This window comes from Gobius niger (assembly GCF_951799975.1).
Source record: "Gobius niger genome assembly, chromosome: 10".
In the NCBI taxonomy this organism is placed as follows: domain Eukaryota; kingdom Metazoa; phylum Chordata; class Actinopteri; order Gobiiformes; family Gobiidae; genus Gobius; species Gobius niger.
Window position 1 is genome coordinate 18,158,599 of NC_136861.1, and position 70,355 is coordinate 18,228,953.

Genomic DNA, 70,355 nt, shown 5'->3' on the forward strand with positions numbered 1-70,355 from the left:
AAGACTTACCAACCACTCAATCCAGGCATTGCCTTCGTCTAAGTGTGACAAAGTTAAGCTTTTAGCATCCTCTTGTGGCTGAAACAGAGCACCATGTGTTGTGTTAACGTGAAGCAGCAGCTCGTTCCGCTCCAGACAAGCGCGAGAACCGCCTTATTTGATCAGCAGTTCAATGTCCAGTATAAATGATCACGAGGCTTTGTGAAGTACAACCGAGTGACGAAAAGTTGGGACTGGTGGCCTGTGACTGACAAATTTGCTAATTTCGAGAGGGACAGCGCAGGCGCGGTGGCCAAGTGGTAAGGCGTCGGTCTCGTAAACCGAAGATCGCGGGTTCGAACCCCGTCCGTGCCTTTTAAATACAATGTAGCAGGAATTACCTGGGATGACGTCAAACTGATGGCCAATCACCCTCCCCAATTTCTATTTCGGCATTTCACTCGTGCGCTCATGCTGCAATGCACCGAAGAAAATTCCTAGTTGTGAACCTGTTCACTAACAATGGCAATACAAGATAAGATGGTCTCTATTGATCTCACAATGGAGAAAAGTAATTGTTACATTTAGCGCTTAGAAACACTCAGGGTGTAACCTGGCTAGCGCCATGCTGCTGTGTGCGCTCGAATCATTTCGAACTGCACAGCAGCCTGGGGACCATGGCCGAAATTTTCGCATGGATTTGGGAACCAATCACAGAACGAGGAGGGACGGCAAAACGATGACGCGCTATTCGATATATGGAAGCTTGTAGTTTAGTTACGGATAAAAAATAAAAAGTTTATTTACGGATCCAACATGACAGCAGCAGACGCGATGGTATTTTTCAATCAAGCTTTAGGCCGTGTTCTACATAGTTTAGCTCAAAAGTTTACAGCGGATACGTCATCGGATACAATGATACGATTGGCTGTGGCCACGTGCAGACACATGATAGACATTCGTAGCGCCCAATAAACGGCTATGGACGATCGTAAACTACACCTCAGCCTACGAGAAAATGAATTGGTGGTCCCCAGACTAAATATCACTTGTGATTTTAGTCTGGCGTTAGCCAGGCTATCAGGGTGTGCAAATAGGCAGGAAATGTGAGGAGAAAAAAACTAATAGTAAATAGTGGCTTCTAACATACAATGACTACCAAGGACTTTGTGGGGACAACAAGTATAAACAGTAAATAATAAGTTAACAGACTATAACAACCTATTCTGATTCAGAATGTAAGCTTGATCTTGTTTCTTGAATGCTTTGATATTTTTCTTTAATTCTGTTATCACGGAATACAAAATCGCCTGATCATTTAGGAATAGGCTAAATGTTGAATACATTGTGCCATTGCAGTATCATCCTCTTTGCTCCTTTGCACACTCAGTCTCACTGTTGTGGCAATGAGTCACAATTTACTCTTTCTTTAACAAAAGCAACTAATGTGTTTCCACGACACAGTTCGAACTTTCACAACGTCTGCTCACTTTCCACTCATAACAGCATTTTCTCACACCCCAGCCTCAAACTGTGGAGGTAATGAAGCAGATGTTATGACCCTCCTTACCTGCTCTGGAATTTAGACAAAGTCATAGATTTTATACAAATTACTTTCGCTGGTGCACAATGGAATAGTTTATTGGCAGCGTGTTGGCGTGTGCAGGCTGTCAGCGTGTGCAGGCTGCCCGAACATTGATTTTTGCGTGGGCAGCGCAGCTCTGACTTCAAAGGAGCTTATTGCAACAATTACATGGACACTGTAACTAATATAAAGCACGAGTTTGTAAATTGAACACACACTTCTTTAAGAATGAATGCTCCCAACTTAGATTGTTTAAATGATCTACTATCTCTCGTAATAATGACTTATGCTTATGTATTGCGCTTTACAAACTTGACAAGTTTCTCAGTGCGCTACAATGTAGTCATTATTCACTCCCAATGCGGCGGTGGAAAGCTATAGTCATACAGTTTGTGAATCGTCTTACCCTACACAAAAATAGTCTTCTCTATAAAACAACCTCCATTATAGTCACTGTCATCATTGTATAATTTAACACTAAAGCTTTGTAATGTTGACCCAACTTTACTGTTGTGTATTTAACATCTTGTGCCTGGCTTTGCCTTCAGTGCCCACATTCAAAAACAGGCAGGTGTGACTGACTTTTTCCTCATTTCCCCATAGGTAATATAAGACACCGTTGCTCCAGTGGGCTACATTGTCCATTTTGTCCATAGCAGCGTCATTGAACTGCAGCCACCACAGATACTGAGATTTGGACACAATCAAATGAGTGTCTTTGGGCCATGACCCAGATTTCCTCTGTCGGACTTTAGAGCAGGATACTGTCTCCTGTTTCAGTCCCCTCTCACAGCAACAGTAAGACAGGAAACACAAAGGTATCTCCAGGTATTCTCAAGGTACCACAAGGTTTATAAAATTGTATTAAAATTAAATAAAAAGTATGGCCAGGTGTCGAGACACATTATCTCAGAAAAGTATTCAAGGTTCTGCATGTATATTAAAACACACATGAAATAGCAATAAAATGTTAATCTAAAACATTATCAAAAGAAGTGTGTGCACTGTCGATCCGATACAAAAGCCACGGGAAACTGCCCTTCAATAGAGATATCGCAATCTCTATTGAAGGAAAACAGGACTAACGGTGCATTATGGAGTTAACATTTAAAATGCATCAACAATGTGACAATGCAAATTATTCGTTTCCCCAAACAGCCCCCATCTGTAAGAACTCAGTGTCTTTGTGTGTAGAGATATGATTTGCTGTAGACTGATAGCACAGTGTAGGAATGTGACAAATATAAAGTAGGATATTAAATGTTGCTGATACATTTCCTTTCTTGAGCCGTTTTGTTCTCATAACATGTTTTATTGTTTGTGGACATAGCTCCATCTGCAGGTAATAATGTGAAGAGGTTCTTAAATGTCACCTCAACAAGTAGAGCCCTATTACTGGCACGAAACTCAATCTTACAGCTATTTATCATTATTTTAGAGGATTCCTACATGGTTTCTACACATCAGAAGGGATTAACTTGCAAAAAAGACACATTCTATTATTTAACCAGTTTTGCTTTCTTCTTTGCAATATGGGCACAGTAAAAGATGCCTAACGTTTATCCTGATGCAACACATTCATCTGAGCTTGGGACCAAAGCATGACCCTCTGTGGCGGCTTTTGCTGCTACATGATCCTTATGTCTAATTACTGTTACTGTATATGTGTGTCTACTATATATTTAGCTAAAGTGAGCATGGGAAACTTTCCTGTTATTCTTTGACACATGTAATATGATTTTTTCCCCTTTAAGATTGTAACTGTGAGTGTAACATGGCCAAATACTTTTTTCCCCACTGTAGCTTTCTTACTTTAATTTCATCTACATTAGTTTCATTTCATTAGTTTTTTTACAGCCTTTTGCTAAAACAGGGGTTCAACAGTGATACATATTTCAGTTCAATTAGCTTTATTGTCATTTCTATCATGTAGAGAACTAAAATTGTGTTACTTTCCTCCCCTTGGTGCAAAAACAGGATAGCTCACACTAAATACAGACATGCATATGCACATAACAGGGGACAATACAGGGAGGGAAGGTGAACATTTAGCTTACGTATGACCAATATTGACTTTATTGCTGTTTAATGTAAAAAGGCACAAATGGTATTTGTATTGCTGTGTTTATCACTTCCAAATATTACACGAAGGCTGTTTGCGTCCACACATGAAGTCTGGCCAGACGGCGTACCTCTGGATGTAAGGGGCTTTTCTTAAACATTTAGCGGCGTCTCTATCGCACTTGCACAGAGCCTCTTCACATATGTCCTCCTGATCCTCTGCAAAGAAAACAACAAAGATAAGAATAAAAACAATGCCTACATGAAGGCCATCATTTTCAGTAAATTCCCTAATATAGCACTTTTTATGACTCTCACTTTCAAGATATTTTGTATATAGTAGTGCCAACAATGGTTGCCCTTTTTGACAGTTTTGTTCTGAATTGGAGCTGGGTTTACATCAGAGGGCCAGATGCAGTTAGCTTGATTTGTGGAAGGAAATTGTACAAATAGTCATAAAGCCATTGCTGATCGTATCAGTAACACACCCTCAATGTGTTGAGAAATGACTGGATGAACACACAGAGGTCAGTGAGCTTGTATACACTTAAAGTGGCACCTATGGGCAAAGTGTTTTCACTGCACATATTTGTAACTTGGATTCACAGGCCTGTCTATGTTTTCAGATTTAAGTAATACTCAGAAAGCTTGGAAAATACAGCATGTTGCTTTCCAAAATTAACATTCCCAGGAGCCTAATAATGCCACAGTCAGTGTAAATGTTGCTTTGGTCAAAAACATCACTATCTGTGTGTGTGTGTGTGTGTGTGTGTGTGTGTGTGTGTGTGTGTGTGTGTGTGTGTGTGTGTGTGTGTGTGTGTGTGTGTGTGTGTGTGTGTGTGTGTGTGTGTGTAAGCTCGTTCAGAAGGTTTTCATCTTAGAGGAGGGTTGTGCAAGTTGTCATCTGTTCTGAATTGTCAGCGTTTGACAAAGCTTTTGTGGTGAAAGAAGACAAGCAACCCAGTACAGACTACGAGTACAATCAAAATGCAACCTGTAGTTATAGGTCTTGTTACTTGTGCTTTTATTTATAGTAAGAGTAAAAGTACAGGGAAATTTAGTGTAAAGTTAACTTTAAGTTGAGTCTAGTTAACGCTACAACTGACACTATTACTATTTCAGCTGATGCTACAACTAATGTTTGTAGAGACTTCTCCCTCCACTGTGTCTGATGCTCTAGGACAGGGGTTCTCAACCTGGGGGTCACGAGACAAATTTTGGGGGGGTCGCCAGAGCATATAGATAAAAATATATATTTTAATATTATTATTATTACTACGGTATTGTAGCATACATGCTATTATACCAGGGTGCGATTGTTTGTTCTAAATTTGATTCATTTTATTTTAGCCATTGTTATTTCTTTATTTTTTAAGAATTATGTAGGTTAATGTCCCTGCTTTTCCCATGGTCTGACCCGGGCGGGCGTCACGATCCTAATTAACTGTTATAATGGGGGTCGCGGCTCCAAAACGTTGAGAACCAATGCTCTAGGAGTATAATGATATCACTTTAAAATATAGATCTTTCATACATTGATTGAAATTAACTATTTTCACTTAACAGTCACAACAAATGAATGTAACAGAAAGGAAAGGGAATCTCAGAATGAGGATTTCTTCCACAAATTGTATTGAAGTAATTTACCACATTCGGCAGTGCTATCCTCACAAGACCAATGATAACTCGCGGTCTTGGTTTTGCAGCCGAGCTCCTCAGCTTTTCCATAACAGCAATCATGTCTGTGGCAACACCTGAATTTAAACACAAGGAGGAGACACAGGCATCGTGTTATTGTGCTGGCTGACAAAACACATGGGCTGCTCGACCCTTCTCCAGACGGGGTCACGTCGGCGGATAGTCACACTGCAGTGCTTAAAATCACACTACGGCTATTTTAAAGTCAAGTTCAGAGTCACCGAGCAGTAGTTTTCATAACACATAGTTACAGCGGTTGGTTTGGAAAGGGCTTGGTGTCGGTCTTGTGGGTGAATCAGGAAAAGCAATAGACGGTAATTAGGATGGGGGCGTTCCGTGTCCTAAAATATCCCATTCAAGGCTGCTTGTAGACTTCCGCCGCGAGATGGTTGCGGCCTAAGTGAAAGCATGTAAACAAGTGAGAGAAAAAGTGTGTATCTAAAGAGTGAAGGGGAAGCTGCACGTGAAATAACATGCTTTTCTTCGTAATGAATAGGTGGGTCCTGAAAGTGCCGACTGCTTGTTTACATCCGTGACGAAGTGTGATTTCCACTAAAACCAAAAGCTCAAAGAACAGCAGGGATTACAGAGTATTTAAGTAAAAATGTGTGAAAAGTGTGTTTCAGATTCCTCATAAAGCACAATAGGATTTACTTTACATAACTCCTACTAACATTACTGACTATCACCACTACTAGGGGCACGCTTCGACAACTACTATTACTCCCAATTTTACTGCAACCGCTACTGCTGACCACATAACCACCACTGTTAAAAATACCCAAAGCTCATTGAGAAAATAGTGAAATGACATGCTTAACTACACTATAAAGGTGGGTCTTAAAATGGCCAACTCTGTTTTTATATCACATTTATGAGACTGTGGCTCGGCCAAAGTAAATAATGGAGTTAAACCGTACAGATGCAAAGAGAGTAAGCTGCAGGCACCTGGTACCATTTGGTTGTACGAGTGGCCCCATACTGTACATCCCTTTCCCTGGTCGGGCCACTTCTACTTACTTACAATTATTTCCTGCTTTATCCCCAATGATCTACGACGTCTCCAGATTCTGTCATTTAAACCATAGCTTAACCTCTTATCACCCACCTTAATGAGCGCATTTACTCCAGTTCAGCTTTATCTGAATCTAAGAGCTTCTTGACTGGAAAGAAAAACAAAACACCAAGGCACTCCTCCCACATTGCCTTGGCTTTTTTTTATTTCATTTTTTTAGTCTTAGTTCCCCAAACACCAAAGAGGACCTTCCCCCCAATAACTAATTCTATCATGGAGTTTACAATAGTAACGCCTCATTTGAAAGCTAAGACCTGCAAAACTGATCTAAACAGATCTTATTCCTTAAATTGTTCCCGTCAATTTTTTCACGTTCTTTTTCATCTCATTTTTGTCACTTTTTTTCATAGCTTGTTTGTGGCTTTTTTCTTGCTTCCTTTTGAGGCTTAAATTGGTCATTTTTTTGTTGTTGAATTTTGATCCTTTCTTCTTGTTTTTGTCGCTATATTGACACTTTTTCGAGAAGCTTTTAGATTTGGAGAAAACCAAACTGGAGAAAAAAGTGCTTGGTTCAGGTGGAGGTTAAAGACTGTGTTTTCTAATAACACCATAAATATTGCAATTATTTAGTCCTTAGCAAACTACTAAATATTTCGTCTTCTGTACTTTAGTGCTCTAAAACCATGTTCTGGAATGTCAGTTAGTTTTTCAGTTCATATGTTATTCTTCTCCCCAATGTAAAAACTCTGGGTGTGTTCATGTCATAGTAGTGAACTGAATCTAGAAATGTAAACACATATCCACTTTCAATTGTAAAACCTATCATTTGGCCCTGACATATACACATCTGATAAGTGCTTTACCAGTCTGCTTTGTCTCTGGGCCAGCCCTGTCCTCCCAGACCACAGTAGCATCCGTACATCACGTAGGACAAGGCTGTTCTCCCAGTGCTGCACTTGATTGCTCCCGCGAGCTGCACCAAACCTCTCTTACTCCTTTGGGACTTGTGAGTCGCCATAGAGCCAAGTGAAACTGCAAGGAAACAACACAACAATGAACATCAGAGGAGCTCAAGCTGTGGGGCAGGGACAAGTGGGTGTGCAAACAGGTATACTGTACCTTATGTGTAGGCCTAGATATCCAAAAGACACTCATACTAGCTATTTAAGTCCCGATTTATACTTGGTTTAGTCCTTATTTAGTTGAATTGATCCTCTGTTTTATCTATAATAAGTTTAGCTCCTTAAAACAGTAAAGATAAGAAAGAAGAAAAAAAAAGGTGAGAGAACCACTTCTGTAGCCTTCTTCCCCACACCCACACATCATGTATGTAACGCTCTGTTCTTGTTGGTTCTGGATGGGTTACAGTTTTCATTGCCGATGATTGATAAAATAACATAAGCATTCCACACATTCACACTTTGCCGTCAACATAACATAGCACAAACCGATGAAGAAAGGGCTCGTTCCTGTCTTTGTGCAACATATGTGTGCACAAGATAGGGGCAAAACACACCTTAGACTGAAGCTGAAGGAAGTCATAACAGCATTTCTAAGACCAAAGAATTGATCAAAAATCAAAAACCTTTTACTATTACTATTTGAGAACAGTGATCTGATTTCCTTTTGAATTGCTTAAGCGTTTTACAAAGCAAAACACTTTGGACTCAAACCATTTTAAAGGTACTGAAAGAAAAAAAAGTGACTTACCACATAATAACAACAATATTGCATAAAGTGAAGCCATTGCAGTCTGTTCACATCAGGAAACCTCTCTCCAAGAAAATCAAACACGTTGTGAGGAGCACAGGGAGGACAGCTTTTTTTAGGTGCTGTCTGAATAATCTCCCAAGGCATCCCTATTGGCTACAGTCTAATCCAGTGTTTGTAAACGGAAGCGCCCCCTAGCGGTAACAACCCCTAGGCTACCCGGTAGGTGGTACTTGAGAACCACTGGTGGAGGATATTCAGCTATTCATGCTAGTTACTCTACAAGTTTTATAGAGAACCCTGTGGCTCCCAAGTGCCTAACAAAAATTACACACATGAACCAGATCTCTGTGTGTGAAGGATATTGTGCCAGATCAACATAGCAGCTGAATCATAACATACAGATGAACCCCTTTTCCTTTCATAGTCCAGGTCCTAAGAGGTTATGGGAAATGACTTGGCGCCGCCTTGTGACAATGTAGCTGCATTACACTTAAAGTTCACCGACTAAAATATTTTGGTCTCCTTTAATGTGAGACTGATGCATGTTTTACAAATCATTCTATCAGTCTATGTAAAACGTTTTTTGTTGTTTTTTGCTCAATGACTTTTACATTTAAACCTGAAGAAGTGATTTGGACATGCGCCTCATCGTGCATAGGCTGCTGCTTTACACACACACACACAAAAGGAAAAAAATAATAAAAAAAATCAAGCAATGTAATGTAATATTGTAGCCTATACATTAAACGTGAAATTACATGCTTTAATACACTAAAATTGTGGGTCTTAAAATGGTAAACTATTTATATCACATTTATGGGACCGTGACTCCCCCAAAATAAATAATGGAGTTAATCAAGCACTGTACAGGAATATTATTGTAGCCCATATAGGCCTATTATAAATATGACCCAGACTGTCACTCTCTTTCGATACATCCATTATTGCGGAAAACCAAGATTGTGTTGTTCAGTTAGTGTGTTTTGTTTATATTTTTTGTAATAATTAAAAATGTTAAATATGTCTTTGTCTGTTGGCGTACCTACCCGTGGACACTAGAGGGCAGACCGCGCTGTCAGTTACCCTCCAGACGCCAACTGCCGGGTAAATAGGAAGTGAAGAAGACACAAAGGGCGGCCTTCACGTTTAGCCAAGTTATTTTAGCCTAAACGAAAAATAACGATTTCCCTCCTTTTTTTATTAAACCGAGACGAGGTTTCTTTGCGGGAAAAGATCCATTCATGTAAGTACTATCATTAGTGCTGTTGTCTCGGGTGTAAACGCTGGACAGAGCCGGTGAGGAACCTAGACATCTTCATTGCGCTATTGTTTGCGTTGGGGAACTACTTCAACTTGTACATACCTCTGCTTTGTTAGGTCCAGTACACTTCCTAGAAAGTTATTTGCGTCACGACATGAATAAGGACGTGTCCGCGTGTTGTCACCGGCTCAAGACATGCCTTTATCGTCCAGTTTCACATATTAATGTACATTTGCCGCGGCTATATAATGTGCTATGTGAAATGTAGTGCCTTCAGCTAGCTCTCGGTGATCCGCGGTTTACACACGTGTGCTAACTGCTGTGCGCTCATTATCGGACACCCAGAAAAGACCTATTTTCTCCCAATAAGGGATACAAAACCACCGTATGCGGTGACTTTAAATGTGGAAACACCAGTTAAATGAGTGTTAAGGGCATTTAACAATCGCACAATTGTGAATATCTTACTATAGACATTGTTATCTGGCTCCTGCGTTACTATTGTAATGTTGCCTTCTTGTATAACTTATAACGTTGTATGTGTAATGTATTGGGCAATTTAAAGTGTCCAGGAGTGTCTGTTCATCCAACTTATACGACAGATCCTTAATACACCTCCTTGGTTTGTTACGCACACGCACAAAAAAAGTTTCCGGAAATTGACGTGCTATACGTAGTGTGGGAACAATAAGGGGCCAATTATATGGGCTTTGTTGGTCAATTGTAAATGTGTAACAAACCTGTTTGATATCAGAGCTCTGATAAGCTTCATGTGTCTTATGATCTATATTTTTGTTGAGTGTCACACTCGGCAAAGAAAAGTCATCCTGCATTTAGTGATGGGAAAAAAAAAACATTTAGCTGATGCAAATCAGTTTGCTGCTGTGTTCAGATTCTCACCGTGTCGGGTGGGGGTTTGTGGTGTTGTACATTAACTCACATATACGTGTTTGCCTGTGTTAATGTCATTTAAATGCATTTCTTTCTATGACAAATCACAGGTATTGACTGGAGAATAACATTGTAACACGCTAACATGTCTGGAGCGTGTCAGGACAGAAGGACCCGCTGGCAGGAGATACAGAAAGGCCTGCAGTTTATTGAGTAAGTAGTCATAGCATCGTTGTGACCCCTTGATGTGATGTTATGTCTTCTTTTGCATTGGACAGCACAGACATTGAACACGCACGGTGAGACACATCAGCCTTGTACTACTATTGACCATTTTTTGACCAAATGGAGATTTTTGTTTCACTAAACTCTCTAAACAACACTGCTGCGTCTTTAGGTGTCACTCACTTTGTCCCCAGCCAATCAGTAGGCTTTGTACCAAGCTTCCCAAAAAACACCATCTAAGTTCTTCGTATGAGGATTCAGAAGGTTTTCCCTGTTTTCCTGAAACCCTTAGCTTTATGCATTTATTGCGTAAGGCTGCCTGATGATATGTAAATCACTTGAGTGAAGGCATGAGCTAATTTTCATTCATTTGCTCATTTCCTCAATCAGTCACAAACGGTGTGCACAGACACTGGAGGCGGGGCAGCTGAAGTGTCTTGCCAAAGGACATTTAGGAGTATGCACAAGTCAGAGCAAGTCAAACCACCAACCATTGCGCTGTGACACTGCCCACTGTGGAGATACATCTAATGTTTGTACTTCTTGGAGATGTTTTTTTTTTAGCTGGGCTCTTATTCTGAAAGTTTTCCTCCTGAAGTATGATGCAACCATGATGTGAATGACTTGCATCATGTTTTATTGTTTATCAGCGCTGTAACCAGGATACCACAGCTGATTCAGGCTTATGCTTTTATTCTTTGTTGTTCGAGAACAGTTTATCACAAAGGCTGCTGCATAATGAAAGCATGAATGATCTATTATTCATCATGCATCATGCTTATAAAAGAATGCCTGGATTGTAGTTTACACTTTACATAGTTTTACACACTACTAATATTTATAAGTGTGTTGAGTTGTTCGGACAGTAGGGAATAGAAAGATGGTGAACCAAAAACACATGGCAAATTATGTGTGACCCATATAACACTTAATACAATGACCTTGAGAATTAATGACAGTATAAATATTTAGCAGTGTGGTGCAGCATTTGCCAAGGTTATGTGCAGAGCGGTGCTTTTGCTGACATGTTTTCATTTGTCAGCTAAAGTGCATCGACACAGCTGTCTGTAACACACCGTTTCACGTCATTGTGTCTTCTTCGGCTGTATCTGAAGTTCATAATTTCACAAACCAGTTTTTCCTCTGTCGATTGTTGCTGAAATATTCCTGAACTTGCATGCCTTTGTGCTTACTTCCTATACTTATTACTTTGTGTAATTAAATGTCCTCTTTTCTGTTTAGATCAACTTTGCCATTTCCTGGAAGTCAGGACCAGTATGAGGTAACGCTGCACATTTGAATGGGGCTTTGCGTTTGCATTGTCGATTATTTGCCTAAATCTTTAAAGCCAGAAAGCTCAAGTCCAACACGTGCAAGCTTAATAGATATGTTTAGTCTGCACCACAGAAGAGGAAAGAAAAAAAGATTTTTTTTTACATATAGTACTGCGGTTTTACTGCGGTTTTAGGGCTTTTAAAAGTCTTTGAAGAGGATTGAAGGAGCAAAATCGTCCTTTTCTTTGTTTATCGTTTGTATAACTGTGTATTGTTGCAACATCATTTGCATTGATATGATTTGGCCTCCTCAAAATGGATTTAGCTTCACCTTGAATAGTTTTCTACATTTGAAGATAACCGAATGTGTCTTTCTAGGTCTTTATCAAAGATCTAGTGTGGAACCTCTTTGGGGAAGGAAACGACGTGTTCAAAGAAGGAGACTGGGCCAAATCCATAGAGATGTACACAGAAGCACTGAGTGTAGCCGACTACGCTGATTCTGAAGATATTTGTGTTTGCGTCGGGCTGATTGAAAAGCTCTACGCAAACCGAGCCGCTGCTTACCTTAATATTACTGTGAGTGATTTTGAAGCTTACAAATAAGTTGTACTGGTAATTGGAGGCAGGGTTGACCTGCTAAAAAAACTATGGAAAATGTCGGAAGGCATTATTTACTTCGTGGTGATAAAAGGTCTTGAAAGGATTACATTTTACCTGTAAAGTTGTGAAAATTCCCCAAATAAATGCTCAAAGTACTGAACCACAAAGCACTGAGTTACTTAGTGACATGGTGATCAAAGGGGATATGGTGTTGTGTGTTCTTTTTTAAATATAGTATCCCTCTTAACTCTGTGTTTTTTTTTTTACCAGGGACTGTATGATGCTGCACTTGACGACTGTGAAAAAGCGCTGGAGTTGAATGACGGCAACTACAAAGCGCTGTACAGAAAAGCGAAATGCTTAAAGGAGCTGGGGAGACATCAGGAGGCCTATGAGGCTGTTGCCAAATGTTCTCTCGTCGTGCCTCAGGTAAGATGGAGAAATGTGAGGGTTTCATAATTGATTCATGAGCGCAGAAAATCTCTTCACCTCTTGTTTTATAAATATGACAAACATTAAAGCAAATTAAAGCTGCACAGAGGCAGCCTGCAGGCGCTGTGTACTCTGTTTGGAGTGGGGTTTGCTCTGGTATTTTCTCTTACATAATCAGGGCGCATAAATGTAGTTCTGTAGGGGAAGCACCGAACATGGATACAGCTACTCGTGCATGAGGTGTTTGTTTTTGTGTTCAGAAGCGCTAAAGATGTTGCATTTTCCAGTAAGCTATTTTGTTGCATGTTAGGTTTCGATGTTTCATTTTGCATTCCTTTCTGTAATGTTATTTCTCTCCAGGATCCCAGTGTCATGCAGTTGACTCAGGACCTTGCCAAAATTTTAGGATTGAAAATTCGCAAAGCTTACATAAGAAATAAGGTCAGCCCCTTTCATAACAATTGACTTATGAGAAGGAAATGACACTCTGTTTTCACTTGTTTTGTTTAGGAGCCAGTTGAGCAGGTGTCTTTGCAATGCCACTGTAAATTGTGCGCGCAAAGCTATGAAGACGCTGCATCATGTGTAATAGTAATGTAATATCTATTTTTACAGCCTGTCTTGAATGCAATACGTGGATCATCGTATCAGGATGCATCATCAGAAACGGTGAGTTGGTGATGATTTCTTAAGAAGTAAAGTACGTACTTACTCAATGCCCATGCTGATGACTGTTTCTTGATTGCAGTTTTGTAATGGTTCAGCTTCAGTTGAAGAGATAGAAATGGGTGAGCTGTCGTCGACTACCAACAATCTGCACATTAAGAACGACAGATTCAACTGTATTCATTTGGCCTCTTTGTGCCTCTCACAGAAGTGCCTCAGTCAACCCCTGATAGCAGTGTTTTGGCGTCAGTCCCGGCTCCTGTTCGCTCTCCTCTGATCGACGCGGTGTTGGACGAGTCGCCCCTCAGCTCCAGTCTCTCCGGCGGGACGCCCTCGGACTCCAAACCCCCGGGCTTCGAGTCAGTTCACCTGCCCGTCTCCACGCCCTCCTCCGCCCCACTCCCCGCTACCACTTTTATGAACGGGTGCAGGTCTAATAAACCCTGCTCCCTGCTCGGGTCCAGTCCCGATTTTGACACGGACATTATTGGGGATGACTTGGACGACCTACTAGATCAAGCGGGCCCAGAATCGGATCTGGTCAGTAAATCGATGCTAGCGGCAGAGGTGGGTAGGTAGAGTAGTCAAAGTATTCACTTGAGAATAGCACCGTTCCATATATGTTCATTTGGATGAAGTAAAGCTAGAGTTGGGCATTATAGACGGTACACCTTAACTTTTGTGTTTTAGTAGTGGCGTGATCTGACAACAAAACAAAATATTGCCAAATAAATAGACCTTTATAAATTTGATGGACAGAATTCTCCAGCAAGTATAAAGAAACCCTTTTTCTAAAATCTTTTAAAGCAGAAAAGATTGCTTTAAAAGATTTTTAATAAATCCTTTTCGTAGTCCCTCTTGGGGTAATACAAGTGTTGATGATGATTGGGGGGTCCATCATCTCCCCCTGGTGTCTCTGTTCAGAAAACCACTTTTGCAACTTCCCTGCCTCCGGTTTGGAGGCACAATATACATTAATGAAATCACGAAGAAGAAGCTAACAGGCTAATGGGCAAAGCTAACTGTGGGCTCGCGTCACTTTAACAGTGTTGACAATTTAATGAGTAAAAAAAACGTAGCATGCTATGACACCTGCAGTGGCGCTTCTGGCCTCTAGAGGCATGAGTTACTTAGTTCTGCTGTAAGTCAGTATACAACAATTCACATTTTTTGCTGCTACTTCAAAACAATATTTCTCAAGTAAAAGTGAAAAGATAAAGTAATGAGACTCTAAAAGTAAAGCTTGTGCCTGACGACTACCCGCCTCATATCGCATTATTTCCTTGTATGAAATCTATCCATCTTAACTTTTCAATCCTCTTCTTTCAGAGTATACCGACAGTAAAGGGGCCTCTGCCGTTGCCAACCAGTATTTCCTCAAGTAGTTCTTTGTCAAGACCATTCCTAATGCCGTCTAACATCAACCCCTTTTTACCCAGTAGCACACAAACATGCACTGTCACCCTGCCCCCCCTGTATCATCAAGCTGGGTCATTATTTGGTTTGTCCAGTTTGTCCACTTTTGATACTTTGTCCCAGCCGTTGGATTCATTGGATAACCTCTCTGTGACAGACTATAAATCAGGTGCGGGGTGATTATTGTAACTTGAAATGATGCAGATGAACTCAACCTGAAATTAACCTATTTATCCTTATCTTCCCCTTCTAAATTTTCAGAGTTTGCCCCTGGTCCATTCATTCCACAGGTAATTATCGTGCCATCCCGGATACATGACCAGTAATGCCATAATGGTTTATTCTGCTTTAGCTAATATTATAGAGCAGTGACTTTACTCCAATTCAGATCTATTTTAAGACCTAGTTTAATAAGGCTACTTTGAAAGACTATAATGTTTGCGGGGTAAAATGTATCATCAAGAAGTCAGTAATAGTCTAATAGCACTTGCAGTAGTAACAAGGCAAAGTACATTTTTAAATTAAGTTCACTTTGGCCTGGATAACTCACTTTTGTTTTTCTTTCCAGCTAAATAATCACGATGCTCCCATGGGAATGCCTATTGGGATGCCAGTTCTGAAGGGTAGCCCTCCTGCAGTAGATTTGGCCAAGAATCCTTTAGCGGAAACTCACGAATTTAGACAAGCGTGTTCAGTCTGCTATGTCAGAACAGGTGAGAATCGATGACCTCCTTTTTTCCTCCACTGTAATTGTCAATTAATATGAGTCATTTATGATGTTTTAACATTTACCTGTGCAGGTCCCGGTGTATTGGACTATACACTTCACACAGAAGAACATAAATGCAAAAAAGACGCTTTACTTGGCAGAATCAAGCATTCACCAGATAAAACGTGGAAGCTAATACGACCACGACCCACAAAAACCCAATATGTTGGGCCTTATTACATTTGCAAAGGTACTTTACTCTCACTTCATCTCCTTTTTTTAATCTATACAGTATCAAGAAGTAGTGTGTTTTTTCTAATGATATTTGCAAATAGAAAATACAAATATTTGACCTTAGCTGTAGTAATACAATGGAAATTATTTGGAGGTGAAAAGGTTTTGTAACCACTCCAGCACTTCTTGATTTTTATGGATCAGCCAGTCACAGTTTCTGCTCCACCACTTAGTGAACGAGGAGCCAGCGCTTTAAATGTCATGTGTGCCGTTTCAGAGGTGGCGGTTGGACAGGACTGCTTGTACCCCGGCCACTGCACATTTGCATACTGTCAGGAAGAAATTGATGTTTGGACTCTGGAGCGAAAAGGCTTTATCTCCAGAGAGCTGCTCTTTGATCCTTTTGGGCCTCACTCCAATGTCAGGTTGACTGTCCCCAAAATCCTTCAGGAGCATCATGGCATTTTCATGTTCCTTTGTGGAGTAAGTGTGTGTGATTTTGATCTTTTGTCTTAAACTGCTGGTTTATTTCATGAGAGGCAAGAACTGAAGTAAACAGACATGGAATTTGGAATATTAAACATCTTATTATTATGCTTTACTTTCCAGGTATGTTTTGATCATAAACCAAGAATAATCAGCAAAACCAATAAAGATATTCCTTCACTTTGCTCTCATCCTGTGACAAAACATGAGTTTGAATCTCACAAGTGAGTAAATCTGTTAAATAAGGTCTCCTACAAGAGACCTTCCTCATCTTCTAGGAAGGTCCGGTGTAGACGTTCCTACAAGAGAAGAGCTGAACTGATGTCGTGTCTCGTAGGTGCCTGGTCCACATATTGAAGGAGAACATGGTTCGTTATTCTAAAATCCGGCCTTTGACGCCGCTGTGTCAGTTGGACCTTTGTCGTCATGAAGTGCGGTACGGCTGTGGGAGAGAAGACGATTGTTTTTATGCTCACAGCCTCATAGAGCTCAAGGTCTGGATGATGCAGAGGGACCTGGGTAAGATCTTTCACTTTCAATGGTGGTAAAATGCTTGTCATTTTCAAATGAATCACCCTCAGTTAAATGAGACTTCTTTATTTGGCAGGTCTGACTCATGAAAGTATTGTTCAGGAAGCAAAGAAGTTTTGGAATGCAACAGCTTTGTTGCAAGGAGTTCAGGTAACAAACGTCCAAATAATACAGTTACAGCTGACTTTTTGTTATTGAGTAAATAGTAGTTTTGCAAACAGTGTGTTGTAAACACCGCAAAAAAAAGATCTTGTTGCATTGTCTTCACCCAAATGTTTATTCAGTGACAGAAGATAGTAGTAGACGGGGGTGGTCCCCCCAGCTTCACTTCACTGCTCAAAGCTGTACACGGGTGTGAAACGTGTATATAGTTACTTTGCTTGAACTATTCAGGAGTGCAAGACGGATTGTGACAGCTAGAAATTGTTTCGGGCCAAAACTAAACACAGAACAAATCTGTTTTAATTCAAGTTTTTTCATTTCCTTGGCAGCTTCCGAACTCACCGCCAAGATTTGGCCCTCCAAACCTAAAGATGATGTTTGTTTGTGGTCAGTGCTGGAGAAATGGTCAGCTCAGTGAAGCTGACAAAAACAAAAAGTATTGTGCTGCAAAAGCTAGGCACACGTGAGTATTTAACACTATGTCACTTTGTCACAGAATCTGTAAATAAGTCCAATTGAATAACATGGAACAACTGTGTAACTTCTCAGGTGGGCCAAAGACAGAAGGGTGGTGCTGGTAAGCTCTAATGAAAGGAAAAAGTGGACAACTGTTCGTTCACTTCCAACCAAAAAGCCAATTCCTGCCCAGTTTGAGGTGTGTCCCAGTTCCTTGTTCTACAAATGACTATTCTACATGACATACAGTATTGTAAACCTTTTATCCTATTGGTTCTTAGATTTGCATGCATGTAACTGCTGGAAAGAAGTGCCAATATATTGGCAATTGCACATTTGCTCATAGTGTTGAGGAGAGAGATCTATGGACTTACATGAAGGAAAACAACAGTGAGTTTTTAGGGTCTTTTTTTCTTCAAGTGAACTTGAATTTCACCGATTCTAACTAATGTCTCTCCTGTAATAGTTGCAGACATGGAACAGCTTTATGAACAGTGGCTGCTGTCTCAGAAGCCTGGCTGGGGTGAAGACTCCGCAAACAACTCTATGCGGGAAAATGGCAAACAGATCCATATGCCAACAGACTATGCAGAAGAAGTGGTGAGCTCCAAACACTGGCAGATGAATTAATATCTTCTGCCAATATACAGCGCTGTAATTCATGACTGATTGCTGTGTCATTACAGGCTGGTAATCATTGCTGGCTTTGTGGTAAAAACTGCAACAGTGAGAAGCAGTGGCAGCAGCACATCACGTCAGACAAACACAAAGACCGTGTCTTTAACTCTGAGGATGATCAGAACTGTTGGCAGTATCGATTTCCCACTGGCACTTTTAGAGTTTGTGAAAGGTGAGGTTCCTCTCTGGAGCGTGTTATTTCTACTGTTCCCATAGTTCTGTCTCCTTACTATGGTGATTTCATGTACTTCACCACAGTGGTTTTTGGGAACCACTGTGGGGCCGATGTAAATATATCTTAAGATGTATTTTGTATAGAAACAATGCACTGTATGACGTATGTTTACCTTCACAGGCCAGCAGGAGGCTTTATTATAATATAAACAACAGCCCAAGCAAAAACAGCATTTAGTATTTATTTTTTGGTCTAATTGTTTGAATTGTGTTTGTTCTCAGATTCCTCAAAGGCACGTGCACAGAGGATGACTTCTGTAAACTGGCTCATGGGGAGCAGGAGCTGAGAGAGTGGAAAGAGCGCAGGGAATTCCTTTTGATGAAACTTGCCAAAGCCAAAAAAGACCATCTTATAGCACCGAATGACAATGATTTTGGAAAATACAGTTTTCTCCTAAAAGACATTAAATAATTAACTGCATTCATGTTGAAGTCCAAAGGAATGTACTAGTAGTAATGTTTCAATTCAAGGTAATACAGCAGGTGATTCTCGGAGGCCTATGAGAAGAGCCTGAGCTCCTGTGATTTTAAATGGGGCATCATGGAGCGGCCCTGAGACTGGCGTTTGGTTTTCTCAGTGTGTTCTTATTGAAATAGACACTCAATTCAGTGGTGGTGAAAAAAGCATGTCGACGCCGATCAGAGTTGTGTTCAAATACCTAACATTTGACAAAGTCATTATTTTATTTAACTTAATATGTTTTCAGACCTTACCCTTGAGAAGAAATGCGTAAGGATCATTGAAATTGACAATGCATTTGAAATTATTTTAATCCATCAGTATACATCATTTACACTTTACGTTTCATCTAATAGTGTTAACCATTGTAATGGGCACACAAAATAAATCTTTTTTCAAGGATCACTTTTAACTTGTCCTTATTTCTCTGTGGGTTAGAGTTGGTGTCAATCGTCTCATAACCGGAGTGCTGACAGTCTGAGGTCAGTTCTGCCTTTGTGAGACTAGTTGAGTGATTAGGGGGACTCGCCAGAAACGTTTCCATCATTTAGCCCCAGGGCAGCTGTGGCAAGTGATGTGTATGACACATTTCACTGATGGGGTCAACACGGTTCCAACTTCATCACAAGTAGATGGTGCTAAGGAGTGACATCGTGTGGTTAGAAAAAGGCCTTGCAGCACCTGTTCAAATGAAATGTGTTTAATGAATGGTATTGTTGGCTAAAAGTTCAAAGGGTAAGTACAGTTTGTACCCAATAAAATATGTGACGCCGGACAGGAAGAGCTTATTGTGACAAATCCAAACATTAATTTGATGCTTGATGCCCCCATTGAACTGGCGTTTCACTGTTATAGCTGATAGAAATTGATTCTAAATTACTTAAAAGTGTTGGGGGATGTGATTTCTCTTAAAGTGACACTGTTACTTTGTGTTCTTGATATATGTGCTGATGCTTCGGCTTGTTTTGCCCAACGCTAAATGTGGCGGGTGCGAGAAGCAAAAGAATATCAACCTAGCTTCTGCAGCGCTTAGGGTCTGTTACTGAAAAAAAAAAAAGGTTTATCAGATTATACTGGTATCCAAAAAATAATCTGCAAAAGCAGGTACCGAAAAATAAAATAAAATCTTTATATTCACGTTTTGATGCTGTTGGTCATCAAAAGAAAGAGATAACAAAAATAAAATAACAAAAAATTTGGGGCAAAACTGGGAAAGAAATTTGAGGAAAATGGATGAAAATATGGGAAATTTGGTTCAAAATTAAATGCTGTTTCTGCCCTTTTGTTCTTAAAGGAAGTTTCTTGGTTCTTTCACTTCAAACAAATGATAACAAATGATACACCTGCAAAAGAAATTAAATGGAAGGAAACGGAATACATTTACATTATTAATCTGTTTTCTGGGTCTATATGACAAATAAATTAGTATAGGTATAGGGAAAAGTATAGTTCAGGTATCGGTATCGAAAACCAAGCATCGTTAAAGTACCAGTATTGAAAAGAATGTAACGATACCCAGCCCCAGTAGTAAATCCGTGTGATCACTTTCATGTTCATTATGTTCACACGTTTCACATTTTCAAATCGGAACTTAACTTTTTCCCCTGTAAGTCAATTTATTTAAAACCTTCAAAAAATGCCTCAAAGTTCACTCCCTATTTAATGCGAAGAACTTTATATACAGGACAAATATCATTTTGACTGATGGGCTGTGTTCATATTTCCAGTCTGCTGCAGCAAGTTCTCATTTTTCAAGATAATGACTTGCACTTCACCCAAGTACTTTGAAGACAACCATCTCCACATTGCCATTTGGTCCATATAGAGGTGCACTTGCGCATCAATCACGCTGGCACCGCGTCGCCCCCTAGCTGTGATGGGAGCGAGACGGGCCCATCATCCGCTCTGCATTCAAGCCATCACCCGCTGCAAGTCCTGCACCTCCAGCTTCCACATCCGCCGGTGAAGCGCTGCCTGCTCCGTGAGGTCTGCCACTTTCACGGCACGGATGACTGGCTCCGGGGAAGCTGCCTGGATGACACCCATCACCATGACATATTTGCCTGTAAAAACACAGCGCAGGTGGCCAGTTGTTTGGTGAAAGCACATTTGAGTAAGGCAGTAATATACTCGAGATTAAGTAGATTAATATTTATCGTAAGGTCGTCGGTTTTACTTCAAATGTGAATTCTGTAACCAACTCTCCAAAGCTGCATTATTATTTATTTTATTTGACCTTTATTCAACCAGAAAAGTCCCACTGAGATCAAGAATCTTTTTTTCAGGTCAGTCCTGGTCCCAGAAGGCAACAATAGACATAATTTCAAGCAACTATGTATTTTTAACTACACAAGAATGTGGGAAAAGTAGTTCATGATATTTATTTAATTGCTTTAATAATGAGACCATCATTTGAATACCTTATGCATGTTTCTATAGTAGTAGAATAAAAGGTTTTGTTCTTCAGGAGACTGTAAAAGCAGATATTCATGAAAAAAAAAGAACTTGTGTGCTTTGTACATAATTTTACATTGTGTAATTAGATTAGATCAAAACACTTATCATTATTAATATTATTTTCTAGGGCAGGTTAGTTGTTGTTCACATTACTGTGACAGTATTGGTCCTGAAAGTTGTAAAACATACTCTAAACTCATCCCTTTGAAGAACTGGGACATTAGAAATAAGTGAAGAAAATAATAATAATAAGAAAAGTTAAGATTTAGTTCGTACTAGGGCTCGTTATCGTATCGATATCGAGATATGAACATTCAAAACATTAAAATCGAAAAAAGCAAGATATAAACGATATAGATTTTCATCAATACAACTGTACTCTTTATTGTTATGCTTGGTTTTCATTATACTACTAACCCAGTTATATCGTATCGATATCGAGATATCTGGCATGAATATCGAGATAAGAAATTTTGTCCATATCGTTCAGCCCTAGTTCATACCACAACTAATAATTTAAAATCAAAACACATCCTGTTTCATACCTAAAAATCAGGTACGCCTGTAAACCAAATGAATAATAGTCTTTTATTAACATTTATTAACAATATTTATTAAAGAGATTGTAAATCTCAACATGTTTTTAACCTGGTTTCAGTTTCATAACATTCTAAAATCTGTGATGACTCTTCTGGCATGAAGGTGAGGCAGAATAGAGTTCAGGAAATTCCAGTTACCATGGAGATCCGCCATCTTTGCAGCTGTTAGCATACATTTGACTAACATTAGCTAAAACAGTATACAAAGTGGAGAAAATAGCCGTGGAACAACTCCGTTAGCTCCTGAGTTACTGCTGGTAAATACATCTAACTCACTGTGGTGTTCTAAGTGTTTTAATGTGAACAATAACTCCAGTACTTTAACTCTTAAAATAATCATTAGTTTACAATTGCTGCTAATCCCATGACGTCACCACAATGTATACACATTTATACAAGGAAAGTTGGGTTTGACACCTGTCCATCTCAATGGCCAGAGAACAGAGATTATTATGGCATTACGGCATGGATTTAGACTTCATACGTCACGCTCATCTCATGCTGTCAAGTGTTTGATGTAGTTGTGAAATTCTGAAACTCCAAAACTAACCTTGTAACAAGCACGGCTTGCCTTTGGGGATGTTGTTGACTCCCTGGACTGTAAAGGTCCCTGTTTCGTCCATGAGCATCACCGTGTTTCGGTCCAGCTGCACGTCCAGGACAGTCCCTTGCATCCAGACCAGTGAGACTATGAGGGATCGGCCCTGGCCCACCCTGATCTGAACCCCGTCCCCACTGTCGGTGTGCCCTCTGCCTCCTGCCGCCCTCAGCTGACCCGACAGCACCTTCACGGGGGGAGGACGCTTCTTATCCACGATGCTTTTCTCTGCTTTGAACATCTCCCACCGCAACAGCTTTGTTACTACTACACTGTGTCTACGGTCGCTCTCACTGAATAAAACACCTGTTTCTCTGTCAAAATCTGACCCGAGCTCCCGCCATCAATTTGTAAACAGGAAGTTATAGAGACTTCCGGCTACAACAAAGACAGTTCCGCTTCTAACTTTTCAGAATAAACCCATTGTAATGTAGTGCATAAAACACAACACCCGGTTTAGATCGAGATTAAATCCGATCTGGTTTAAATTGACCTTAATTGAAATAAGGTCAATTAAACTTGGTCTAAAGTTCTAAAACTTGTCGAAAAGCAGATCACCACCACCATCTTAAGACTATGTACTACCTGTTTGAGAACCACTGCCTTCAAAATAAAAATGTTTGTTTCAGGTATTTTGTACTAATTTGTTGATGAGTTACATACTTACCATACATGAATGGAAATGATAAAGTGATACATCAATATTAGTTCTAATATAAGTTGTAAGTAATGTCACTTTGGACCATGTCTTTGTTGAAAGAAAAAAAAAAAACTAGGAAAAGCGTGTATTGTGGCTGACCAGGATAAATGTCACTCAGTCGATTCCATTCTTTTTCTATTGATGAGTTAAATCTGCTGCTGTGTAAACAATGATCTGATCTTAAACGGACTTTAACTGTGTAATGTTTTAATATAGGCTGTGCAAATGTGCTGCCATCATTGCACATGTAAAACATAAAGTTATTCTATTCTAAAAATGATGATTAGTCACTATGTTTATTTCATTAAATAAGTTTTATTTCTTTAAGAATAAATGAAGAAAAGTGTTAGCAATTTCTGTACAATTGTTTCACTGTTTTCCCTTGAATTTGATGAAAATCTTGAATAAACATTGGGGCTGAGAAATGTTCTGCTGCCACATAGTGCACTTTGACTCTAAAATAAAATGATTACTCCACGGACATCTGTCCACTTATATTCCACGAAGGTCTTTTTGCTGCTGTCTCCAGTTTCAGTTTTCATATCGTTTTTGTTACTTCCCAGTTCATAATTGTCAACATTGAGGCACATTAGAAATACTGCCATTTTCCAAGGACTGTGTCTTTGATTGCATCAACAAACTGTGCAGGCACCCAGTAGACCCAGTATTGAGAGGCTTCTGTTGGACCGAGCTGAAAAGCCTGTGGAAAAGGAGAACTGGTCATAGTAAAAAGCAAAATAGAAATTTCACAAATCAATTCATTTAAAAGGAAAACGCAAGGGATAAAAATAACAACTGGCATCTATATCTATAACAGACAAAGGAGTAAACAATAAATCCTTTGTCTCCCTACCACATTTCAATTTGCAAATATCTCTCGAGATTTACAAATTGGAACAATAAAACACAATTCAGTTAATTGAAGACAAACAGGCTTGAGGGGGAAAAAAATAAAGTTTGTTCTGAAAAACAAACTCAAAAGAGCCTGTTCTTCCACAAAACTGGCTGAATTATGGTACTTTCCATTTGAGTCTTGGAGCTATTGAATTTAAAGGCACATAAAATGCATTATATAAAGTGTTGTGAAATCATATTTCTTATTGAAGGTTTCCTATTCTCCATCAGAAACAGCCTTCAATTTCACAGTGCAGAACACAAGTGCTTTTAAAGGTTAAATAAAGAAGTCACTGACATTTGCCGCTCTACTGAAGACCAAACAACAATAACCATCCTCTCAACTCGACGTCAGTGACCCGCTTCAAAAACGTGCAGTAGAAAACTTTGCCTTAGCAATTTGTATGCCGGTAATTTGTTAAAAGGTAGGTATTAGGTTGTTCATTCTTTTAGATAATGTTTTTACTGTATATTCACATGAGTAGCGATTTTTTCAGTAATACTTGAGGTTGTATTGGAAATAGTAGGGACAGTCACATTAAGTAAATTGTTTAATTTCAAGTAATGATATATTGTCGTCTTCATGTTCTACCTCAGAATTCCATTGATTGTTTGTTGTCTGGAGTCTCCAAAACATTTTAAGTTTTGCCAGAGATAAGATTTTGGCACCACATTAGCTTGAGGGAAGTAAATATACAGTTACCATCATGTGATAGTCCTCGTGGCCTTCGATGGGCTCAGACACTACATTTTTAATGGAGCCCATTGGGACTTTCTCTGTTCTCTCTGTAGAAATAAAACACACACACGATGAAAAATGCATTCAGCAGCAGTGACGCAGTAAAGAATTGAATTGGGAGTAATGAGCGCGAGTGTGTCCCCACCCTTTGTTCCAATCCACAACTGATCCTGCTCCAGTTTGAATGTGAGTCTAACTTTTCCCCCGGATTTGTTGAACATCCCGGATAAAGGCACTGTGGGTAATCGCTCCTGGGTGGGGACAAGGAAAAGAGTCACATTAAAAAAATGTTTTTTTGCAGGACACATTATGATACACAAGTTTAGCCATGAACAAGTCTAAGCAATGGCTAATTATCAGTAACACCAACTTAACACCCTTTCAACCAAGTCTTACAAAATGTTGATAGAGTCATTTGAAAATGAATTGAGAGCTATTTTGTAATTTCACTGAGGAACAAGAAATGGGCTGTTGATTGTAATTTAATAACATTATAAGTCTATTTTAATCAGCTTTGAAAAATGAATCACTTACCTTGGTTCCTTTAATAGCTGGCATTATGTCTTCTGGTTTACCTTTGTCCAAGACTTTTCTGTGTTGCTGAAACATGCCGAAGAAAACATCCAAAATAATTGATCCATTGATACACCACACAGAAAACATCTAACTTACCTTTTGTCTACATAGCGGTTCCTTCTTGTTTTCCTCCGCTTTGACTTCCTGCTGAACAACCTCTTTGGGCGTGTTCACAGCTAAAACATCATTTATTGTAGATCCTACTACCATTATTTTTGCACCATTTGTGACCTTGATTTCTCGAAGCGTCTTGTCTTCAGGAAGCAGTCCTTTGTACATCACTTTCTGCATTGTTGGTGGAAGACCTGGAGAAATCACAACAATTAAATTCAACTGCAGCGTGTTGCTTTGTGATAAAAGCAGATCATTAGGCGGAGGTGTTGCCTAGTTGCCCAAATATTCAAAAACGGTATCACCCTTAAACTTCTTTTTATTCAGGAGTTCACCCCAGCCCATTGCAAATTCATAATCAACTCGGTTTGGTCCCAGGAAAAGTCTATGATGAGGTCATGCACACATATAATGTGTCATAGAATTATGAAATCTGGCACAAAACATTCTGAGAAGATTTTTGTTTAATTTATATGACCTTTATTTAACCAGGAAAGTGCCACTGAGAATCTCTTTTTGCTTTATGTTGTAGGATGCAGAGAGCATTATACAACGTTTCAGCATTTGTATTCTATCACTAAGTAAACTATTTTGGTATAATCTGCTCCTCTATAAAAGCAGTAATTTATGAGCATTTTGTGCCAACTCACCAGTGAGTGAATGAATTTTCTCTTTTAGTTTGGCTCCGGTACTGTCAATGCCAATTTTCAGATCATACTTATTCTTGTTCCAAATAATTTTCAAGTCAACCATCTCCTGCTGCTCGTCCGTGTCATCCCCGTTGCTAATACAAGAGTCCTGAGTTGGGGCGTCTCCCAAATCTGTTTGAGACGCATTTTCTGAGTCGCACTGAAGTGGTTCACCGTCGCTAGGTCTCGTCTCAGATTCCATTATGACTTCTGCACTTCCTGGAAGACAATACAAAGCTGACATCTGAGCAGCTGTAAGGCAGATGAAATACACAAGAGTGGTTCCTAAAAGGGTTCAGCAACAATTGTTCGGTTGTTTTAAATAGCATTTTAAAAGAGGTGCAGCCTTTGGTCCTCACACATTACCCTCCAACCTCTCTGGAGGTTTGGGACAGGAAAAATGTGAAGATTTAAACTGTAAAAATGACAATGGCAAAAAACTAAATCATATTGTATTTGGAGCCGTAACTACTTTTTAACACAGTCACAAGCATTACTTTTAAAACTATTACTAATAATTAAATGTTTTAAATTGTTGAGAATTTTGGTTTAAAAAAAAAGATAAATATAATGTCCTAATACAATGAAGATGGCAAGATCGAAAATTGTAATAACATGTTCTCATAAAAACTAAAAATAATTTACAGGTAGACTTAGGACAAAGAGGAAAATCCATATATTATATTACATATTATTATCTCTGCACTTTCGTTATTAGTCTGTCTCTTTCCACGATCAAATTAGAATGTAGATCTTCTCCAGGAAACATTTATAGGGTTGGTGCTCAATAAAAACACGCCCTTTACAAACGCATTAATAGTTTCATTTTAAATGTGATCGCCTGACAGGCAAAAAAATAATAGATCGTGTGGTTTTACGATTGCTTTGCCTCTTTCTGCAATGTAATCTACAGTTATCACGATCATACGAGAAAGTCAAACTGCTGCTAAGCGATACGTGCCCCTACATTTTATTTTCGAAGCGTCGATATTCTAGATGTCTCTGTTAGCACTCGTATGCTAACAGCAACATTTGCACATAAAAAAAAGCATATGCGATTCGTACGATTAGAGTACACCCGGTGAATTAAATCCTACGTTTACAAATGTTACGCCCACAAGTCAATTCAGTAAAGTCTGATGTGTTACACGTAAGAATTAAATCAAAATGCAGCTGTATTTTCTCAGTACCCACCATCCTGGGTCGCCATGATGATTGTGTACAATCTGTTGTACGTTGTGCCAAAGAGGTGAGACACAGCAGGATGACTCTCGACATTTAGGAGCAAAAACTTCGCTGTAATTTACCGGAATTAGTTTCTCTCGGTTACGGTTAAATATCAGTAGCACAATCCATGCGTTTATTTGTCGTTTGTAAGAAGTGTCTGTGTTTTCGCACTGTTTCAATTGAAACTAATCAATATTGTTACGGGTGCTTGGCTGATTATTTAAATTAATTAAATACATTTTTGGCACTTTTGAACGAACCAACAGTCACATAGAGGTGCTGCTCAATTTAGGAATGATCATTTACAAGAAGTAAAAAGAAGAAGAAAAAAACCGCTTCCGGATAAGGAGCAAACACGGAAAAACGTGAAGTAACGCTCTTGCTCCTACAACATCTTTGATGTGGAAGCTGAGATCAGCAGTCTGCCAAGAGGTGGCTCTTTCTCAATAAAATCTTCTGGAAATTCCAGGGATTATACTTTCTGTTTAGCAGTTGCACGTGGTTTGTGTAAAGTAAACACACGCTTACACACCCTTATATTTGTGTAGAATATTGTTAATAACAGTAAATAGTTTAATAAGGCAAATGTTTATTGTTCTGGTAACTCTGTATTTATTTAAAGCCAATAACAACCATATGTATGCCTTTGTAGGTACATTGTGGACTGCCCACATTCCCCTACTTTTTTTTTTTTTTTTTTCATGCGGCCAAAAGTTTATTTTACTATCCAAAATAATGTGTTCCATTTCAGAAATGCAAAAATGCAAAATCACATAACACATGACTATGTGGCAGTCAATAACCTAGAGGTAAATACACACATAATAGATGCAGGCTCAGTTGATGGGGTGTATCATCCTCTAATACTATGGGAAAATTATATGCTCTTGGTCACCTCTGGAAGGCAGCAAATCCAAGCGAGTGACCCATTATTGCCAGAGAGGAGCGAGAAGAAGGACGAGACGACATGAGAAGTAGTGAAAGATACTAAAGGAAGAGGAAAATTGCTTTTAATCAAAGTCACAAGTCGTCATGCGTCCTTGGCATGACAGGGAAAGAGCCCCCGTACCAGAGGCGCTCTGTTGGCGTCTGCAGCAGATCTTCTCTAACCTTTATCCTGGCTATTTGCGCATTAAGCCGTAACCAAAGAGCCGTGCTCAACTTTTGAAGAAAGATTTAATGACATGTTTCCCTGAGCTTCTTCACTGCAAAGAAGTCAGTTAAATGCGCTTCCTGGTAATCCTCCTCAGATTAATTAATATGCGCTTCTAAACGACTTAAAAAACAGACCATGGCGGACAGAAGGACTTTCAATGTTGCCATTTTAGGTGTGGGTTTTTTGTTTATTTTCACAGCCTTCACGACGTGTGGAAACGTAGAAGTAAGTAGCAAGAAACTTATTTCCAAGTTGATTTGCTTTTGTTGTTAACTATCCAAACTTGTATGATGGTCAGCCCTGGTGGTCAGATCGCAACGGATGTACCATCTCGTGTTTCTCATTGTGACCGTCAGTGGGGCTTTTTTTTGGGCAGATGAATGAATGAAACGCTGACCTAATCTTTGTCGCTTCCTTTTCCAGCAAACAGTGGTGAAGAGTTTGGGAAATGAAACATTCTCTGGGAGTGGATACTACAGGTAAATAAACCCCAGTATATGGAAACACAACATTATAATAACAATAATGAAAAATAATAATAGTAACATACACAGAAAAAAAAATAACCCACTGACTTGTGTATATTTTTCAGTCTTGGTATCATTTATGGGATATTCTCCTTCTCAAATCTACTTGCACCAACTGTTGTGGCAGTTATTGGTCCAAAACTTAGTATGTTCGCGAGTGGCCTTCTTTACAGGTTAGTAGTTAAGTCCATTTTACTTGTAATAATGCCTTTATTAAATCATCTAATTGGCCTTTCTTTGTTAACAGTGGGTATATCGCTGCATTCATCCTCCCCTTCACGTGGTCCTTTTACTTGACCTCGGTGCTGATCGGCATCGGAGCGGCCAGTAAGTTTGCCTCACACAATACACAGTTTGTCTTTGTTTGTGATTGTTTGGATCTTCAAAAAGGTTTATTTTATGTGACAATGTATTGAATCTCTTTAGTGCATAGTTTGCGTGTGAAATGACAATTTTGTTCGACACAGTGCTTTCCAAAGTCCATCGTTTTTACACTCAATTCATATTTCAAGAAGATTACAGACGGCTTCACCTCTTTAATTGCGTGTATAAATGTGTTCTCTGATTCCTTTCCCTTGAAACAAAACCTCCTTATCTGCTCCTTGAACACTGGCTCATGAAAAACCCTGGCGCTCATGCATATAAGTTAATACCGAGGCTTACTCTGTTCATGTGGTTATAGTTTATGGCATTAAGAAAACCCGTTCATATGTTAAACAGCAAATAGGCTGTAATCATGCATACACGGATTATCTCTTTTGTGGTTCTATGATGGGCATATTCAGCATTTCTCAAATTAGACCTTAAATGGGTTAGAGGCTGCAATTGTAAATACCCCTCTGCACCTACTTCCTGCAGAAAAACCTGACAAAGCCTCCCTCCTGCTGTGCTCTCCAGAAAAAATAAAAATAAATCATCGTATGTGATGAATTTTGATCATGTCCCAGGGCTGGTCTGGTTTAGATGCATTATTTACCAACACGGAAAGATCATTTTTTCACTTCACACGGGCAATTAAGGCTGAGCGCCACGGCTATTTTTTACCCCCTGAGTGACCCGTGTGCCCGCTGCTCTCCCCGCAGTGCTGTGGACGGCTCAAGGACAGTTCCTGGTGGAGAACTCCGAGGCCTCCACTATCAACAGAAACACGGGGATGTTCTGGGCTCTGCTGCAATGCAGGTATCGACCACATGCACTTCATTATTGATAATAACGTGTCAAGGATGTTCTGCAGGACAAGAGAGACTGGCTATAAAGTGTAAGAGTCTCCACCTTACAAAGCGAAAGTGTATCAAATAGTTAGTTCCTATTTTAGGCGTAGCTTGCTAAGACTTCCTAAATATATTATCGACATCTCAGCATTTGTTTTTCCTTCTATAACTTAAAATAATGTAGGGTAACTGCTAAATGTTATGCTGCCCCAATTTCTGAGTAGGATTGAGCGATGTAAAAAAAAAAAAATCTTGAATATTGTGAATATTATTGCATTGTACATTCCATTAGATATGAAGAAAATGTGTTAGTCAAATTGTGTCAAAACAACACAAAAACACAAGGTCAGGAACATAACGATACTGAAATGGATGTAAATGAGGTAAATCATGGCATACGCTGAACTTTTGTACATGGTTTAAGATAGTCTTTGTTTAAGGCAGTGTTTAGGTGGTAAATCTCAGTTGATGAGATGAAAAGACCTCAGTATATTTGCAATATATTGTGGCTTCTTGTGACATGGACATTATTATCCATTATAATGTAATTACTAATTGATTAATTCATTTGGTGTTGCGTTGTGCAGTTCTCTTTCCGAGCACAAAGCCCCCGGACTCATCTCCTGTTTTTATTAGTTAGCTGCTTTGTGTAAGTAGTGCTTTGTATTGAAGGTCATTTGAGTGCAGAAATGGCCACTCCATTGAATCTGTTCGAGGATCCCTATTACCTAGTAACATCAGAAGAATGGGGCAAGCGTTTTGAGCTCTTGAGAACTAGACTAGTGATAAGCAGGATTACAAAAAAATGTCAGTATGTTTATCAGGAAGAATCAGCATCATTGTATATACAGTAATATGCTTAAATGATCAAAAAGTTGTTTATAGGCATGATATGAGCGCTTTACATGAAAAATAGGGAAAATACAGGCGTTTCAATCTTTAATAAAATCGTTAAATTATCGGATTAAAAAAAAACCCGAAGCCCTTGCATCAGCCTATCAGGGACAGAATTACAGTAGAATAAAGAGTGCATTGTTGTCTGGCCGCTCAAAAAAAAACCCAAAGGAGCCCTTTAAAGACAACATGCATCACAAATCTGTCCTAAAACGTTGTCATGAGTAGACAGATGTACATCATTTATTACCTGACACAATACAATTCATTAACATGCTATATAAGCAAAGTAGAAATCGAATCACAGGATTTGTATAAACACAGTGAGGACCTGCAGACTCCACGGATATACCACAGTGTGTTTTGGTTCGTCCCAAGAAACAAAGCCGTTGAGTGTGCACCCTGTCCCGCAAGCTACTTCAACTATTATGCATTTTACTCAGCTGTGACTTGAGTTGTTTATGATTTTAATGCCAACGGATATTCCCGGATGTAATAATTATCACAGTTGGCACAAACTCAAATGCTGGAAATAATGAATTCCCTCTCTACACGTTGCACGCCATATATGCGTTCTTCAATCGAACTGCAGTCGTAATTTAACTCAAAGCTAAGAAAAATAAAGCATTGGAGGAGCAACTAATGCATTCAAACCTCAAGGCGAACCCATTGTCGAGGTGAAGCAGCAGCATCTCCGTGGCGACGAGCTGGTGATGTCACAGTTCTGGCAAAGCTACGAGTCAGCTCTGAGGAGAGCCGAGGTCGCGTGTTCACAGTACAGATGTTTTTGAGGTATTTTCATCAACAAAAAACACCTGCAATGAAATGAATTCTCGTGTTTAAGTGTTTATTGGGTGAAATGTTACGCAGGAAGGCTTTAAGTGTAAAATTCCAATCTGGCGTGTGCATGTGATGGAAGTAATAATAGTCGAAATACTTGCCAAACGTTGCCTTGTCATAACAGCGTGATTTCACAGGTAAGAATTTTTGGCAATTGTCCCTTTTCATCTCCTGCCTCTCGCTCTGTCTCTCTGGCTCTCGTAGCTGTTTGTATTTGTTAAAATATGTAAATTGAATTAGTTCAATAATTACATTCTCTGTCACCTGTGCCATGCCGCACAATAGGGCAGTGCTAATCTCACTGTGCAGCAGTGATCCCTGCCACAGCAAACTTATGAGGCTCTCTTGCACGCAAAATCCAGTTATCTTTATGAATAAGCCCGGCTATTTGCTATTGATTTTGTGGGAGAGCGGTTTCTTGTCGAAGAAGGTTTTTAATTAAAACAGGGCCAGATATTATCACTATATAGAAGTGCCCAAATGGAAAAAAAGGATTCACTATAGTCTACTACTCTATGTGTCCCTGCGGTGTGATCCTAAAATGCCTACAGCTGTTAGCTCTAATGGAGAGAAAAGGTCAGGATTTATAACTACAAAGTGCACATTAACCACTACTTGCATTGTGCCGATTTTAATTAAAAGCTCGAGTCTCTTGCTAAAGTTTAAAATGTCAAACAGAATGGCTCTGATTAAACATTTAGGCATAAAAGCGAGAATGATTGCGTAACTTGTTAGCATAGTAGCATGTAATCAATGGGATACGCTGGTGAATTGTGATCTGTCTGGGCACTTAAGGTAACTCCCATGTCGTAAACTGTCCTCAGATACTAAATGTGAGCGTGAAGGACTGTCTGTTTAGTATTTTGCTGTTGAATATTGTCACTAAATAATATGTCGGTGGCATTGAATTCATAAATTGTGTTTTGTATGTTATTAAAGGTTCTATTAAAAAAAATTCAAGCTGCGGAATAAAATGCCTTTTGTCAATCAGTATAAAAGCAGACGTTTATGGAAAACCCTTTGAGTGCATTTGTATCTAATTATGGAGCCTTTTTATCGATTTAAACTGGCAGGGTATTTGTTATTTACATTATTGTGACAGTTTTTCTCCCTGGAAGTTGTGAGAGGTCCTTGTAAACTAATCCCTGCAAAGATTTGGTAGGCTAGGAATGAGTCTGTATTACATTTAATTGACACACTCCCATTTTTTTCCACTGTTTGTGAACAAAACAAACATAAAAGTCAGGAATAGGGCTTTTTTGTCTTATGTGTGAAATAATTAAATTAACTCTTGTGTATGTGTGAATATAGTCCTATTTACATTTGTTTCCTTGTATTTTTTTCCCTTTTACAGTATGATATTTGGAAACCTCTACATTTACTTTGAGTGGAGCGGAGCGACAGACATTACAGGTACAATTGATCAACTATTGGATACAAAGTGTGGGATTTAAAGATTTACACAAACAACAAAAATGAAAAAAGCTATATGTGCATGGATTCCCCCACCTCACCCAAAAAAAAGGACCTCCTTGAATGCTACATTGACAAAATACTGTGTTTCTTGCACTCAATCAAGATTTTTGTCGTATTTTTTTTATGGCAAACTTAATGATTTAAAACAGTGGTTCTCAACTGGTGAGTCGAAGCCCTAACCACTGAGAACCACTTATTTAAAACATCTTTTAATCACATAAGAAAAGTCCCATTGAGATCCTGTCCAAGTTTTCTTTGTTTGTTTTTAAATGTCATTATTATTATTTCTTTAATTGTTTTATTGTCCACAGACGGCAGTAGGAAGAACGTGTTCCTGTCTCTGCTTGTGGCCTCTGTTTTGGGGACTTTGAGTTTCCTGGTTTTGAGGCAGAGCCAAAGTGAAGAGGAGATGCTCTCAGAGGAGGAGGGACAGTCTCTGCTATCTACACGCATGAGGTCAATACAACTCTTACTTACTCAAATCTTGTATCTGAATATGCCTGGACACAGATGGCACTCAAAATGAACAGGCGTTTCCAATGACATTACGCATAGTTCCGGCTGCCATTTTGAATACTGAAGTAGAATTAAGCAGTACTATAACATGTAATAGTATCTCTACTCAGGATGAAAATGAAAGACAACTGATTGACAGTGGCATTTTTATGCAAACGTAATCATTGCTCAAGAACAGAGGAGTAAAAACACGGCCCCAGCGATCGCACGTTTATGTGATATAACCAGCAAATGTGGCACAGATGTAGCAGCGCTGCCCATCGAGCTACAGCAGGATTTACTGAAGATCTCCTTCACTCCTCAGACTAAATTAACACATCAAAGAGGAAATAGAAAACCTTTCTCTACAGTTTGTCATGTCAACAGAGTCTCAGTCAGAGTCAGTGTTTAAGCTGCTCAAGACGTTAGCATGCTACCGGTTAGCAACTGTCATCAATCAACTGTTGATGGTTTCAACACGATAAACACATGTGTGGCTCACATCTATGAACACTGAGGAAATACTACAGTAACAGCTCAGCTCTGACCTCTGTCACATGTTGTATCCAAGGCTAGATGTTTGGAGTGTGGTTCAGGGCTTGCTCTTGGAGAGGCTTATCGTGTTGAAGCTAAATGCTAACCGGTAGAATGCTAACGTCTTGAGCAGCTTAACACTGACTCACTGGTTTCTTCACATTCTCTGGGGTCGTGTTTTTACTCTTATCTTGAGCAATGATTACAAGTCAATAAAATGCCACTGTCAATCAGTTGTCTTTCGTTTTCATCCTGAGTAGAGATATTGTTACATGTTGTAGCACTGCATATTTCTACTTCGGTATTCAAAATGGCCGCCATAACAAAAGTCACATGACTGAAAGGTACGTCAATGATAATGGGTTTGTCAACAGTACAAGCAAAAGTACAATACTTCATTTTGTATGTACATATTGTGAGCAAATGTAGAGATATTTGATGTGCCTCAGGTAATGATGTGTAAAATATCTATTTTTCAAACATGAATCCAAAAACTTAGCAAAACTGAATAAACTCCAAGTTTGATTGAAACGGCTACAACCACCTAATTCCATCAGGGCTGTGTTTGGGACTAAAGCGCCACAAGTTGTATTTGTTGGCAGTTAGACATGACACAGCAACACAGTCCTGGAAGGAAGTGACTTGATTAAGTACAAAAACATCAGCATTTTTTGAGATTGGATGGTCTGTTTTTTTTTTTTTCCTCAGGTTTTCATGTTTCAGTGATAGATTTTTCCTTATTCATTATACAGTAAACATAACTGGAAGTAAAATCATTTCCAACAGAAGACATTTGTCAATGAGCTCAAAATCTAAGCCTTCATACTTACCATTTTACTGTGTGCGATCATCACTTCTGTTGACAGTGTGAGCATCACCTCTTGAATCTTTTTTATGGAACAAGTCATTCTGGGGCGAGCGAACGGTGACCACCGCGAAACAAGCAGGAGTTTTAAATCACTCTTGTCCTTCAGTGAAAATGACACCAAGCGTTTTTCTCTAGATCATTACAATTTGAACCGAGCCGGGCCTAATCATAGCACTTCACGCAAGTAGTCTGCAATCAGTGTGACTGGAGCTGCTGGGACCTTCTCAGCCTCCAAGCCTCTTCCATATTATGTCTGAAATATTTACATTTTTATGACTTTGACGCATGAGAGGGTGACGAACGCTGCCATCAAAGAGCGCTCAATGTCAGCGGAGGCAGAAAGTATATCATCAGAAACTGTTTTCAGGGAAATGTAACTTCAAATCACAAGCATTTTTTATTATTATTTGGCTTCTATTGAGAAACCAATGACTTTACTTATTAGAATTTATTAGATTTGTTCATATCCAAAATCTTTAATAAAATTGTGCTTCAAAATTTGATCAGTACTGCAGTTCTCAACATTTTGGCACCATGTACCATTTAGGAAGATAATGTGCCTGTCTGAGAAGGCTATTAAAGAACCATGTCAAAGCTTGGACTGTTTTCTTGGTATGAATGCCAAAACCAGGACTAAAGCAAGTAAGCAAGTAGTTACCAAAAAAGGTCAATAAAATAAACAAAAAGTCCCTTAAATGAACAAAGACTTGAACTGCAGAGGAGCTTGAACATCACCTGAAGAAGCCTGTGGGAAGGATTTCTGCAATTCATTTGAAATTGAACAAGTAAAGCAGAAGATGTTGAATGTCTATGGATACATTATGAATGTAGTGACCTGCATTTGGGCATTCACAACAGATGTCCTTCCTGATGCAAGTCATTTTTCAACTGCAACAAATACAGTGTGAGTGCAACCCCTCGTAGGCGACAGTATATTCGACTATATTGACATTGTCACCACCTTTCGCCTACCATTTATTGAGAAACTTCATATCGTACCAAGTTTGGATTTGTTGAACTTAACATTTGTTGTCTTCTAGGTATAAGCACAGAGCCAACAGCGCAATGCAAGACGCCAAGGCTGAGTTCAGTAAGTCTCTCCTCTCTGTATATTGTTGGGTTTAATCACTGTATTGTGTTGTCAGTGTGGGACGGACTCATTTAAACTCTCCTTCTGTATGCATCGAGTGCATTAATTATGCACCCACATGTAATTAATCTTAATGCGCTCAGAAGTGTATGCAGCCCAAGTGCAACTGGGACCTACTCTCCCTCAAGCAACAGAGCTGTCGATCGCAAACTTCGCACGCCAACTACCTCCAAGGAAATTGCATTACAACGAGACTTAAGTCTGTCTAAAGCCCGGATCAAAACCAGGGAATCAAATATTGGAATTTGAATTTAAAAACAGTTTATTGAATTGGGTTGTCGTACACAGCACGTACACAAGGACAAGTTTGCTAAAAACAAATTCAGCAATATCTGATAGCATAACTGATAGCACTGGAAAGAGTCCGCCCACCACTGGTGTCACATTTTGGGAACAACTGCTTTCGTTTAACACCTGAGACGGAAGGAACGTTTCCTCACTAAACCCTCAAAAACACATTAATCTCTTCAGTTGGTAACCTGTTGTCTTTCTCATTTCATCGCTCAATTTCTGAAAACTACCAAGCACTCCCAGGCTTTTTGAGTTTTCCTTTTGCTAAAATTGCTTTTTTATGTGGATAAAATCTGCAGGCGTTACAAGAGAGTACACAGAGACTGGCTGTGTGGAGTTTATTTGAGATTTTATCTGTGTTTGTCAAGCAGAAAGGCTCCTGCTCTGGCTCCTGCTGCCAGTCTGGAGTTGTTGATCCTATCACTCTTTGTCTGCCTAGTGTCTGCACTGCATACTACGATTAGGTGTAACATTATGAACAGAGACTATATGGATTGATATGAGTTGGCAAGATATTTAAAGTGTAATGACAAACACCAAATGTGATGGCAAGATGACTGTGTTTTCAGCATCACCAAACCACTAGCTTCCTAGGAGTTACGGACAAAAAATGGACCAAGGAAGGGTCATCCTGAACAAATGAGATAAGTGTTGGGTCTCTGAGTGCTGCACTGACGTCACCGTGACCCATTGTTCCTAACAGGTTGCCCGGAGCCAGGGCTGTCACCCAAATGCCTCTGAAAACCTACACTTGGAAATGTATTTTACTATATTATAGTGTCACTACCCTCCACCAATGATCTGGACCCACCCCCTTCATTCTCTCACACAGAAAGATCAGCACAGGTAGCCTTGGATTGCACGAGATTGGGTTCAACAAGACGAGATTTTGACATAATTTATAATATAAATTAAATATTTCCTTTTACTGAACAGTTTAATGAAGTGAAAATATAGCATTGTTTTCAAAGTGCAAACCAATATATTATGTAAACAATAGTGGGTAACTATTAACGAAATATTGCTTTAAAAAACGCCTTTAATCTTTTAACCCCCGCCTTAACGTGGTGCATTTTCTCCAGTTCACCTTTAACCAAATCCAAGTCGTGTAACGCCTCATTTGAAAGCTAAGACCTACAAAACTCATCTAAGTGTTGCTTTTTCTTTGCATTGTTGTCACTTTTTGGACTTTTTTATCTATTGCTTTTTTGTTGGGTTTTCATCACATTTTTGTCACTTTTTCATTGCCCTTTGGTCACGATTTTGTTGCTCTTTTGTCGTGTATTTGTGGCTTTTTTTTTAAACATTTTTTGTCGCTCTTTTCTTATGTTTGCGTTCCACATTTTTGTCAGTTTTTTTGTCACATTTTTCATCGCTCTTGTTGCATTTTCATCCTTGTTATCATCACATTTTTCACTTTTCTGTTACGGCTTGTTTTTTGTAGCTAATTTGATTTTTTTGATAAATGTTGGGGTTACGCGGTTAAGCAACCCATTAAAAAAAACAAAACATTATTTCATTCTACTCGGGGACACATAATCTTGTGGCATTTTGATCTTGTGAGATCTTATGTCACGAGATCTTGGCCCATCTCCTGCATTTTACATGGAAAACAGCTCTGCCAAAACCCAATGACAATTGTTTATTTATCCGTGGAAATACTTAAAAAGCGGAATAACTCCAAAGACATACCGCAAATCTAGCAACCTTGCGTAGAGCTACTGGTTGAAGGAAAATTATTTAAGGACAAGAAAAACAGAGAGGAACATTGATTTTGAGTAATTGCTTAATTGAATTTAATGATAAAATCCTTAAATTCTGGTTGTTATTTGTTGATATCTACAAGGTGAAGAGGGATTTGCCGTTTTTCCTCCACTATGCATCACCGTAACAGCTGTACAAGGGCCTACAAACTTAAGATTTCATTCAGCCATATTCTGTCCTTTTGCGAGTCATTAAAATTCTACAGTGTCCATAAATCCACTCTGCTTGGAATACATTGTTTCTAAATTTCCAATTGAAATGTGCTCCTCAGAAACCATCTTGCAACTTTTGAAGACCAAGACCATAGTCCTCCTGAGCCCCTGCATGGCGTACAGCGGTGAGTTACATATATTTGAATGTAATGAGTATTGTGTCCGCTGTGAGAACTCCAAGCTACAGCTGCGGCTCTTGTTCCGCGCTTAGGCCTGGAGCTATCCTTTTACAGCGGAGTTTATGGCACCTGCATCGGAGCGACTACTCACTTCGGGGGCGCTGCCAAAGGCTTGATTGGGATTTCGGGGATTGTTATAGGCGTCGGAGAAATCGTGGGTAAGTCCTGTTTGATCTGGTGCTGTTGATTTACGGTTCAGCGGTGAATCTTTAATGTGTTTTTTTTTTTTTATGCGTCAGGAGGAGGATTCTTCGGGCTACTGTGCAAGAACAATCGCTTCAGACGCACCTCGGTGGTCTTCCTGGGGATGGTGGTGCATTTTGTTGCATTTTATTTGATCTTCCTGAACATCCCTGCCGACGCACCCGTTGTCTTTAAAACGACTACCCAAATGAGCCCCTATCTGTCTCCCAGGTATACAGTGGGTTTCTGATTATTTCTTACTGGCAGAGCTGAGCAATGGGCTGTTTTGTTGTGAATAATGCTCTTTCTGATATGAATTTTTCATATACTGTGATGTCATGGGAATAGATATTTATAGCAGAAGTGAACTTGTGTACGGTCATATAGTAAACAAAAATAGTTTCATAGGAAATTAACAAATAATATCTAAGTAAATGCTTTTAATACAGTTAATAATAATGATAGTAATAATAATGATGATAATACTAATGAAAATAATAATAATAATACATTTGTCAAGGTAGTAAGATTTTTGCTTAAAGGGACTAGATGCAAGTTGGTAATTTTTATACTCACTACTGCCACCTCAGGTATTACCCGTAACCCGAATTAACAACTTTTTGAGTGACATGTAGGGAAAGGAAAATGCCTAATTTTAACATTTTTAAACTCCATATAGTCCCTTTAACCTCTTACCACCCGCCTAAACCAAATGCATTCTGTCCTCTTTGGCTATTATATAGGCCTGTGTAACACCTCATTTGAAAGCTAAGACCCACAAAACTGATCTTTTTCCTCGCGTTGTTGCTGTGTTGTGTCACCTTTAGTATGTTTTTTCTTTCTTTCTTTTTTTCCATTTTTGTCACATTTTTGTTGAGTTTTTGTGACATATTTGTTGAATTTTTGTCACTTTTTGTTGAATTTTTGTCACATTTTTGTTGAATTTTTGTCACTCTTTTGTTGAGTTTTTGTCACATTTTTGTGACATCTTTGTTGAATTTTTGTCACATTTTTGTTGCGTTTACATCCTTGTTTTCCTCTCATTTTTTGTGGCTATTTTGGTGCTTTTGTCCCAAGAAGCTTTTTGATTAGGGTAAAGCCAAACTGGAGAAAATGGGATCCGTTCAGGTGGGAGTTTAAATCAGAAAAACTATTAATGTTCAGTCATATGACTTTAGCACCTTACAGCACAGTAATTACATTATATAGAGCACTAAAAAGTGTAACATCATGGTAATTATGGTATTTATATCTTACTTGGAACTATTACAGATTGAAAAAAGGGGAACATGTAACATATTTTTTTTTTATAGGAAAAGCTATATTTTTCAGTAAAATGTGTTGCTTTGGGAGAATTTTAGGTTTATTTTGACTGCAACATTATAAGAAGTTTTTTTTAAGTAATTACTTTCTAAATATACTGTAACACCCTTGAGGTAGGGGTACACGGGTGACCACTGAAAGGCCAAAGGGGTATGAAAGACAAAAAATGTTGGGAACCACTGCTGTAAGATACAGTGTAGTTAACCTCTTAACCCCCACCTGAATGTGTTCTCAAGTTTGGCTTTACCCAAATCTGAAAGCTTAAAGAAAAAGCATCAAAATAGCAACCAAAACAAGGATGAAAACACAACAAAATGTGACAAAAGAGTGACACAAAAACGTGATAAAAACGCAACAAAATGAGCAATGAAGAAAAACATGAAAACATCAGGAAAAAAAAGAAACGAAAACACTGGTGAAAATGTGCTTAGTTCAAGTGGGGGGTAAGAGGTTAACCGATCATTGCCCAGCTCTTGTTTCTAACTGTAGTCTAAATCCGCTGTCTTTGTCTCAGTTTAACAGAATCATGTTTTGTCTGGCAGTGTCTCCATCGCGCTGCTGTGTAGCTTCCTGCTCGGACTCGGTGACAGTTGCTTCAACACGCAGCTCTACAGTATATTAGGCTGTGTTTATGCTGAGCAGAGCACACCAGCCTTCGCCATCTTCAAATTCATTCAGGTAAATCTCAAAGTGCCAATGTTCACAGGCTGTTATCCCGAGCAAAGCATTGTCATGTTAAGCCTCAGTTTTCCCAAGTGATTTTTTTCTCCCCTCTTGATGCCATGATGCTGCCGAAGCATGTAGGCATGTCCATGTGAGATTAAAGGACTATTTTTTTTTTTTGTAATACAGAGCGCCTCGGATCCTTTTTTGCCACACAACCATCACAGTTTTAATGGTTTGTGTTTTAGCAAGACCCAGGGTTTTTATCTTCAATTTCAATTTTCTTTTTCTTCTTTTTACCTCGACCCGGTGTCTCTGAAGCACTCACCTTTTTGCATATTTTTTTTAATTAAATTAAATGACTCTAAATTACCATTGAACAGAAATAGAACCTGATTGCTCTGGGACTAATTTTGTTAAAATAATAATAAAATTAGACAGAAAATTGCATCTTAATTCTGAGATCTCTGCCCTCAGTCAGTCTTTGCGGCGTTGGCGTTCTTCTACAGCGGGCACCTCCTGTTGACGTGGCAGCTGCTCGTCATGGTGGCCCTGGGCTTCTCCGGGACGCTGTGCTTCTTTGTGGTGGAGAGGATGCAGAACTTCACGGCTGATTTACAGGAGTATTGATATCGAGCAGGGACTAAACACGTGCCTCAGTCCTCCTGATGCTGAACGATAACTTTGATTTAATTGTGTTCTGTTGAGTCTTTTATATCAATCAGGCATGACATTATGACCACTGAAGAGAACGTAAAAAAAACGAGTCATTTAAATAATTAATATTCAACTTTAAGTGATTTTTCAGGATTATTGACATAAGGCCTCATTTCCTAGTTATCCAGAGTGTTGTTGATTTCTGGAGATTTTTTTATTCATGCAGCCCTTATATTTGAAGAGTTTAGTGGTGCTAGGCTAGTGCTAGGCTAGCGCATGTCTATGGCAACAAGTAGCCTGCATTAAAAACAGTCTGACCCAAGCACAGTGCACCTGAGGAAAATCACTTATAACAACGGACAACAGACTACCGATATAAATGTCTGTGTTGACTGAATAATGTTTTAAATATAACCATTTTGCATTTAAAATAATAAACTTATATTTGAGCAGCATCAGCTTCCTGGTTGTAAGCTACGCAGCGGCGGAGTGATCTGCTAGGTTACCGGATCTACAGTAGTTGTTTAGCTGCGTCCGGCATTACTACACGTGGAAGGAGTTTTCTACAAATCAGATATGGCAACGTTTGGAGAATAACCCGATTATTTTGAAGAGGTTTTTAATGCAAGCTACCAGTTACCATAGACATGCACTAGCCTAGCGCCACTAAACTCTTCAAATATAAGGACTGCATGAATTAAAAAATAAATAAATACATCTCCAGAAATCAACAACTCTGGATAACAAGGAAATGAGGCCCTGTGTCAAAAATCCTGAAACATCCCTTTAAACTGTGAAACTAATATATGATAGACTCATTACATGCAAAGTGAGATATGTATAGCCTTTATTTGTTATAATTTTGATTGTTATGGCTCAGCTTGGAAAAACCCAAAAATTTGAAAATGCACTGTAAGCCATTCATATTTCTTACTAGTAATTACAACATAGTAGTAACTACAAACTTTAACCTTTTTCTATTTTAAAACAAAGTTTTGTCCCTAATATATTTACTCAAAGTGGAAAGAGTCACCAAATAAATAAAAGTATTGATACTTCTATTCGTAGTCACAGTGACACGACGGACATACATTAATTATGTCACGACTATCCAAAGTGATCATTGAGTGTCGCAGAAATGTTATTATGGGTATTTGAAACGATACAGAATTAAACAGAATTAAAGATATCTGTATTACATATCCAGATCTTTTCTTAGATGTTAAAAGGGTTTGCCATAAGAGGTGTGGGTCAGAGCATCTCCAACACTGCGGCTCTTGTGGGCTGTTGTGTGTGGTTTAACAATAGCAGCTCAATTACATAGTGCAAGACAGTTTGTTCCCTGCTATAAATGAGTAAATACGTGGTGTGATCATAATCTGATGCCTGATTGGTGTAAACATTCATTCCGAGGCCTGGTTTTTACATTTGAATATGGTGGTTAACTTAATATCTGTCCCTCTTATGATTTTCCGTATTTCTTGTGATTGCACTGCTGCAGACTGCTGTAGTATTTGTTTATCAAAACAACTACTCGTTTTGTTCTTTTAGTTTTAGACCTGCTAATGTTTGATGCATAATAATCCAAGATAATTTCACTGTGTCGTCAGTCATTAACCTTAAGGAAACTCCGCTAAGAGAGCTTGACAACATTATTGACTTTTTTATGCATAATTTGAAGCAATCATCTCTTCTTTAATAAAAAAAAAAGCTTTTCAACACTGTATTGTGTTTGCCACTGAGCGGGAAGCAAATTCACTCAGCATGTGGTCCGGAAATTAAATGTGATGTTTCTTTTTTTCTTTTTTTTTGGTGAAAATGTGACATTTGACAATCACTGCATTGCACTCATATTATTAAGGTTTGTTTTTGTTATATGCTGTTCAAGAGAAATGTCAAGAGTTGATTTTTAAAACAGTCCAAAACCGCATGACGCGACTGTACTTACTGCGCAGTCACCAGATTTATGCAAAAAGCCACTGTGCCATTAATCAAAAGTCGGGCTCCAGATGTGAGAGAAAAGGTTATAGGCCCAGGGGTCCCACATTACTTCACTGGTAATTGAATATTGATCACATTATAATGAGAGTAAGCACTTTTGCCTGATCTTAAGTCAATTCTGCCACTTAAATGACAAACAAAGCACTGATCGGCAAATTGGAGAACGCAGCCTCAACTCAGCATTATAGTCTTCCAGCTTTCATAAGAAACAAGACTCTGGGAAACGCGAGCGAAAAAGTACCACCTTGTTCTTTTCTGTCGGGAGAATGTGCTTTAGTGAGAAAGACGGCTGGGTGGTTAGCGCCCTTGCCTCACAGAGAGAGGGTCCTGAGCCATGTGGGCCTTTTCCTGTTCTCCACATTCTGAGTAGGTTTACTTTGGGTGCTCCAGTTTCTACCATTAATCCAAAACATGTACATTAGGTTAATCCTCCTGTAGTCTAAGGTCTGGACTTGAGGCACTTCCCCTGTGCTAAGCCAGTGCTCCTGACAGGTCGCCCCAGCTACATTAACGCATGCAGGACACATTTCTTAACAACTTTTTCTCAATCATAATAAAGTGATAAGTGATTAAGTGCGATATTTACCCACTCCCCACATTTAAAGGCCATGCAGTAGCAGTGAAATTAAATGTGTTTTGTCCTGCTTCGGTGTTTTAAATATGCAGTGGTTAGTGAAAAAAAGAAAAAGACCATAATAATAATCCATAATTATACAGCATTTTTGCTTGTGACAGTGGCTTTGAAAAGTGACCCTGGAAGTTGTGAAACGTGCACTCATAAACTCATCCCTGTGAAGAAATTAGATTTTAGAAATGCATTCGGAAAGTTAGGACCAGTGTTGGGCAACTGTAATATATTTTGTATTAGTAGTTACAGCTATACAAATGTAATATGTTTGTATTACATATTACTGTTTCAATAATGTAGCCGAGTTACACTACTTTGTTACCTTTGGCAAAATATAAACCGAAAATAGTAATAATATCACCAAGCAAAACTGCAGTCAAAGATTTCCATTTCCTTCTCTTTGCCCCACTCTCTCTGTTTTTTTATTTTATTTGTTTTTCATCAAGTTGAGTTTACAACAAAAAGTTATATCAATACAGATACTAGATATATATTAAAAGAAAAATAATCCCCTCTTTTGTACCTACCTGCAAACCTATACATATTCGCCCACACATATTCCATTTACCCTCACACACAAACTCGTTCCTGCATACTCTCGGTCAGAGCACAGCAACCACTGCCTCACTTTATGTTAACAAGAAAAGAAAAAAAGAAAAGACAATCAACAGTCTGTGCGTTCTCGGCATGGTGCTGCCATTAATGAGCTATGCTGATTAATAACACCACCAACCATAACATAAATAACAGACAACATGATCGTTACTAATAATACAAAATGTGTATATAAATGATCATCATTCAAAGTTTGGCTTCTTTTCCTTCATACATTGAAATGCACTTGTAACTCGACTTACTTGAATTGTTATGACAAATATATTCTGATATTTTGTGTAAGTTATATGTTATATTCCTTAGTTACTGAAAAAACGAATATATTTTTGTAACTCATTTCTTTTGTAATACGTTGCCCCAAACACTGATAAGGGCCGAGTTTAGACACAACTAACATTTAAAACTTTTTTTTAAAAACCTTTATAAAATCGTGTATAGTGCCTTTTACTTGTACACCTACTGTATGTTTAGCAACTGCTGTGACCTGGGATCAAACCAACATTTGAGATTATGGGTAGATGCTCTGATGCCACTGTCACACTATGAATGTGCATGATAGGTGGTTGTAGGGCGAGCAGAGAACTGCAGTACTCTTTAGGTTACTCACACAAGACTGAGAGAAGCTGAAGCAATATAGATTAGTAATGGTAATTGTAGCAGCTTTTGTTACTTTCTACTTACCTAAAGAACACTAACGTCTTTCATGTTTTTAGCTGTATTCACATGTCTTCAAAGAACAGTACCTGTACATTACAACGTTTAGAGCACTTCTTGTAGTGGACCTAAAATTGTCCACACTAGATTCATGAGCTCTTCAACAGTGACTGCACTGTGCACACTGTTAGTCCTCTTTCAAGGCCAGAAACACCTGCAGAGCTAATTCTCTTTCCTTGTTAAGACTCTTAACAAAATACGGCAGACCTCCTTTTGCTGTGTTTATTTCCCCAAACGCCACTTTGAGCTCGCACTGAATTTGGCTGAAAATCAGATCAAATACACGCTGTATATACGGCCCCCGTCTTCTTAATTGTGTCACACTGCCAGAATACTACTTGCTAATTAGTGCCCTTGATTGAAAAAAGACCTATGGGAGACAGGAGTGGGACTGGGATATTGTCAGCGTACAATGGCATGCTATTAGGGAAACTGTAAAACCAAGGCCTGAATCAGCTGCTAACGAGAGCTTCATATTTCGTTTTGTCATTTTGGTTGGCTTAACTTGTTAGTGAGGTTGGTTTGTTTAAAAATTGTAGTTCTCAAGGTGATTGTGCCAGGATTCCTTGATCTAAAGTAATTCCGAGGTAGAGAACACATTTATGACGAACGAAGCTTTTAATAATTTAGACTTCTTCCCTTTTTACATTTAAAAAAAGAAAAAAGTTTTTCATAGGCACTTTTACTTTAGTTTATTTTGAAGATTGCTTTGATTTCAAGTTCTCCTTCAACAGTGATTTGAATGTGGAGAACAATAGCTTTTGTTCTTCAGTAAACCAACAAAACTCAAGATCTATGGGCTCATTGTTCATGGATATTGAAAGAGAAAGACTTAATAATAATAAAAAATAGTTTAAAGTTGGAATTAATGAATTGACTGTACTGTAGTAGTCTCCAAACTTTAGAGACATTTTATACATAACAAATATGTCAGAGCACTACTGCTTAAAAGATGTAACTGCGACTACAGACTTCAACATTAAGAATTTACAAAAACAAAATGACTTTTTTATGTTTATACTTTACTATTCACCAAAATTATGGTAGATTGTGCTGAAGATGTTGAGAAAAAATGCATCTAAAATGTGACTCATCAGGTGTTTGTAGAAATGTAGAAAACTTTTTGTAGCTTCTTGCAAAGGGCTATAGACCTACATTGTTCATTTATGTACAATACAAAACAAATAAAAAAAGAGTGTAATTTTTGTCACTCCCAACTCGCAGACAAAAAAAAGAAGTACCCGGCCTATCTCAAGGATCAATATTAGCCAAAATTAATACAAAGTGACCTACTAAAATAAGATTATTCAGTATTTAATAGTGTTAATGTTGAAAAAGAAGCTAAAACTCCCAAAATGTAATTAACTTGAAATTAATCTTGACATTTAACTCAGTTTTTACTTTTTAAATCTGGTTTAATCTTTAATCTGGTTGTGAGACACTGCTTTAGGGGATGATAAATAATGACAGTTTTCTCAATATACTACAAATTATATAAAATATTGTGTTTATTAACATTTATTTATTTTGTTACAATTATCAAATATGTTCACATCTACGTCCACCAGAAGCTGACTGAAAAGCTGAGCTCTAAGGAGCGAACATAGTGCCAGTGTTGAACAGGGATGAACAGCACGTCTCCCGGCTGCAGCACACATTCGAGATACGGCGCTTTGGCAAACTCCGGGAAACGCTCGGTATCTGGGTTTTCCACATCCACCTGCAGCGAAAAGGAGGCAGAAAATTGGAAATACTGCATTTATTTCTCCGGCTCGACACGTATTATCTCCGAACACTGTCAATCCCACCTGACTGGTATTGTGGAGCAGCGATGATTGATGAGGGTAGAGCTTGTCCGTGTGCTCCGGAGAGTAGAGGCGAACGTATTTGCTTCCTACCACCTAGATGTATAGATGCACAAAGGGTCCCTCGTGATAAACAGACCTCAATGATGACACGTCCCTGATATGAACTAGAAATATAATAAGAGCTGACAATCAACAGCGCACATCGCATTTTGCCAACTAATAAGAAAGCAATAACTATACACAGTTTGATTTAACTCGCTGAATGAATATGCAAAAATAATAGATGTTTGGTCAAAGAAATGGAAAAAATATACAAAAAGATATATTATTTTTGTAGTAATGAAGCCTCGGTACAAATTCAACCTCGAAGACTAATTTCAGCATCACCTGCCACGCCGTCGTCGCAGCCAATCATTGCCCCCTGTCCTGTGTTTAAGCTCCAGCGTTCATGGCTCGTCAGCTTCCCAGCTGTGCTGCGACCCACCTCCACCCCTTCACTACCTCCTCTGTCTGGCTTCACCCTGCTACATCCTTCACCAGTCTCCCATATCACCACCAGTGTCCATGGCAAGACATCCCTAACTCTAACCTTCCCATCCATACTAACTTTAATCCGTATATCGATGTCTACTGCTGGGGTGTGATGGGCAAAAAATCTTTATGTCAATAAATCTTTCTAATCACTGCTTTTGTCTCTGAGTCTATCCAGGCTGAATTGGCTATTTTTTTTTTATGTTGCTCCACTATTTAGTCAGAGCAAGATTATTCTGTACCATTTTACTGCATGCAAAATTAGCAGTGGTGAAAAATTGCATGTATTTTCGTGACTGTTATGCCAGATTCTGATATATATGGATTTTGTGCCTCAACAATTACAGTAGTGTCTCTCCTGAAACTATTTTTATTTTATTCATAATCTTTTAAATATATGATCTATATTAAAATGAATTTAAGTTAAAAACAGTCAAATTGTGTCGAATGAAATGCTTAATCAGGACCAAAAGAAATCACAATTCACTGAATGACTGAACTTTTGCACATTGAAGTTACTTTTCATTTTTGTTTTTTGGCCACATTAGCAAAAAAATACACAAATCTCAGTCAGATGGACGACTGCAGTGATTTTGCGATATACTGTATTGTGGTTTCTGTCCAATATAGATATTGCATCATCTACGGTATATTACTTTATTACTTTCCTCTTGATGAGAGGGAACGGAGCAGCGCCTCACCTGTGCCAGAAGGTTCTGCTGGGGGTCCTGGTGCAGGGGGGACACGGTGGCCCCGGGACCGAACCAGGCGTTGACCGTGATGTGTTCCTCGTCTGTGTCGCCAAGGCAACAGTAGTCAGGGACGCGGATATCCTCCTTCAGCTCCGGTATCTGAGGAGGCATTAGGCGGATCTATCACGGGGCCATTTTACACTCATCTCGCCAAACGACTCAATTCCAATAACCGTGCTGAATTAATCACCATTTCTCAGCGGTGCAACGGTAAGTGACAGCAGTGAATTAGAATAACGACAGACATTACGCGTGCAAGATTGTAAAGGAAACAAAACATGTCATCAGAACCAAAATGACATCTTCAGATATTTTAGAACAAGTTTCCAGTGAAGAAGGCATCATTTTAATTTACTCTTTTACATTCAAAGCCTAAGCAAAATGATTGAAGACAATAGAAAGAATCTATAGCAGTGTAATGTTTTGTAGGTCTAATGAACTAAATTTGCAAGGCATATTGGCAACTAAAACCTAAAATTATTTAAAACTTTAAGAAACACACAATGTAACGACAAGGAACACACAATAGGGAAACATTTGGACGAAAGTGACCTTGTTTTTTTTTTTACTCTAGTATCAATTATCAATGCGAGCCTATACAAATGGGCCACAGCAACCACACTACACTAAATAAATCATATTTGCATTGAATATCTGACTTTTACTGCATAATTACTGCATTAACTATTTATTCATGCATTTGGAACATGAATGTGAAACACGAGAAGCAGAATGAGGACACTGTAATTACTCGTAGTAAAGTATTGCAACAACAAAAAAATGCTAATACAACGCTCCCTTTGATCCAATAGATGGCATACTGAGGCCTCTTATGAAGCACAAACCAGTACAGCCCTTGAAACACCACAATATACAGTAAATACATCCTGATGCATTAGAGAAAGTTATTCTAAACGCCAAACGGGGATAAAATATTGCTCCCCTGTTTTCAGAAAGCCATTTGAGGTTTCCGGCATGATATATGTATTCTGGTGCGAAAAACATAAAGTCGTCCACAGTCTATAATACACTGCCCTAACTTTTCTAGTTTGACAAGGTGCCCTTTCTCATAAAGTTCAGAGCAGACAATGTATCGACTGGGAGGGTAAAATTAGGACAAAAAGTCAATGTTGTTGAGAGCAATGCATTGTGAGGGTGACAGCTGGCAGAGAGAAAAACACATTCTTTATGAGGGTGGAAATATCAGTTGGAGAAATCTATTAATAGGCAGATTATTTTGTAATTTTTCCAAAGGGTAAATATCTAAAAGGCTCTGGATTTGACGCACTGGGGGAATGCAAGGGCATGTGCACGTATTTATGGGCAAAAGGATCAAACGGATTGGGAACTGTACCTGATCAAAAAGCTGGTGCTGAGCGAGATAACCCACGCCCTTCCCTTGATCCTGGCGGAGCAACGTAAACAGTCAAAAACACGCTTTTAGAGGCATCTTTGGTGAAAATAAATCTCCTGAGGAGGAACGTACTTTGTTTAAAATGAACTTATCGATGAATTCGTTAACTGTGGTGAGAGTTTGGGACCACTCCTCGTCCGTGTATCGGGAGCCCACCTCCACGGGAACAGTCCGGCAGCCGGCAACACTGCAGAGGTACTCTATGCTTCACACAGAGGAAAAACAGAACAAGCAAACATTTCATAACAGCAGACATGAAATTTGACTCCCACTCAGTACACCATACTGTTGTTGTACATGAAGCTTTTTCTTTCAAGAGAAAATCCCCTGCCTCTTTCTGTTCTGTGCACTCAATATATTGATACATTATTTTTATTACAGACGATAGTTTACACAAGAAGCCACAATGCATCACAAAAGAACTGATATGTTACATCTGACTGATTTTCTACATTACTTTATGCTAACAGCCTCTGCATGTCAGGTACTCTTTTTTTGTAAGGCGTGATACAATTTAAATTCTATACTGTATTTGTATTAAAACCATCACTGGCTTTAAAATGAACCTCATACCCCCCGCCTTAACCAAGTTCATTTTACGCCCACATCTAAAAGCTAACGCCTCATTTGAAAGACCTATCAAACTGAACTAAATTGATCTTTTTCCTTGCGTTGTTGCCGCGTTGTCATCGGATTTTTGTCACTTTTCCATTGCCTTTTTGTCACTTTTTTGTTGCTCTTTTTGGGGTGCTTTTTAAATTGCATTTTTGACCAATTTTTTGGGGACTTTTTCCTCTGATTTTAGCCACTTTTTGATATTTTTTGTTGTGTTTTTTAATCGCATTTGTCATGTTTTCATAGTTTGTTTTGCCACTTTTTTGCTGTGTTTCTGTCAATTTTTTGCCACTTCTTCATTGCCTTTTGGTCATTTTTTGTTGCTCTTTTGTTGCATTTTCATCCTCGTTTCTTTTTGTCAAGAAACGTTTAGGTTTGGGAAATGCCAAATTGGAGACAATGTGCTCAGTTCAGGTGGGGGTTAAGAGATTAATTGAAATAAAGATAAAGTAATGAACAAATGAATAGGTAAACACAAGCATTTTCTATTTAATAGACTTAAAGGAACATTTCAGGATTTTTGACATAGGGCTTAATTTCCTAGTAATCCAGAGTGTTGTTTTGTGTGTATATTTTTTTAAATTCATGTAGCCCTTATATTTGAAGAGTTTAGCAACGCTAGGCTAGTGCTAGGTTAGCACATGTCTATGGTAACTAGTAGCCTGCATTAAATATCTTCAAAATCATCGGGTAGTCCTCCAAACGTTGCCATATATAATTTGTAGAAATCTCCTTTGTGAATTTCACATATAGTAATGCCGGCCGCAGGTAAACAAACTCCTGTAGAGCCGGTAACCTAGCAGATCACTCCACTGCTGCTTCTTGCGTACAACCAAGAAGCCGATGCTGCTCAAATATAAGTTCTTTAAAATGCAAAATGGTTATATTTCAATGAATGATTCAAATGATTCGGTCAACACAGACATTTATATTGGTAGTCTGGTGTTAAAAGTGATTTGCCTCAGGTGCACTGTGCTTGGGTCAGACTGTTCTTCATGTAGGTTACTAGCTACCATAGACATCTCCAGAATAATCTCTGGATAACTAGGAAATGAGGCCCTATGTCGAAAATCCTACAATATCCCTTTAAGGTTGGCCTTTTTTATAGATGGATTTCACAGCTTCATGAAAAATGAGAACCGTTGCCATAGTAATAAAGAATGAAAAATAAAAAAAATCTTGATGAGGAAGTCTTTAAAATTGTTCCATAGCAGGAAAAAGTTATGTAACTGAAACCAAAACAGGCAAAGTAGAAAAGTATATCCAAAGTAAAAGCTGCAAAGCCAGTCTGTTGCCATGGAGGTTGACTGGGCTATAAAGCAGACAAGGAGGGGGGACTCAAATAGCCTGTACGCTTAAAGTAAAAAAACAAAACAAAACAAATAGTCTGAAATCTCAAAACAAAAAACAAAATCTCAAAAAGCTTCTAAAAATCATTAAGTCGATACATTATGAGGCCAGTTACATCGTTGCGACTAATGAAGCAGTGCTAGATAAAGTCATTCCTTCCAGAAATTACAATGAAAGCCTCACCACTCTGATAAATTGTACATTTGCATATTTCCTTGGATCCATAAATGAAAATCTGTTACTTCTAATTGCATAATATTTCTTGCACTCGCACAACCAGAATCTAATCCAATCCCAATCGCTACAGCTTTTCCATAGAAATACACACACGCACAGAAATAAATGTGCAGTTGTGACACTGCCCTGCCCGGTCCACCGGAGGAGCTGGGAGCTTATGTCAGGTGTCAAACCCAAGAGACACTTGTCAAGAAGTCAGGGACAGTGAAGGATATCCCTGCACTTTCAGCTGACTCAAATATCTACAGTGCTGTCAGAAAGTTTGCAGACCTCTTTGAAGAATTTCGGTTTTATTACGCAGCAGTCTGATACTAAAATATCAATTTGTCTATTTTTCATCTCATTCTTTGTTGCTTTTTTAACATGTTTTTGTCACATTTTTGTGGCTTGAATACAGTTGCATTACACTCAAATAAAAGGTGTCACTTTATTTTACAGTACTTTGATACATTGTTCCTAACTAAATTTAGTAGAATGTAATGCGCTCTGTAACAGTGTGTCATAACTTGTACCTATGGGTTTGACACACAATAGAATAACGTGTATAAGTACTTTGTAGGTACTTAAAGAGGCTAGATGCAAGTTGGCGATTTTATACTCACTACTGCCACCTCAGGTCATACGTGTAACTGCACCTTCTATATTAAGCTTGTGCATGATGGCTATTCGGACCCGAAGTAACAACTAAAGTAAAGTGACAGCGCGGGATTTTAGAAGCAGTTGTGGTGAACAGGTCTGGGCTCATTCTACACCTTAGGACATTGCTGGAACATGTAGGGGGAGGAAAATACATAATTTTAACATTTTTAAACTCTGTATAGTCCCTTTAATGTAATAGGACACGAGACCCTTAGTGTTAGGGCTTAAGGTTAGAATTATGTCTTATTACATTATGTACCTACAAACTACACATACATATTATTCCATTGTGTATGTAACCCATAGGTACAAGTAATTACACATTGTTACAGAGCTCATTACATTGTACTAAATCTAATTGTAAAATAAAGTGTAACCAAATAAAATAAATAAATAAATGTGGCCAAAACACTACAAAAAAATAATAGAAAATCTGACAAAAACACGACAATAATGCCATGAAAATGTCATAAAAATGTCGCAAAAAATGCAACTAAAAAGCAATGAAAATGTGACAAAAAAAGTAATGAAAACATGACAAAAAAGTGACAAAAATGTGGCATAAATGTACAAAAAAAGTAAGGAAAATGTGATAAAAAACGCAACAAAAACTACTAAAATGTGCTTGGTCCAGGCAGGGGTTCTGGGGTTAACCTGCTTCACATATTTTATGTTTTTAACCAAAGTGTGCCTTTTTAAAAAGAATGCATAAATAATAAGTTTCCCACTTTTAGCATCAGAATAATTAAATCAGACGTAATCATTGACAGTCCAATGCTGTCAATAACAACATAGGCATTTTCGAGGGATGTGAATACTTCCCGAACCCACTGAAAACAAGCAGACAAGCAACTCAAAGAAACTGCGTGCGTGCTGCTTTTTCCAAATAAAGCAATAACAATGCAGCGGGCTAATATATATTACTGACAGATTGGGGTTAGTGAATGGCGGCCAATCTGATCAGAAGGGGTTAGGGGTAAAGGGGGGGGGGCATGCGCTTAAATGGCCTGCTTCAAATGGGAGGCTGGAATGAGGTGCTGCTTAACAGGCTAGTATGAAATAAACAAGCTTTTTGAAATGTAAATCGCGCATCGCTATTCGGGAAGAGGGCCAGAATAAAAATGTGAACCTTGAAATGTGCATAATAGGGCAGTCCTCCACTATAGAGCAAGTAAATAAGTTCTGTATAATTTCATAGAGGGGATAGAACAAAAGATGGGAAGCCGATTATAATAGATACAGTGAATTCAATGTGTGGATGCTACTTTGATTTGGCAAAGCGCACGACTTGGAAATACAGACCTCCAGGGACGGTCATTAAGCGCAGGCCAGTGGTCAATGGTCCGCTCCAAAATTACAGGCTTCAGCGGGAGGAGGTAGTTGGACTTGAAGCTCTCCAGCGAAGGACACTTTACCCGGGGAATTGCCAAGTCGCCTTTGATCACAGGGACGTGTGGGCACCGCGGCAACTCAATCTTCGCTCTCTGTTAATGATGCCAACACAACAAAGGCTTTTTCAGACTGGTTAAAGCGTAGCCAAATTTGAAAGCTTAGAGAGCGATGATAACAAGGGAATAAAATTGTGGTGTTTTTTGGGGGGGGTTTTGATACCCCTGAAGTTAAAGCTTTAATTTTGTTGAATGTGAAAAACAAAATACAAAGTTGCATCTGAGTGGTTTTAATTTGGCCTGACACTTGATTAAATGTTACCAGAGAAAGGGAAGGAAAAACGGGGATGGCAGCTAATGCTTATACAGCCCTGACTGTAGCTCATGTAACTGTAGGTAACAGCTTTCAAAGATACCAAAAGCACATTGTCACTTCAGTCTCTCGGGAATAGCTGAATGCGATTTATTTCTATTTCAATTTAAAGGGATATTTCAGGATTTTTGACATAGGGCCTAAGTTCCTAGTTATCCAGAGTGTTGTTGATTTTCTTATGTTTGAAGAGTTTAGTGGTGCTAGGCTAGCGCATGTCTATTGTAAACCTCTTCAAAATCATCGAGTAGTCCTCCAAACATTGCCATATCTGATTTGTAGAAAGCTCCTTTGTGAATTCCACGTGTAGTAATGCCGGCCGCAGGTAAACAAACTACTGTAGATCGGATAACCAAGCAGATCACTCCGCAACTGTGTAGCTTACAACCAGGAAGCTGATGCTGCTCAAATATAAGTTCTTTTAAATGCAAAATGGTTATATTATTATTCAATTCAAATTGTTTAGTCAACACAGACATTTATATCGGTAGTCTGTTTTTAATGCAGGCTACTAGTTACCATAGACATGCGCTAGCCTAGCACTAGCCTAGCGCCACTAAACTCTTCAAATATAAGGACTGCATGAATAAAAAAATAAAAAAATCCAGAAATCAACAACACTCTGGATAACCAGGAAATGAGGCCCAATGTCAAAAATCCTTTAATATTCCTTTAACCCAAAAAAATCTGGCAACCAAAGTGTAGGGCTCATTCTGCTTTCTGATTGGATAATTACCTCATGAACACAAATGAAAAGTAAACATAAACTCCTTTAACAAAATCTCAAACGCTTTTGTAATAGCAACTCTATCTTTATCAATCTCATCTTTATTGGACCTGTATCTTCAAAAAACCTGCATATTTCAAGACCAAGCTTATTAGTTCAGATCATTTTAGGCATGACAAATAAAAGGAGTATTCCCACATGGTCTGTAATGTCTTCTGTTTGCTGTTTTGTTAAAGGTTTTAAACAGGCCATCTGGCTTTTGATATTTTGTGTTAAAAAAAAAACTCATCTCATTTGAAAATTAGTCCCCTGAGGTACAAGTCTTATGCCCTTTGTTCCTGTTATTTCTGTAGAAGATTCAATGTTTCATATTGTGGTATTATTACCATACTTATTGCCATTACCACATTTTTCTTATGTGGCCCTCTAACAAAGTATCAGATATTTAACCGTTTCTAATTTTTTGCTTGAATGTAACACCACATTATTACCTACTATAATGGCGGATAAGATTGGATACATTTGCTTCTCCTGTTGTGATTTTGCAATAAACACAATGACTCTACTGCCGACTAATGTGTAAGTGTATCACACACCTTGGCTGTAACCTCTTCATCCTCTTCTTTGCTTCTTCTCACTTCACTTTGCAGTATTCTGACAACACTTTGAAGCACGTCATTCATTATAGCTGCTCCCATCAGTAACCCCATGTCACAAGTCCTGATTGCCTGCTGCACGGCATCCACTGTTGGAACTTTCCGGCAAAGCGCAGCCACTTTAAACAAGCATCCATAGGAATACACACGCCTCCACTCTTTGTCTACATCTCTCCATGTCCCGGTGTTGAGCTTTTCCCAGGAAAAGTCCAAAATGATCTGCGCGGTGAGCAGGAGGCGGTCACTCGTGGCGTCGCCGTACAGCTGTTGTCTGGATCGTGCGAGCATTTCCACCACACTTGAGTCCACTTTGTCAGTGAATTGCAGGGGAAACTCATCCTCATTAGGAGGCAGGACGGCGGCAAGTTTTGACCACAGCAGCGCCATTGACAAGAAGGTCTCTATTAATCTGCAAGACAGAGAGTGAAGGTGAGGGAGGACACCGCTGCAGCACTGTGATAAAGCACTTTCATTTTCTGCTAAATTTACTCCCAGATAGTTTAGGAGCTCACTGGTAAATAGATCACAAGGGCACTAATGTCATAATTTGCTAAGACTGCCACTCGTATGCTTGACATAAACAGGACATTTTAGTTTTTTTCCTCCCACTTGAGACAGGCTCACTGCAGCAGAGAGAAACAGATGTACGCACCTAATTTCCAAACTGGCAACACCAGAAGGCAGGTGAGGACAACGAGAGCCAAAGCAGCGAGCGTGACACATGCACAATGACGCCACTTTGTCACAGAGTTTGTGGAGTCGCCAAAAGTGCTTCTGAATGTAACTCAGTCCATCCGTGCTTTGGAAGCTATCTGCCGCCACTGAGAGAGGCTGCCAGGCAGAGCAGCGCGCCAACATTGCCCACCTGATACATTTGGGTGCATAAACACATCTTATGAGCTGTGAAGTATTCAGCGCACATGTGAGTGGCTCAGGCGGTAATCTGCAACAAGGCAATGCAATTATATTCAGATGGAGACATTTAACAACAGCAGTCATTTCAATTTATGTACAATGCACTACTAAGCTATACCCTTATTTTTTGCAACACTCGAATGCACAATAACATAGAAATAGCATACGACTTATTTTTTATTTTTTTAAATAATCTATGAATTATAATAGTTTGTAAACATGATTTTGTTCATTGCATTTATCACAGCAAACAAACTGCAAATATTCCATAAAGTGTTACTCATGTCAACAACACCTATAGCTTCTTAAAGATTAGTAGTGTTATTGGTACAATAACATGGTAGTCACTGCACTTACTGCGCTTTAACGTAAGTAATTTCTTGCATCCACTGTTTTGCCCGGTGTTGAGCTTTGCTGTAAACGGTGTCTCACAGTCTGGAGTCCGGGTGGGAACGATGTCGCTAAAGCGTTGGTTCCATGTTTCTAGAAATAATATTTCACATCAACTGTGCCTGATTTTTAGTAAGTGATGCGTGGCATATTTTAACTGTAAATGTATGCAAATGTACAGCTGGGACAGTAAGATCGTCGGTCAAAGGACTCAGTATAACAGAGCTCATAGAAGGTATGTACAATTTTGAACTTGCACTTTCCCCCGTCTCTTGCTAAATATGATATGCCCATTGATTACTATTTACTACTTACACTAATGATGCATTATATTCTAATCTGGAGATGAGTCTTTCTCAGTAATTATTCTCTTTGACCAACACTGCAGCCAAACATAATACAAAAAAGAAAAAGAAAGACAAAGCACTTACTGTATGTTTTTTTTTTCCATGTATGTATTTTGTGTGTGTTTGATTTAATTATTTTTAATAGTTATTATAATTTTACCTGTATTCCATTAACTGTGTGTTTTGACATAGGCCTATTAGTTTAACAAAAGTTGACACAATAAAGTATAAAAAACTTTGAAAGTTTAGTCTACATTCAGTCTACATCACGGAGGAATGTATATCAATTTGAAAATAGATGGCTAAAAGAAAATGTTAATTCTGTCATCTTCACCACCACCACTCCAATCTATTAAGTCAAATAGAGGCTTCAAAAAGAAAACTTGCAGCTTATTCATCTGAAGCTAAAACAATCAGAAATACTTTTGGTTTATTTACTTGTTTAAATGTAATTGCTTTCCGGATGTGGTCTATTCTGAACAAACACGATAAGAAAACCTGCTCAGGAACCCTGGAATTCAGCTACAGTATAAAATGTATCAGCCTTTGGTGTATTATCACACGTCAAACACTGTATGAAATTCAAATAATGTGTGCAAAAACGTCAGCACTGGATGGACAGAGAGAAAACCTCAAGAGATTTTATTTTTTCAGATGTTTTATTCTTGCGCTATTTGAGCAAAATCTCCAGGCCTTATCTGTTGCTCTGGTATTGAAAGGAAATGTGTGTAGTGTCTTAAAGAGAAAGATCACCAACTCCACTAAGGGTTTTTATAAGAAGCCTATTGATTAGAACAAGTATGTCATGTCTCGGTGGGCTTTACCTCGTGAAAGAAAGCCATGTTCTTTCTCTTTCTTTTTTCTTTCTTTCTTTCTTTCTTTCTTTCTTTCTTTCTTTCTTTCTTTCTTTCTTTCTTTCTTTCTTTCTTTCTTTCTTTCTTTCTTTCTGGACAAAGTGTAATGCCAACAACAAGTTCATACATTCATGCAATAGTTCATATAAAAACATTGATATCATTGGAATGTTGGTTCTATGAGACAAGATACTGGTGCATGGGCAGGTTGTGGATGTGGAAGATAGACTATTCCCAGTGAATATGTGTTTTCTTGCATTCCTATTTCTAGCCATCATATTTTGCAGCGATGGTCACTTTAAGGTTCAATCTATGCTGTGTGAAATTTGTATATACACAGTGATTTGTCATTACAAATGAAAACATGCAAGGGCTAGGCCAAAGGATATTACACGAAGTTAATGAGGTGCAATAAAGCTGCAGCCTTTATATAAATAAAATTGATGTTTGGACTAATTCAATGGACATTTCACTGTTTTTCAGACTTGTTTATCCTCATCTCCACTTTATTCGTTTCCCACTGGCGCTTGGCCCCAGCTCAACACCGCACAACATCTGGACACCTCGGGAGTAATCATAGATGGTAAGTCATCTTTTGTTTCCCCCTTCTGATTAAACATACCAGTGTAGACAAGGGCTGAAGGATTTGGAAAAAATGCGGACTGGTTATATATTGAAAATGAAGATTTTGTTGAACACATTCAGTATCATTTAAATTGTAAATTGTAGGTCAAATGACAAATTATATATTACCTACTTGCAGTCTTTGCAATTTAATAATTGCAACCGTAAACATTGCAATTATGATCCTAAACTTTCAACCGTGGTGTTGACCTAGTTGTAATACATTTCAACCTGAAAAGACTCACCGAAACAGAGTGGTTTTAGGTCCCCGGACACTGATGGTGGCAGAGGATGAGACCTCGTTGTGGCCAGTTGACAACGACGAGCAGAGCCGAGGAGAGGCCAGGCGGAGGAGGGTCACAGCGCGGCTGGGAGACGGCAGAGTGATGGACGAGGAAGCTTAAGAAGGAGATCCTGGGCGATGAATGGCTGAAGCAGGACTGAAGCAGGACTGAAGCAGGACTGAGCAGCTGCGGTGATTATCCTTCACGAAGGTGCGGCTTGAGATGGGACTGTGATTGGATGATTGGTGAAGAATGAATGCTGCAAGTAGGTCTAACAGGTTGAATTTGCGCTTAAGCTTCATATCATGAGCCATTTAAGCATTTTCTTAGCCATAAGCTCAATTTGTGTAAAAAACAGACCAACCAACAAACAAAAAAACTCAAGGGGAAAGCAGGAGAGCGTTAAGACCCTACATCTTTTATCCAAGATAATTGGAAGTTTACCAGTCTACTTTGAACTACAGTACTTCTTGCTGCTGTACTTCCTTATGCAGTTCCTTTCCGGTTCTTTCTTTGTATTTGATATGGAGTCCTCCCCTGACCTCTGTTTGCAGTGAAGGCAGGAGTGTTCATTATCGATGGGAGCTTTGTTTGTATGTAGGGCTGGTGCTGCAGAGGTGGTCCCAGCAGTAGCGGCCTGATGTATTATGTATTGTGTTTCGGACTGAGGGGCTGTAAGACAGCTGTGGGCCACACTGAAGGTCATGAACACTGTGTATTTGGTGCCCTGTACTGTCAGGGCTGACCTCACGCTCTGACCGCTCCCTCCTAAATCTACATGGACTGGGGTCGAGACCTTTACCTGCTCTGTGGCACTCGGCCTATTGCATCTCTGAGGACCTTGTTAGCCTGTTGTGTCAAGGCCAGGCTTTATTTTGCAAATTAATAATTTACCCTGTTCACAATATATACAACACGTCCGGCTGCACTGCACAATATTGCTAAATTATGCTGCAACATTAGTTGACGCAATAACCATATTTAAAGAAGACACATTTCAACCTGAAAGACCTTCAGAAACGAAGAGGCAATTGGAAGAGCTTTTATTTGGCGCTCGGTGAATTAACGGTACATAAATGGATGGTAGAGCGGGTTGTCTCGTGACCAGAAGGTCGTTGGTTCGAATCCCAGCTCCCGCAAATGCACACTGTTGTTGTGTCCTTGGGCAAGACACTTCACCCTACTTGCCTCCAGTGTTTGCATACATTGGTGTATGAATGGGAGAGTGCATGGGTGACTGTTTCCTTACTGCAAAGCACTTTGGGCCTGATAAAGGTAAATGCACTATATAAGTTGAGTCCATTTACCATTTAAAGATGAACAAAAGCTCTGTTTTGTCATGATTTTTTTTTTATACAATATGATGAAAAAACAAGGAAAATATAAAAAGATACTGTGAAAATAATATTTTATTGCAATATTCAAAAGTCTTATATAATTATTAAGATGTGTGTATTGAAAGAATAATTCCCAGGTGAGACAAGTTGCAAGAATTTAGTTTGTGAAACAAGTTGTCAAGCAATTATAGAAAAACATAATTTAAGGCATAACTGTTTGATTTTGCAAAGAATGTCACAAAAAGATACAGGGCTTTATGAAATCATCAATGTGGCCGTCAAACTGCTCATAGTTCTCTTATCTCTGACTAAATGCAGGGTGTTCCTGTTTTATTATCACAATTCTGTTTGAACTTGAACTCTTCTCAGTTTCGCTGTAACAAAGCTTCACAGCAGCAGTCACAGAGCAGCTCCAACTGACTGTGAAGTGAGCGGGACAGGCGGGCAGTTGTCCCAGAGGCCTCAAACACTCCACTACTTGGACTCTGCGGGAGGGTTGTAATGACCGCCATTGAGCTCTAGGTGCAGCTGAAATAAAGGCTGAAAACAGGGCTCCAGTGGTGTTGCCATAGATCACAATCCAATTAAGAATTAGCTCAAGAAAAACTGGTAATCATATCCTGTTGACTCATGAAAGCAACGTTTTGTCGTTGGCATAAAGAACAGCTGTAACAGAGGATGGCATGACCCAAGGTTGACTTGTGCAAATGCGGCTTCATTACTGCAACATGATTTCACTAAGTGCCTGATTGCTAATGCTTATTTTGGACCAGAAGGTCATCTCAGTGTTTGCAGTTTTTCCCTCAGCTGCGGTGATTGTTCCTTGTCACCCAAAATGCACCTTCACATTATCCTTAGGTAATTTACAAATACATAAAAGCCAGTGGAGGTTAAGGGTTGCTCTGTTCCTTACAACTCTTGGTAATGGATATTTGGAAACACCCTGAAGAGGTAACAAATGAGAGGTGTAAAGTTAAATGTCCTGTGAAATCATCAGGAGATCAGAAACAAGCTTCTGTTAGTGCCTCGGGGAGCCTTCTGCAGACAATTATCCTGGGCAGCCTTAAAGCTCAGAGGTCAGCGTGGAGAGAGCTCTCTTTACAGATGCTGAAGCAGGATAGTGGGGCGGTCTCGTGGGTGCTGGTAGATTTCGGTGTGTTTGGCCTTGTTGCACATAAATGTGTTGCACAGCAGGTGCTGGGTGCAGTGGCTTAATGTGGGACAGAGCAGCACGGCAGTCCGTCAAAAACACTTTGGATCAAATGAATGCAGCCAGGTGTGCCCCGCAGCCGGCTCAGGTGACACCTGCTCCTGCCTTTTAATTAGAGCTCAAACAGCTGTTTCCGGAGCTCCCTGGTTACTGCCGCTGCTGGTACTGGTCACATGGCATTTCCTCTGCAGTTTGGAGAGACATGACTTCATCAAATCTACCTGCACATGGGGTTGTAGTACTTGTGTTCGATGCTGATAACTGTGTTACACATACAATAGACTCACACTCTAAATATACAATTTTATTTGTAAAAGATCTCGGTATTTTTTATTATGATATTGTCATGAGAAATTTAGGATCAAAATCTGTCTAGGATGAAAATGTAAATTAGAAAAATCATGAAGTTTGCACATTTTTTAGTTACCATGCATTTTTGTTTTTGAATGTTTTAACAAAAAAGTCCACATCTCATACAGATGGAAAGCCTTTGCGATATTATGTGGCTTCTTAATATTGCATCACTTACTATTGCAATAATAGGACATTTGGCGACATGTTGTGCACTGCTATTATAAATGTACCACCTAAAACACAAATATTTCTATATTTATTTAAAAAGCTAATATTTTTGTAAATGACCCACCCCTTGATGGCTTCCGCTCACTATAGATTATGCCATATGGTTTTGAAATGTATTTTTAGATCAAGTAAACACCATTCCAAAAGAAAAAGTACTGTCGTTTTTATTTCTTTTTGTCCATCCGTATAGTACCTCAGTCTACTTCCTTTTTGAGCAGAGTACAGCTCTTCCCTAAAGACTCCTGACAAATATGAGTCAGTCACAAAGCAAGGTGAAGATAAAAGTGAACGCCGGCTCCACCTCGTTATTCTACTGCTGTGAAGAATCTTTAGGGGCTGTGAGCTCCCAGCCTCGTGTTAGCCCGCTTTGATCTGTGTGTGATGCTGTAATAAGTATATAGTGCACATGAGAGAGCATCCATCTCGAGATATCATTTCCCTTTGGTTCATTAACAAGGCTAAAATGGAGGTGGGTGGTCAGCTCCAAGGGACGCCATGGGACCCGCCTGTGACAAAGTGTAAGTGACGAAGCCAGACACAGTGTTATTGCTCTAAATTTACAAAAAACAAAAGGTCCCTGAGCTCCAGGACACAATGAATAATTACTTCAACCTCCGCTGTGAGTTTGTGAATGCACGTCACTCCAGTAAAAAGCTGCAACACTATTAACACTTTAAAATTGACATTATACCAGCTCCACCACAGAGAACGCCTGGGGCAAAACAAAAAAAAATCCCATAATTTAGATCTAAAGATTAGCTCTATTAATCAGTGGTGGGCAAAGTATTGTGTGCATAATTAGCAGTATAAATTGAAATTCTTTAAACATTCTGCTCAAAGTGCAGCATTGTACTCATTATTCACTCCACACTCGGTGGTGGTAAACTGCACTCACAGCTGCCCTGGGGTAGACTGACAGAAGCACATTCACACAGGCAGTGGGTGAAGTGTCTTGCTCAAGGACACACCGTGACAATCTGCACCTGGAATGTAGCATATGCACACCACTGATTCTGTCTTGGAATTGATCTACTTCAAGTAGATCAAGAATACTTTACAAATGTATCAGCATAATCTTTATTTAATCGTTATCTTTGGAGATGTCAAAGTCTCAACATAAGCTTTGATTTTCATGCATCTTTTCAACAGAAACAAAACCTCTCTCTTTTAGCCTTTGCTTTAGACAAGTGTCATTCCCACTTTGCATTGCCAGCAGAGAGCAGTGTTGTGGCAGCAGAATTACCCTTCGTCTCCGTAATTTATTTGTTATGCAAAGAAGGAGCACAGATCAGCTCCTCTCATTGTTGACGGTGTTTTTGAGTCTTTGCACTCGGTCATATTTATGAATGACATCCTTGGTATTACAGTGACACAGGCTGTGAGGCAGAGATTAAGACTTCACATTTAAGTCCATCATGTCAAATTCTTTGCAGTCTGGAAAAGCTGAAATTTTACAGCACAGTAGGCTGCACAAATTATGCCAGTGGCATCCAACAAATGTAGGAAACTGAAAGAAATGTCTAATGTAGCATTGTATGAAGGCTCCCAGGTGAATAGTTGTTTTTCACTATCACTATCGGCACAGAATTGATCACATATAAAGTCCATAGTTGCCAAGATAAACTCCATCCATGTTGATAACATAATAAATGAATGGTTGTTTTGAATTGTAACATATTGTACATGATGTTAGAAAGCATGTTGAGAATATATAACTACGTACACTACATTACACAAACCTATGTAAGTTATAATTACTTCCTGTCTCATGTAGTAATAATCTGCCAATTGAATTTGTGTTTATTCATTTGTGTGAATCAGGACAATGCACATTGAGAATAAATGTAAATGAGCCAAAATTAACATAAAAGTTGAATTTCTTCCATTGTTCTGGGTTAATACAACAAGATATGGAAGCGTAGTGTGCTGAGAAACAAGGACCAGCTGTGAAATCACATGCAAAGACTGTCACGGATACTTTTAAAAATCCTCAATTATCCAATAATGAAGAAGTACTTTTTAAGTGTAAGTATTTTTTTTTTCATTATTCAAGCAGATTTAATTTGATAGTACTTAAATCAAGATAAATTATTCTTAAATCAAGTAGTAATTTTAACATTGAAAGCCAAAGCAGTGACAGCTTCCAAGATTTCCAAATACATTGTGTTACATTGTGTGCAGAGCCAGGGTCACAAACCCTCTCACGCCATTTCACATAAGTAGCCTTTCTTGCTTTTTTGTTCTCGTGGAAGAAATAAAAGCTCCACGATTGTCTGACCTTGCCACACATAACTGGTCAGTCGACGCGTTGTGAAAGAAGGACCCGCAAATGCGCCCGGTCGAGCGGTGTGTGTCACCGGGCGGCAGGGTAAATGTTGTCTCCTGTTTGCAGCGAGGTGGAGTCGGTGGTTAATTTTCTTGGCACCTGTGACCTGCCACTGTTTCTGTCACAAACAACCGCCGCGGTAAATAAAGAGGCAGGGAGAGGAAGATGCAGCGTGGCATAGTATATTCCAGGGCGCAATCTTTTATTTTTGTCCCCAGAATGCGCTTACAGAGCGCTGCTGAAATGTCACCAGATTGTATGGATTTGGTAAGAAGCAGATGGAGGAATTTGCTGTTCACAAAATCGAAAAGTTTATAAAGATTCAAGGCTATGTTCAAGCACCAGAGTCTCAAGCAGGACGCACTGTTGGTCAGTGAACAAAAGGACGCCCGTGATTTCAAGCTTCAGGGGGGCAGGTAATTATTCCGGTGGGAAATAATTGCTAAATTCTCAAAAAGCCAATATATATGTTGAACTCAATCTTTGTGATTTTCTAATTTCATCTACTAAAATAAAATTGCGATTTCTATTAGCTTGTTAAGATATAGCCTCACTGCATTCCCTCTGTCATTAACTCCTTTGTTTTGCACTGTACCCCGTCAGACCACTACTCACTTTCATTACTGTCACTTTAAAGGGATATTTCAGGATTTTTGACATAGGGCCGCATTTCCTAGTTATCCAGACAGTTGCTGATTTCTGGAGATTTTTTTTTTGTAATTCATACAGTTCTTATGTTTGAAGAGTTACATGGTGCTAGGCTTGTGCTAGGCTAGCACATTTCTATGGTATCAGCTAGCCTGCATTAAAAACAGTCTGACTCACTCCACAGTGCACCTGAGGCAAATCACTTATAACGCCAGACTAACCATATAAATGTTTGTGTCGATAGAATAATTTTTGGAATATAACTGACCCTGCATTACATGAATGATCGCATTTTGAGGGACTATTTTCTAGCAGATCACTCCGCCGCTACATAGCATATACAACCACGAAGCGGATGCTGCTCAAATATAAGTTATTTTAAATGCAAAATGGTTAAAATTGCTCTATCGACACAAACATTTATATGGTTAGTCTGGCATTATAAGTGATTTGCCTCAGGTGCACTGTGGAGCGGGTCAGACTGTTTTTAATGCAGGCTAGCTGATATCGTAGAAATGCGCTAGCCTAGTACAAGCCTAGCGCCACGTACTGTAACTCTTTAAATATAAGAACATTTATTATATTGTTCTTATATATAATATATGTTCCACGAAACTCTTCAAATATAAGAACTGCTTGAATTACAAAAAAAATATCTCCAGAAATCAGCAACACTCTGGATAACTCGGAAATGAGGCCTTATGTCAAAAATCCTGAAATATCCCTTTAAGAGTCAAAACTTCTTTCCCAACCTCTGTTTCATCTTGAAAAGAGGCTTGTTATGACTAAATTTAGTAGGGAGGAGAGTGTTCATTGTCCATTGAGCAGAAAAACTATTTTTTTAAGAGAAAGCAAAAATAAAACGCTACCGAGCCGCTGCATCTTCCACCCACTAGCCTCTCCAGCGAGTAAACAGTGACACGTCCTGGAACACACCTAAGGGCTACTACCACATCCCGCTGTCACACAGGCGCTGATCCGTCATCTCAGCTCTGTGTTCACATTTTGACATTTTGACCCCACAAAATAAATATTTGATATGTCTGAATAAACTGGCTTTTCTCTGTGGTGGGGCTGCTGCTATCTGCCATCTCCATTTGATAAGAGCAAGAGGTTCCCCTTTGATACGGACCACCGATAGACCAAAGATGTCTGTTTCAAGGCATGGCTGCTCAATGTGAGAAAAACATAGCCATTTTCAGTAATTGTCTTGATTTGCGTTTATATTATTGCACAATTTTACTAAACCATTTAAGCACAGTGTGTTTCAATACATTTATGCTAAAAAAAGTAACAAACGAAATCATTTGAACTACATCATGTAATTTTGCGATAATGATAATTTGATGTTATGTTGAGCAGCCGTAGAAGGTACCATCTGTATCTGTAATGATGGGCCATTTTTGCTGAAGACAATAGATTTTTCTCTGTACTGTGCCCTATTAAATGCAATACACAGAAGAGTTCTTTGTTTCCTTGGACACAGCTCTTGTGTTTGAAATGGCTGCGGGACATTTGGCTTCACTGACCACCATCACTGTTATGTAAGTCTCTGTCAGTGATGTTATGAAGTGAAAACACTTGATCAAAAAGGATTCTAAAATGATAATTAAACTTTTGTTACATCATACATTTCGGTGTGTTTAAATGAGTTTGATGTTTCTGGCCTAAAGATCTGAAAAGAGCAATGTAGAGGCAAAACTGTCCTATGTTTGCTTCGTGGCTGCTAAGGTTTCCCCAACACGTGTTTGTTTCCACAACCCAGTCCAAATTCTGTTTAGGGTTAGGTTAGGGGGCTAGAGTTTCAACATAATAACAATTTTGATAACTCAACTCTAATTCACATTTGGCTTCTGTTGCCGTGCTGTTTCCGGTTGATTCCACTACCATTACATGGTTTTAAAGCAGTGACTTGTCTACCTTAATAATTCCTTTTCATTGTCCCACAAGGGGTAATACAAGTGTTAATGGGATGATTGGGGGGTCTTTCATCTTTCATCTGTCTCTGGCCAGAAAACCACAATTGCAGCTTTCCTGCCTACGGGTCGGAGGCCCCAATACACACTAATGGAATCACAAAGAAACAGTAAAAAGGTATTTATGGCCAAGTTTGAGTGAAAATAAAATGCATCTCTACTTTGTAATTGGATGTACAATATCCCTCGCTACCTTTGTCTTTTCTGTCAGCGTAGTATTTACTCTCACAGACAATTAAAAACATTTAACTTGCTACGACCCACAGTGGCGCTTATGGCCTCTACCACTTTGAATTAGAAAATGAATGGTTCCAAGGCAGCATACAGCAGCCACCCATGTCCCAATTTTTCTCTTTAACCACTTAACTACCGCGTTAGGGTTGGGGTTAATAATTATTTACATCCAAATCTCAAAGCGTATTGACCGGAGAGCTTACAGCCTATATGCCAGTGTGATACCTCATTTGAAAGCCAAGACCTTCTAGTTTCTAAAAATATGTGTGAGTGAAATATTTGCCGTTCTTAACCCTATTTATATCCTGGTTAGGGTTAACTAACCCAAACCCTAACCATGATAGGGGGGACGGCAGGGAACAGGTTAAGACTCAATCAAGTTATAAACAAACCAGTGTCCTTTCACAATCTTATTTCTTGTAACAATTTTGTTTTGGTCAACATTATTTCTACGGAAAGGCAGTCATCTTGCGACAGGTCATTTTAACATAATATGAGTCTCTTTTTGTGCCATTTAACTACATACATTTATTATCCACAAAGAAAAAAATGATTGAGCCACCAATGTGTTGCTGTTACAGAAACACATCTGAGTGAGAAGAGCCATTTGTCTGGTCACAAAAACACTTCCCGTTGCCATCATTTCCTCTCACAGTGAGATGCATCCTTCACTTTGGGGACGGGGGAGATTTAGCAGTTCACTGACTCCAGGCAAACTTACAGAGCCCTGCTGCTGTATATTGAGCCCCTATATATACAATAATCTCCCGTCCGTCACTGAAGCACTGCATAATCTCAATGTGCATACATTCATTCAAAGTTTAGAAACACTGTATTTATTATGCCAACAGTTAGCCGCAGTATCCACAGTCATGAAAGAAAGCTGTATGCTAACCTTTAACATGAACTTTCTGTGGAGTTCCTCAATTCTACTTTCATTGACAAACAAATACACTTTACTGCGTTGTGTTTACCCCATACTTTAGGCCTTTTAATTATGAAACATCTCTGTTGTTGTGAATGTGAATATTACACTGGGCTACAATTTGCAGCTAACATCCCTTTGTAAATACACATTACTGCCATTGGTGCAAACAGAACATTCTTTCTTCAACAAAATATTTCGGCTCACACATTATTTCAACAGATTGACAGATGTTTTCTTGTCAGTTACACATGCCACGAGTAAATGTTTTTAAATTTATATCAAATTATTTAAAAAATATCAGTGCTGGGAGAACATTGTTTTGCGACATGTTTTTGTTGTGATGGCATTGTACTGCAAATCACAAATCAGTATAACAGCTCTTTCACTGCTGTCATGGTCAATAGAAGCAAACGTGGTCTACAGGAAAGGGGAGGCAGCACAGTGGGTCTTTATTATAGCGCAGCGCTTCTTAAAATATTTTGCCTAATGTCAGTTTAACATTCAGTTTATAGCTATTTTAATCCTTTTTAATCATGTTTTTCCTGCCTCATTTTAAAAAGCAGGAGTGCCTGGGCCAGTACCAAAAGCACCAAGCTTTTTCTCCAGATGCAAATGCAAGTGTCACTCAAATGCGGAGACTCTAAAATCGTGTATCAGAACGAATTTCATAACTTATCACTCTAGCAATTAAAATAGTTTAGTACTGTGCCCATTGATCTAGCAGAAGATGGCAATTTTCAAGAAATATTTCTGAACAAGTCCTCCAATACAATATGTGACTTGTGGTCGTTTATTTAAAGAGTAACTAAACACCAAATCCACTTTTTTTTTGCTGATAAACGGTCTAAATGGTTGTTGAATAGAGTTAGCTACATGTCCCAGTCAATATGTTGACATTTGGGGCAAACTTGTTCAAAATCTCACTTTAGTGTCTAAAACCGCATGGTTCGCGCCCCCTACTGGTTTCACGCAGCAACTACATTTGATATTTTGCGGTTGGAGGAGAGTGTGTCCACGGCGTCCACAAAACGTCATCAGTTCTGCCCGTGGTTCTGCCTCTGTGCCTCTGTGGCCCCGCCCACACACGCCTCCGCCTCCGTCACGTAGCAACCAGGACACGCGTAGCGCAGTCAAACCAGTAGATGGCGCCCCTGCGATGCTCACACTTCGGCTGAGGTGGTGTAGAGGTGTATAAATAGGTGTATAAATCCCTTAGAAAAGCTACTGTGCGATGCTCTCTGTTCGCAGTCACTGACAGCGAGCGAGTCGTCTACCGGCGGCGATCTTTTTTTTTTTTTGTAGGATAGTTGCTACTAGTGATGCACGGGTTGCGGGTTCCACCGTCGTCTTTACAGCAGGTTTTTGGCGTAAATATACGTCGGATTTTCATAAAACAAGCAGCGTTTTGCAGCTTGTGATCCAGAGAACGCTTTTGTGGCGCTCATGTCTCCTATTTTCCACCGTATGTGCGAC

At 39.0% G+C, this 70,355-nt stretch overlaps 6 protein-coding genes across 7 annotated transcripts; 2 read left to right on the top strand and 4 right to left on the bottom strand.

The window, feature by feature from the left end:
* Positions 1-3,655: 3,655 nt before the first annotated feature.
* pla2g10 (phospholipase A2 group X) lies at positions 3,656-8,155 on the bottom strand. The gene is made up of 4 exons (XM_079564197.1): positions 8,049-8,155; positions 7,202-7,370; positions 5,273-5,379; positions 3,656-3,844 (listed from the first exon to the last, which is right to left on the bottom strand). The coding sequence occupies exons 1-4, from the start codon at positions 8,083-8,085 to the stop codon at positions 3,693-3,695; spliced, it is 465 nt and encodes a 154-aa protein (XP_079420323.1). The 5' UTR covers positions 8,086-8,155; the 3' UTR covers positions 3,656-3,692.
* Positions 8,156-9,161: 1,006 nt separating this feature from the next.
* Positions 9,162-19,151, top strand: zc3h7a (zinc finger CCCH-type containing 7A). Its single transcript, XM_079564196.1, has 23 exons — positions 9,162-9,294; positions 10,314-10,416; positions 11,671-11,710; positions 12,081-12,281; positions 12,576-12,734; positions 13,098-13,178; positions 13,353-13,406; positions 13,486-13,525; positions 13,612-13,943; positions 14,733-14,988; positions 15,081-15,109; positions 15,388-15,532; positions 15,620-15,778; positions 16,040-16,245; positions 16,372-16,472; positions 16,586-16,767; positions 16,856-16,929; positions 17,271-17,404; positions 17,491-17,596; positions 17,679-17,787; positions 17,864-17,997; positions 18,084-18,247; positions 18,532-19,151. The coding sequence occupies exons 2-23, from the start codon at positions 10,349-10,351 to the stop codon at positions 18,719-18,721; spliced, it is 2,964 nt and encodes a 987-aa protein (XP_079420322.1). The 5' UTR covers positions 9,162-9,294; positions 10,314-10,348; the 3' UTR covers positions 18,722-19,151.
* Positions 19,152-20,481: 1,330 nt separating this feature from the next.
* On the bottom strand, positions 20,482-22,698 carry rmi2 (RecQ mediated genome instability 2). The gene is made up of 2 exons (XM_079564939.1): positions 22,376-22,698; positions 20,482-20,832 (listed from the first exon to the last, which is right to left on the bottom strand). The coding sequence occupies exons 1-2, from the start codon at positions 22,662-22,664 to the stop codon at positions 20,681-20,683; spliced, it is 441 nt and encodes a 146-aa protein (XP_079421065.1). The 5' UTR covers positions 22,665-22,698; the 3' UTR covers positions 20,482-20,680.
* Positions 22,699-23,474: 776 nt separating this feature from the next.
* ubfd1 (ubiquitin family domain containing 1) lies at positions 23,475-27,367 on the bottom strand. Its single transcript, XM_079564901.1, has 7 exons — positions 27,327-27,367; positions 26,094-26,351; positions 25,429-25,637; positions 25,291-25,356; positions 24,902-25,007; positions 24,721-24,803; positions 23,475-23,823 (listed from the first exon to the last, which is right to left on the bottom strand). Exons 1-7 carry the CDS (start codon positions 27,340-27,342, stop codon positions 23,713-23,715), a joined length of 849 nt encoding a protein of 282 aa, XP_079421027.1. The 5' UTR covers positions 27,343-27,367; the 3' UTR covers positions 23,475-23,712.
* Positions 27,368-28,303: 936 nt separating this feature from the next.
* Positions 28,304-41,906, top strand: LOC306969531 (UNC93-like protein MFSD11). The gene is made up of 13 exons (XM_079565167.1): positions 28,304-28,740; positions 28,939-28,994; positions 29,108-29,215; positions 29,290-29,369; positions 30,125-30,221; positions 33,342-33,400; positions 33,775-33,919; positions 36,401-36,450; positions 38,837-38,902; positions 38,989-39,114; positions 39,196-39,370; positions 41,005-41,140; positions 41,603-41,906. The coding sequence occupies exons 1-13, from the start codon at positions 28,651-28,653 to the stop codon at positions 41,753-41,755; spliced, it is 1,341 nt and encodes a 446-aa protein (XP_079421293.1). The 5' UTR covers positions 28,304-28,650; the 3' UTR covers positions 41,756-41,906.
* A 5,370-nt stretch (positions 41,907-47,276) lies between these two features.
* kdm8 (lysine (K)-specific demethylase 8) lies at positions 47,277-57,570 on the bottom strand. 2 transcript variants are annotated; one of them, XM_079564477.1, is made up of 9 exons: positions 57,500-57,570; positions 56,880-57,170; positions 56,168-56,636; positions 54,389-54,570; positions 50,318-50,450; positions 50,186-50,236; positions 48,781-48,930; positions 47,549-47,641; positions 47,277-47,460 (listed from the first exon to the last, which is right to left on the bottom strand). In XM_079564477.1, the coding sequence occupies exons 1-9, from the start codon at positions 57,526-57,528 to the stop codon at positions 47,296-47,298; spliced, it is 1,563 nt and encodes a 520-aa protein (XP_079420603.1). In that variant the 5' UTR covers positions 57,529-57,570; the 3' UTR covers positions 47,277-47,295. The 2 variants fall into 2 exon arrangements, with proteins under 2 accessions (XP_079420603.1, XP_079420604.1); XM_079564478.1 differs by lacking the exon at positions 47,549-47,641.
* Between the last annotated feature and the right edge of the window lie 12,785 nt (positions 57,571-70,355).

Bases quoted from the DNA above. Each gene is read 5' to 3' on its own strand.
- pla2g10 (XM_079564197.1), bottom strand. From the start codon at position 8,085: ATGGCTTCACTTTATGCAATATTGTTGTTATTATGTG. The intron at 5,380-7,201 runs GTAAAGCACTTA...GTTTAAATTCAG, and splicing joins CCCAGAGACAAAGCAGACTG to GTGTTGCCACAGACATGATT. The intron at 3,845-5,272 runs GTAAATTACTTC...TTTTCTTTGCAG, and splicing joins GGATAGCACTGCCGAATGTG to AGGATCAGGAGGACATATGT.
- LOC306969531 (XM_079565167.1), top strand. From the start codon at position 28,651: ATGGCGGACAGAAGGACTTTCAATGTTGCCATTTTAGGTGTGGGTTTT. The intron at 33,401-33,774 runs GTACAATTGATC...TATTGTCCACAG, and splicing joins CGGAGCGACAGACATTACAG to ACGGCAGTAGGAAGAACGTG. The intron at 41,141-41,602 runs GTAAATCTCAAA...CTCTGCCCTCAG, and splicing joins CCATCTTCAAATTCATTCAG to TCAGTCTTTGCGGCGTTGGC.
- kdm8 (XM_079564477.1), bottom strand. From the start codon at position 57,528: ATGCAAGAAATTACTTACGTTAAAGCGCA. The intron at 57,171-57,499 runs GTAAGTGCAGTG...GCCTTGTTGCAG, and splicing joins ATTACTTACGTTAAAGCGCA to ATTACCGCCTGAGCCACTCA. The intron at 47,461-47,548 runs GTGGGATTGACA...TTTTCGCTGCAG, and splicing joins TGCTCCACAATACCAGTCAG to GTGGATGTGGAAAACCCAGA.
- ubfd1 (XM_079564901.1), bottom strand. The intron at 25,008-25,290 runs GTAAGTGATTCA...GTCCCCACCCAG, and splicing joins CAGCTATTAAAGGAACCAAG to GAGCGATTACCCACAGTGCC. The intron at 23,824-24,720 runs GTAACTGTATAT...CCTTTTCCACAG, and splicing joins ACGAGGACTATCACATGATG to GCTTTTCAGCTCGGTCCAAC.
- rmi2 (XM_079564939.1), bottom strand. From the start codon at position 22,664: ATGTTCAAAGCAGAGAAAAGCATCGTGGATAAGAAGCGTCCTCCCCCC. The intron at 20,833-22,375 runs GTTAGTTTTGGA...GTGTTTTTACAG, and splicing joins CAAGCCGTGCTTGTTACAAG to GCAAATATGTCATGGTGATG.
- zc3h7a (XM_079564196.1), top strand. From the start codon at position 10,349: ATGTCTGGAGCGTGTCAGGACAGAAGGACCCGCTGGCAGGAGATACAG. The intron at 13,407-13,485 runs GTGAGTTGGTGA...TCTTGATTGCAG, and splicing joins AGGATGCATCATCAGAAACG to TTTTGTAATGGTTCAGCTTC. The intron at 15,533-15,619 runs GTGAGAATCGAT...TTACCTGTGCAG, and splicing joins AGTCTGCTATGTCAGAACAG to GTCCCGGTGTATTGGACTAT.